Source organism: Microtus oregoni, unplaced genomic scaffold (assembly GCF_018167655.1).
Source record: "Microtus oregoni isolate MIOR12 unplaced genomic scaffold, Mior012 000046F_ref0000063, whole genome shotgun sequence".
NCBI classification, from domain to species: domain Eukaryota; kingdom Metazoa; phylum Chordata; class Mammalia; order Rodentia; family Cricetidae; genus Microtus; species Microtus oregoni.
In genome coordinates, this window is record NW_024543220.1 from 14,188,609 (window position 1) to 14,260,272 (window position 71,664).

The 71,664-nt window shown below is 50.2% G+C and overlaps 1 protein-coding gene across 1 annotated transcript; it reads left to right on the forward strand.

Annotated features, from left to right (window-relative positions):
- The first annotated feature begins 52,631 nt into the window (after window positions 1–52,631).
- On the forward strand, window positions 52,632–59,872 carry Cdkn1a (cyclin dependent kinase inhibitor 1A). Its single transcript, XM_041635043.1, has 3 exons — window positions 52,632–52,735; window positions 57,360–57,816; window positions 58,552–59,872. Exons 2-3 carry the CDS (start codon window positions 57,378–57,380, stop codon window positions 58,599–58,601), a joined length of 489 nt encoding a protein of 162 aa, XP_041490977.1. The 5' UTR covers window positions 52,632–52,735; window positions 57,360–57,377; the 3' UTR covers window positions 58,602–59,872.
- The last annotated feature ends 11,792 nt before the right edge of the window (window positions 59,873–71,664 follow it).

A 71,664-nucleotide genomic window follows, 5' to 3' on the forward strand; every position in this document is an offset into this window, starting at 1 on the left:
AAATAAAAATAAAAAGAAGAAACCAGCATCCCTGGTGAAGTCTGGGAAGTGTTTCTGTAGAGCACAGAGAAGCATGTTCCAGAGGCAGCCCAGGCTGTACCTCATGCTGGCACCCAGACTTGGGTATGTGTGTCACCCAGGTGGTACTGGTTTTGAAGGCATGAAGGAGTCTTGGGAAGCAGCTGAGGCCTGGCACTGTGAGAGGCCAGGAGAGGCCATTAGTGAAGGTGCAGACTCACCGGCAGTTGAAGGCTCAGGAAAGACCATGAGATCCTACAAGAGGCTATTGGTAAAAGTGCAGACCAGCTGCAGCAGAAGAGACGCCAGTACCCTGGGATGATCACAAGAACAGCAGCAGCAGTGGAGTGGAGCCAGCTGGATCCTAGAAGAGGAGCAGAGCCAAAGAAGTGACCCAAGCCCTTTGAGTCCTGCAGATCATGAGTGGATCCCAGATATTGGACAGTGTAATAACATATTGTGTAATGTTAGACATGCCAGAGTCATGGGATACCTGCCAAGGAGAGCCGCTAACGGAGTGGAACCAGCTCAAGGGGAAGAATTGTGTTGCAGACAACAAAGCTAAACGGAATCGGAGGTGCGGAGAGCGTTTTGACATTAGACATGGAGATGGAGAGTTTGGAGTTTTAGCTAAGAGATCACACGAGTCCCAGAAGAGACTTGGAGCTTCGGACTTTTAAACATGTTGAAACTGTGATAGACTATGGGATTTTTTTTTTTTTTAATTTTTCGAGACAGGGTTTCTCCGTAGCTTTTGGTTCCTGTCCTGGAACTAGCTCTTGTAGACCAGGCTGGCCTCGAACTCACAGAGATCCGCCTGCCTCTGCCTCCCGAGTGCTGGGATTAAAGGCGTGCGCCACCACCGCCCGGCTGACTATGGGATTTTTGAAGTTGGACTAAATGTGTCTTGCATTATGATATTGTTAAAGGGTATGGGGGCCAGGGAGTGGAATGTGGTTGTTTGAATGTATTTGGCCACCAATTCTCATAGGGAGTGGCACTATTAGGAGGTGTGGCTTTGTTGGAGTGGATATGGCCTTGTTGGAGAAAATGTGTCATTTTGGGGTGCGCTTGGAGGTTTCCTATGCTCAGGATACCACCCAGTGTGTCAGTTGGCTTCCTGCTGCCTGCAAGATGTAGCAATCTCAGCTCCTGCATCATGTCTGGTTGCATACCCCCATGCTTCCTGCCGTGACAATAACTGACCAAACCTCTGAACTGTAAGCGAGCTCCCTCAATTAAATGTTTTCTTTATAAGAGTTACTGTGGTCATGGTGCCTCGTCACAGCAATAAAAACCTAAGACATAAACATTATTTTATGTGTATGGGTATTTTGCCTGTATGTATGCCTTTGTACCATGTGGGTGACTGGTGCCCACCGAGGCCAAAAGAGGGTGTTGTGTCCCCTAGAACTGGAGTTACTGTTGTGAGCCACCATGGGTGCTGGGAATCAAACCTGGGTCCCCTGGGAGAACAGTCGGTGCTCTTAGCTACCTGAGTCATCTCTCCCGCCTCTGTTCTCTCTCATTTTGAGGCAGTGTCTCACTGTAATCCTGACTGCTCTGGAACTCCTATGTACAACAGGCTAACCTTGAACCCACAGAGATTTGCCTGCCTTCTCCTGAGCTCTGGTATTGAAGATGTGTGCCATCAGCACTGGCTGCTCTTCCAGAGGATCCGGGTTCAAGTCCCAGCACCACATGGTAGCTCACTACTGTCTGTGACTCCAGTTCCTCACTCAGACATACATGTAGGCAAAACACCAATGTAAATAAAAATAATTATCTAAAAAGATGTATGCCACCCACACTTGGCTATTTTCCTTCCTCCCTCCATCCTTTACTCCTTTCTTCCTCTTAGAGAATTACTTTAGAAGTTAGGTAGTGACCTGGGTGCTGGTGGCACACGCCTTTGTTTCTGGGTTAGGACTTTCCTGCCTACAGAGCCCAAGGACTAGCAGTCAGAGTATTTTCCCTCACTTTCAAGGATGTTTTGCTTTTTCTTTGTTTTCTGTCTTTCCTGTTTTCGCCTGATTGTTTTGCAGTTCCCAGCAGGTACTGCCATTGTTTTCTGGAACAGACACATATTTCTAGTGCTAAATATAATCCCATGTTAAAACTGCACACGGTCAGTGGACTGTGAGCAAGCTGTGTCCCCAGATTTACATCCTGCAGAATGCAAAAAAGTCGTATCCAGAAAACCTGGCAGTTGATAGCTGTGTTATCACTTCAATGTGGTTCCTTCAGGGGCCCACACAACTGGCATGGTCAGATCTGCTGGTTCTGAGGGTCCAGAGGGCAGGGACAGCCAGGCTGAGCTGGCACACACCTGTGTGAGATATCATAGCTGTCCTGGAGCAGATGGTGATTCGTCAGACTTGGCTGACGCTTCAGGCCAGATGTGGCCTTGATAAGGAGACACCTTGGGCTGCGCAGTTTCTTCCCAAACCAGTGTGTCTAAGATTCAGGGTCTCTAGAGGAAGAATGATGCTTTGTGAACATGGCAGTTCTGGGGACAGGGAGATGTCCCCAGGGATGGGATGGTTCACAGGTGATCCCCTCAAGGGATTTGGAACATACTAGTTAGTATTTAGTCAAGTTTGGGATATTTTCTTTTTTTTTTTTTTTAAATATTTATTTATTTATTATGCATACAATATTCTGTCTGTGTGTATGTCTACAGCCCAGAAGAGGGCACCAGACCTCATTACAGATGGTTGTGAGCCACCATGTGGTTGCTGGGAATTGAACTCAGGACCTTTGGAAGAGCAGGCAAAGGCTCTTAACCACTGAGCCATCTCTCCAGCCCTGGGATATTTTCTTAAACTTAATCTGGGGCCAGACAGATGGCTCAGTGGGTGAAGCACCTGGTGTCATGTCTGGCCGCCTCAGTTCCCCAAGACACACCAGAGTATTGAGAAAGAAGAAGTCCTTGTCGCCCAAGCTGGCCTAGAATTTACTATGTAGAATTTGTTATATTATCATTTCTCAATAAGTAAATAGCCGTGTTTTGAAAGAACAACAAAAAATGGTTTGCATGTTGTATCAAAAATCCACTCTTTCAAGCCATCCCCTGGCCTCTCCATACACACACACACACACACATACACACACACACATTGCCTGCCTGCTTGCTTGCTTTTCTTTCTTTCTTCCTTCCTTTCTTTCTTTCTTTCTTTCTTTCTTTTCCTTCCCCCTTCTCCCCCTTCTCCCCCTTCTCCTCCTCCTCCTCCTCCTCCTCCTCCTCCTCCTCCTCCTCCTCCTTCCTCTCTCTCTCTCTCTCTCTCTCTCTCTCTCTCTCTCTCATTTCTTTCTTTCTTTTGAGACAGGGTCTCTCTGTCTAGCCCTGACTGTCCTGGATTTTACTCTGTAAACCAGGCTGGTCTCAAACTCATAGAGACCCTCCTGCCTGTGTCTCCCAAGAGCTGGAATTAAAGGGGTGTACCACACCTGGCCACACACACAGAATTTTTTTTCCCAAGACAAGGTTTCTCTGTGTAGCCCCGGCTGTCTTGGAACTCTCTGTAGACTAGGCTGGCCTTGAACTCAGAGATCCCCCTACCTCAGTCTCCTATATGCTAGGGTTAAAGGTGTGCGCCAGCACTTCTGCCCAGCACACACACAGAATCTTAGCAATAGTAAAAAGACTCAATCCTCATAGACCTCCTTTGAATTCCTACCTTCACTGCACAGAAGGAAACTGAAGCTTGTAGAAGAGAATGCTACAGCCAGGACTAGGACCCCAAGTAGATTTGTGTTTGCGTGTTCTTGCCCGTGTATATGGGGGTGCATGCGTGCCTGTGCTGTAACAGTCCCCTGTGAGGGTATGCAGAACTAGGCTGGCCTTTAACTTGGCAGAGATTCTCCTGCCTGCTAGAGTCTAAGCATGAGCCACACTTCTGGCTATCTATCTATCTATCTATCTATCTGGCTATTTCAATCTTCTTTTTGAGACAGGGTCTAGACTCAACATCCTTCTACTTGAGCTGCTGAAATGCTGAGATTACAGCCCCATGCTGCCTTGCCCACATTAGAAGATGGCGCGGAGTGGCAGGGACAATTTGAGGTAGACGGGCTCTCAGGAAGACTTTTCTTTAACCCTTTCTTGAGGGCACAGGGCTCAGGAGGTGAAAGACTTGGTACTCTGCTAAGCCTGCGGAAGCTGAACCAAGGGACCACATCTCCAGCAGCCACATCAACTCAGGGTGCCTATGGTCCACAACCTTGAGTGTGTGCTCTAGGGAATACAGCTTAGCCACAGATGTAGGTGCTCTGACATCATTAAAACAAAGCCACCACCCTCTTAGACTACATGCTATGACCCGGTCCTCCAAACACATTAACATTCAACGTGCTTCAACAATGGTAGCAAGTGCCAGGGATGTGGCTGGCTTGGCAGAGAGAGCTATCTTAGCACATAAAACCAGACATAATGTACACGTTTGAAATTCCACACATAAACCAGACAAGATGGTACACGCTTGAAATCCCACACATAAACCAGACATGATGTACACACCTGTAGTCCCTACCTAAACCAGACGTGATGTACACACCTGTAATCCCACATATAAACCAGACATGTACACACCTGTAATCCCACACATAAACCAGGCGTGATGTACACACCTGTAATCCCACACCTAAACCAGACATGATGTACACACCTGTAATCCCACACCTAAACCAGGCGTGATGTACACACCTGTAATCCCACACCTAAAGCAGACATGATGCACACACCTGTAATCCCACAAATAAACCAGATATGATGTACACACCTGTAATCCCACACATAAACCAGACATGATGCACACACCTGTAATCCCACACATAAACCAGACATGATGCACACACCTGTAATCCCACACATAAAACCAGACGTGATGTACACACCTGTAATCCCACACATAAACCAGACATGTACACACCTGTATCCCACACATAAACCAGACATAATGGTACACACACACCTGTATCCCACACATAAACCAGACATGATGTATACACCTGTAATCCCACACATAAACCAGACATGATATATACACCTGTAATCCCACACATAAACCAGACATGATGTATACACCTGTAATCTCACACATAAACCAGACATGATGTATACACCTGTATCCCACACATAAACCAGACATGATGTACACACCTGTAATCCCACACATAAACCAGACATGATGTACACACCTGTAATCCCACACATAAACCAGACATGATGTACACACCTGTAATCCCACACCTAAACCAGACATGATGCACACACCTGTAATCCCACACATAAACCAGACATGATGCACACACCTGTAATCCCACAAATAAACCAGATATGATGTACACACCTGTAATCCCACACATAAACCAGACATGATGCACACACCTGTAATCCCACACATAAAACCAGACGTGATGTACACACCTGTAATCCCACACATAAACCAGACATGTACACACCTGTATCCCACACATAAACCAGACATGATGTATACACCTGTAATCCCACACATAAACCAGACATGATGTATACACCTGTAATCCCACACATAAACCAGACATGATGTATATACCTGTAATCTCACACATAAACCAGACATGATGTATACACCTGTATCCCACACATAAACCAGACATGATGTACACACCTGTAATCCCACACATAAACCAGACATGATGTACACACCTGTAATCCCACACATAAACCAGACATGATGTACACACCTGTAATCCCACACCTAAACCAGACATGATGCACACACCTGTAATCCCACACATAAACCAGACATGATGCACACACCTGTAATCCCACACATAAAACCAGACATGATGTACACACCTGTAATCCCACACATAAACCAGGCGTGATGTACACACCTGTAATCCCACACATAAACCAGACATGTACACACCTGTAATCCCACACATAAACCAGGCGTTATGTACACACCTGTAATCCCACACATAAACCAGACATGTACACACCTGTATCCCACACATAAACCAGACATGATGTATACACCTGTAATCCCACACATAAACCAGACATGATGTACACACCTGTAATCTCACACATAAACCAGACATGATGTATACACCTGTATCCCACACATAAACCAGACATGATGTACACACCTGTAACCCCACACATAAACCAGACATGATGTACACACCTGTAATCCCACACATAAACCAGACATGATGTATACACCTGTAATCTCACACATAAACCAGACTTGATGCACATACCTGTAATCCCACACATAAACCAGACATGATGTACACTCCTGTAATCCCATACATAAACCAGACATGATGCACACACCTGTAATCCCACACATAAACCAGACATGATGTACACTCCTGTAATCCCACACATAAACCAGACATGATGTACACACCTGTAATCCCACACATAAACCAGGTGTGATGTACACTCCTGTAATCTCACACATAAACCAGACATGTACACACCTGTAATCCCACACATAAACCAGGCATGATGGTACACACACACCTGTAATCCCACACATAAACCAGACGTGATGAACACACCTGTAATCCCACACAAACCAGACATGATGCACACACTTGAAATCCCACACATAAACCAGACATGATGTACACACTTGAAATCCCAGTGCTTGTGAGCAAGAAGCAAGGAGATCAGAAATCCAGAGTTTAAAAAAAGCAAACAGAATAAGAAATAGCTTGGGGGGAGTTGGCTCAGTGGTTAAGGATGCTTCTTGCTCTTGCAGGGGACCTGAGTTTGGCTTCCAGACTGTGTCAGGTGGTTCACAACCGCCTGGAACTCCAGCTCCAGGGGATCTGACACCTTCGTATGGCCCCTGAGGGCACACACACGTGGCATACACACATGATCATAAAAATAAATCTTAAGTTCAGACTCATTCTTAGCTACATAAGGAACGAAAGGCCAGCCTGAGGGGCGGGGAGGATGACGGTGCAACGCTGTGTGGTAACCCATGCCTACAATACACTGGGCATGAATGTAGCAAACAGATTACCTGAAAGGCTGCCCATCAGGCAGGGGACCTCGGAGAGAAATAATGCATAAACTGAGAGGCGAGACTATCAACCTCCGCCTGGGGACATCCTTAAGATACCCACCACAACTGGAAACTAAAAATCAGTAAAGAACAAACACAAACAAGACCGCTCAGTGGTTAAGAGCACTGGGTGTTCTTCCAGATGACCCAGGTTCAGTTCCCAGCACCCACATGGCAGCTCACAGCCACCGTTTGACAGCCCCCTTTGGCCTGTAGGGACAACAGGCATCCACATAATGTACATCATACATGCAGGCAAAACATCCAGACAAATAAAAAAGAAAGGGAAGCCAGATAAAGTGCCTCTGTCTGGAAGCACTGGGCTCTGGGCGCCTCACCACAGCAGGGCTCTAAAGAGCACCCGGGAAGGTGAGGATCATTAGCCACACCCATCGCTGCCAGCTCCAGGATATGGGCCGAGGTCATCATGAGCATTGGCCAAACTCACTGCTAGGTTCACGGTTTTCTGTGCCAAAGGAGTGTATCTGTAAGACAGCAGTCACTACTCCTGGTGGCAGTCACTACTCCTGGAGTGGGGGAGGAACCTATGCCTTTAGCCAGTCTGTACTTCAGAAGAGAGCACGCAGCCTTTCTACCCTGGGGCCTGCCTTCCTCCCTGGCACAGAGTCTGCAGTTCCACCTCAGTTCACAAGGTGGCAGCAGGTAGCGGTTCCTGGCAAGCAAGGTACCCCAAGAAGTCCTTCAAAACCAGATACTTTATTTTATTTTTATGTTTCATATATTTTATATTTTAACCTTTTTCTCCTTCCTTCCTTTCTCCTTCCTTCCTTCCTTTCCTCCTCCTCCAGTTTTTTTTTTTTTTTGAAGAGGTTCTCCATGTAGCCTTTCTTTGTAGACCAGGCTGGCTTAGAACTCACAAAGATCTGCCCACCTCTGCCTCCTAAGTGCTGGGGGATTAAGGGCATGCATCCCCTACAAGCAACCTCTAACTTTTTTTCTTTTTTCTTTTGGTTTTTCACGACAGGGTTTCTTTATAAACAGCCCTATTTGTCCTGGAACTAACTCTTGTAGACCAGGCTGGCCTTGAACTCACAGAGATCCACCTGCCCCTGCCTTAACCTCCTGAGTGCTAATTTCAAGTCTGGGCCACCACTAAGCCTGGTTTTTGCGGTGCTGATGCTTGACCCCAGGTCCTGTGCACGCTCTACCACTCCAGGACCGGCTTGTGCATTAAACATGAACGGGGGCTGGGCAGACAGCTGTGCTCCTGAGACTTTTCTAGAGGACCAGAGTTCACTTCCCAGCACTTCCTGGAACTACACACACGCTCAGACACATCAATTAAAAGAAAAAGAGCCAGATCTGTGGAGGCGCTTCTCCCTTTCCACTTCACGTGGGTTCCGGCACTGAACTCAGGTCACCAGGCTTTCAAGGCAAAGGGGACACAGGCTTTACATCACGATGTCGTCCCTTGCCCTAGAAGGTAATCTCTGTAGACCTCTCTAGGTCCTCCCCCATTCGCTGTCACAGAGGTGAATGCACCCGTGTGTATGCATGTGGGCACCCTCAGGTACATGCACGTAAGGTGTGACTATGTGCCTCTGTGTAAGACTATAGTGTCATGTGTGACTGTTCCTGTAGCCGGGAGTGTGTGGGGCGTGCCCTTGTGACTAAGTCCGGGTGAAAGTGATGTAACTGTGTGTGAGAGGTTGTGCAGGTGACTGGCCATATGGGATGTGGCCCTGTGACTGAATACGGATGAGTGCCGCTGTAGGACTGCGGGGTGGGGGTGGGGATCGGCAGGTTCAGGTGTCGCCAGAGAGGCGCGGAGGAAACTATAAACCTGGGCAATGGCCCCTTATCAGTCAGTCTTTCTGCTGGGTCCACAAGGGCAGAGGGCAAAGTCCATGCAGATAGGCGTGCTGAGAGCCCGAGCTATCAGAGGAGGTGGGTCCTACACTTGGAGTCCTATTGGGACAGCAAGGGTCCATACAACATTCCATCCAGCCCCCAGATCTGGGGTGCAACAGAACTTGCTGCCCAAACAACCCAACCACTTTCTACAGAGCAGGCAGGAGAAGTGACCTCTCCCAGGTCAGGTTCCACACCTGCCAAACGTTAGAAGGCTGTGGTCACCCTTACAGGACCCGTGTATAATGAGAGAGTCTATCCTAATGCATTCAGAAGGAGGCCTACTGTGGGACCATCACCCACGTGGCAGTGTGGACAAGGGGCAGGAGAGGAACCCACTCAGAGCCTGGCACAGCACTGTTGCCCTTGGCTGGCAGTTTTCTATCCTCTGCTGCCTCAGCCTTCCAGGGACCACTGCCTTCTGGCTAGCATGAACTTACTATCCCAGGGTGTGGGTGTCTAAGTACTAGCTAGCCGGGAGGGGCTGACATCCTAGTGACCTTGGATGGCAACCCTACCCAGTTTCTGCCAGGGCTTCTGGCAGCTGAGCCTCCCAGCTCTCTAAAAACTCCAGCTTGAGTGTCACCCCGCTTCTCTTTTGGGAACTAGGGAGGGGAGCTTTGACTGTCATTAGGGAGTATTTTCAAACTACTGCCTTCCATCAGGTCCTGGCTAGAGTCAACTGGTCACCATGGAATTTCTTTTTTTAGTGTGTCAACAGCTGGGTTGTAGGCAGCTGTCGCCCAGCCAGGGCGGGAAAGACGCCTGCTACATGGAGCTGCTTGGCTCAGATTTCCTGGGCAGACACTTGCCTGCCTTTCATCTCATAGTCAGGGAGCCGGAAAGCGACTTGGAGACCACATGTCTCGTTGTGTCTAGTTATTCCGACGGCTTCACCTGGGAAGCCCTTTTCAAACGTCAAAACCACACGAAAAAGGGCAGTCAAGTATCTGGAGTGTCTGCTACTTCACAGCAACCCCCCCCACCTTGGCCCCTCCCAGAGGTGGTGAGCATGAAGTACCAAGTCAGAGAGGAAGCTGAGAACCACGAGCCACTGTAGTGAGTTTCCGTGCAGGTTCTGAGGCTGGGGAGGGGAGGAGAAGTGGTGCTGGAGCCGGGAATGAGAGCTCTGGTAGGAACTACCGGAACCAGGTCCTTTAAGGAATGCAAGAACAAAGGTGTGTGTGTGCATGCGTGTGTGTGTGCGTGTGCACACATGCGCGTGTGCCCTTGTGTGCACACCTGCATGCACTCAAGTACCTGCGTGTGTTAGGAAAGCAGTTGCCCTGAACAGATCACAGAATGAAGAAATTCCACACATTTATTGAGCAGCTCTTACGTGCCTGGTACTTTTCCGGCCCCTGAAGTTGGTGAATGAGACAAAATCCTTCTTCTATGGGACTGTGGGATAAGAATAGAAATACTAGATGGGGTGGTGAGATGGCTCAATGGGGAAAGAGGCTTGCATCAAGCCTGATGATCTGGTTTTGTTTTTGGTTTTGGTTTTTTTTTTGGTTTTTCGAGACAGGGTTTCTCTGTGGTTTTGGAGCCTGTCCTGGAACTAGCTCTTATAGACCAGGCTGGTCTTGAACTCACAGAGATCCGCCTGCCTCTGCCTCCCAAGTGCTGGGATTAAAGGCGTGCGCCACCACCGCCCGGCATGATGATCTGGTTTTGAATCCCAGGACTCACACACAAGAAGGAGAAAACGTATTCCTGCATCTGTCCTCTCACCATACATGTGCTGTGGTATGCATACACACACATACATGTACACAGACAGATATGCATGCACAGACACATACAAGCCTACACAAGACATACATACAAGTACACACACAGAGACAGACACATGCACACAGAGAGACATGCATACTCAGATACACACACAGACACACACACAGAGAGACAGAGAGACATACATACATACATGCATACATAGACATACACAGATACACACACAGAGACACATGCACAGTTCACATACATGCACACACATACACACACAAATATAATACAGTTTGTTTTGTTTTGGTTTTGGTTTTTTGAGACAGGGTTTCTCTGTGTAACAGCCTTGGCTGTCCTGGAACTAGCTCTTGTAGACCAGGCTGGTCTCAAACTCACAGAGATCCTCCTGCTTCTGCCTCCTGAGTGCCTGGATTAAAGGCATACAACACCACCACCTGGCTGTAATACAGTTTTTAGAATAGTACTAGCTAACATGTAGGAGTTCATGGCAATCCATGGTGGAGTATGATTTAATCCCTGTACCCCATAGCAAGAGACAGGCATATCTCTGTGTTTGAGGCCCGGCTGGTCTACATAGTAAATTCCAGGCCAGCCAAGGCTACATAGTGAAACCCTACCTCAAAAAAATTATTTAAAGGTGTATGTGGGGGTTGCTGAAGAGATGGGTTTTTTGGTCAAGAACACTAGCAGAGGACCCAGGTTTGGCACCCAGCTCCCACATGGTGGTTCACAGCTGTCTGTAACCCCAGTTTCAGAGGATCTGGGGCCCTCTTCTCCAAGGGCACCACACACACATGTACTTCAGGTGAAACAATCAGACATCACACAAAACAAAAACGAAGCTGGAAAAAAAAAGAGTTTATGACACCAGGTACTATTCTTATTTTCCCTTTTTTGGGCTCAAACCCGGGTTTCCCAGCTAAGTCGGCATGGCTTCCGCTGTGAGTGGCACCGGCCAAGGCACCACTTTGTGTTCCTTACCCCACCATCAGCACACAAACTCTATGTCCCTTATTGTCCCTGTTCTGCCCATGGGGCTTCCCTGTTCCACAGCCTTCGAGAGAACAGGGCGGGAGGGAGCAGGGAGCTGGTGTTTTAGGAAGATGAATCTGGGGAGGGCAGCTGGGGAGACAAGAGGCCTCATGGGACGGGGGAGGAGTGAGAAAATAGATAACAGTAGACAGGGCAGAGGGACGTTCCGCCGGCCATGCCCTGGCTGGAATTAGCTTGGAAGGAATCCTCCTTCCTTGGCCGAGGATGGACAGCTCCTATCTCTCTGCAAGGCAGTCTCCTCACAGAACTGTAGTCCTGGGGTACAGAGCGGAGGGCATCCAGGCTGAGCCAGAGGACAGGGTAACACCCTTCCAGAGATGTCTCATCTCTGTCCTCAGCTTCCCTCAGCCAAACTCAAACTTGGTAGTTTTTGTTTTCTTTTTCAAAAATCTCGCTATTGGGCTGGAGAGACGGCTCAGCAGTTAAGAGCACTGGCTGCTCTTCTAGAATATCCAGGTTCAATTCCCAGCCCCCACAAGGTGGCTCATAACCATCTGTAACTCCAGTTCCAGGGGATCCGACTCCCTCTTCTGCTCTCCTTGGGCACCAGGTACACACGTGATGGGCAGACATACATGTAGACAAGACACCCATACGAGTAGTTTCTTTGAGACAGGGTTTCTCTGTGTAGTCCTGGCTGGCCTTGAATTCACAGAGACCCAGCTGCCCCTGCCTCCTGAGTGTTGGCACTAATGAAGGCGTGCAGTACTTGGAGGGCAAAAGGGACAACTGGAGCAGGAAACCGGCCAATCACAGAGCACCCCGACTCTGAACCCAGAGTCAGAGAAAGAAACACACTCTGTTTTTGAGACCTGGGCCAGAGAGCGAAACATCTTTATCCCTGAACCCAGGACTAAAGACATGAGCCCTGGCTCTGAAACTAGAGTCAGAGAAACACACCTTGTCCCCAGAATCAGAGCCAGTGAAGGAACTATGCCCTGGTCCTAAGATTAGAGTCAAAAAGCTAAAAAGGACCAGTGAGAGAAACACAGTTTGGCCATGAGGTCAGAATCACCTCTGCCCCTGCCCAACTGCCCAACTGCCCAACTGAACCAACCAATCCCTGGGCAGGAAACCAACCAATCACTGAGCACCCTGACTCTGAACCCAGAGCCAGTAAAAGAAATACACCCTGTATTTGAGGCCTGAGCCAGGAAAGAAACATCTTTATCTCTTAACCCTGGACTAAAGATAGGTGCCCTGACTCTGAAACTACTGTCAAACACACTTTGTCCCTACAGTCAGTTCAGAGCCAGTGAAATAAATATGCCCTGGTCCTAAGATTAGAGTCAAAAAGGTAAAAAGGACCAGTTAAAGAAACACAGTTTGGGGGCTGGAGAGATGGCTCAGCGGTTGAGAGCATTGCCTGCTCTTCCAAAGGTCCTGAGTTCAATTCCCAGCAACCACATGGTGGCTCACAACCATCTGTAATGAGGTCTGGTGCCCTCTTCTGGCCTGCAGGCATACAAGCAGACAGAATACTGTATAAATAATAAATAAATAAATAAAATATTTAAAAAAAAAAAAAGAAACACAGTTTGACCATGAGCTCAGAGCCATCTCTGCCCCTGACCAGCTAAACTGATCAATGCCTGAGCAGGGAAAAACTAACCAATCCCCCTTCTCCCTGACAAAACTCCACCCCTAAGAAGCCTTATATAAACCTCTCTGCCCCTTCAGTTAGGGGTTGCCATAAGGCTATCCTGAGCCTGCTGTTACTCTCTACCTGGCAGAGGCAGCTACTCTCCTGGTCTCCTCCTTCCCAAATAAATCTTTCTCAAGAGTCTACCTTTATTCACCTGCGCAGAGCAGAAGAACCTGGCTGAGAAGTCCCTTAGGGGACTGAGCTGAAAAACCCTGCTGAGACCTCCCTAGGGGGCCTCAGCAAGGCAGAGCAGAACAGAAGAACCTTGTTAGGCTGCCCCTTAAGCAGGGCTGAGCAAGGCCAGGCAGGAAAAAGTAATGACTGGAGCAGGAGGAGACTGCAATGTTTCTGCAGGGGCGGAGTTTCCCTTTAGCAGAGTGTTAGCAAAAGAAGAAACATCTTGGGCTGGAGAAGCAGAGAGCTAGGCCAGTACATTATATACCCTTAAGGGAACAGAGCAGAAGTCAGCTGTAGCAGCTCTCCAGGAGAAGAGCAGGATCCCTATATCCTGCGGGGAGACCATTCCCCTGCCACACCCCAACTTTAGGTAGCCTGATTTCCCCATAGTCAGGACACCTGTCCTCCAGGGCTGAGCTGTGCTCTTGGGGCTCCAGCCTATAGAGCTGTCCTATTACAGTTCTAACCTCCAGGGCTGAGCTGTCCTATTGTGGCTCCACCCTCCAGAGCTGTCCTATTGTGGCTCCACCCTCCAGAGCTGTCCTATTGTGACTCCACCCTCCAGAGCTGTCCTATTGTGGCTCCACCCTCCAGAGCTGTCCTATTGTGGCTCCACCCTCCAGAGCTGTCCTATTGTGGCTCCACCCCTCCAGAGCTGTCCTATTGTGATCCACCCTCCAGAGCTGTCCTTTTGTGGCTCCACCCCTCCAGAGCTGTCCTATTGTGATCCACCCTCCAGAGCTGTCCTTTTGTGGCTCCACCCTCCAGAGCTGTCCTACTGTGGCTCTAAGTATATCCTGGCTTCCCGATAAGTCAGGATATCCCTCAACACTACTGTAACACATTCCTCTACACTACTACCGCCCAGCAATAAATAATTTTTTAATTAATTAAAAATCCTTTGCCGGGCGGTGGTGGCGCACGCCTTTAATCCCAGCACTCGGGAGGCAGAGGCAGGCGGATCTCGGTGAGTTCGAGACCAGCCTGGTCTACAAGAGCTAGTTCCAGAACAGGCTCCAAAACCACAGAGAAACCCTGTCTCGAAAAAACCAAAAAAAAAAAAAATCCTTTTCATCATTTGTTTGTTTTGTGTGCGTAAGTGTGGACATGCATGGTGTGGAACACGTGTGGAGGTCAGAGGACAAATTGCAGGGGTAAGTTCTCTCCTTCCATCCTGTGGGCTCCAGAGAGTCAGGCTTGGCGGTAAGCACCTGTGCTAGCTGACCACTCATTGGCTCCCATCTCTCAGCCTCTCTTCATCGCTCTTCCTGCAGTCCCCGTTGTGGCAGCCTACAGACCCATTGCCTGGCCAGAGAATGCTATCATGAAGGTAGCCTGGTTCCTGTCATCTCCTTGTGGGAATTCTGGCTTAGGCAAGAACTCTGAACATTATTTTGGGGCCTCCAGCACTGGACTAGTCCCAGGACTCCATGTGTCTTCCCAGGTGCCCCCAACTGCAGGGCTCTGTCGTGTTTCCTCCTCTTCACAAGCTGCCCCAGAAGGGCCTGTGCCCTCAGTGACCTTCCTGGCAAGGTCCCTTTTCCCAATGTCCCCTTAGCCTAACCCTGTCCCTTGCACCACAGTTGACCTTGTAAACTCTTCCCTGCCTTCAGGCCCACTCGGCAGGGGTGCTGGGCAGTGCCTCCCTGAACGGGAAACAGGGAAGGAGTTTCCAGGTTGTCATTCTGAGGAGTCCTTGAGGCCTGGGAATTCCTGCTGGGAAATTTTCCAATATTCTGACAGCTGTTTCTGCCCTTTCGGCGGTTTTATTATTTTTGCCCAGTTCTAAATCCTCCTTTCGCTTTCAGTACGGCAGCTAGGACTGGTTTGGAGGGTGGGTGGGGACCTGGCATGTGCTGTATCAGGAGCTATGACCTCTGCCAGGAAGGGGATGGGACCTAAGAGAAAGCAGGAGTCAGGAGAGGAAGCGAGACCTGCCGAGGGGCCTCCTGTCTTCCCGACGCTCCAGATCCCTCTGACTGCTGTGGGCTCAGGACCTGAGGAAAGCCCCTGCCACCTCAGGAAAGCCTCTGTCCAGGCCAGCGAGATGGCTCAGCAGGTGGAGACACTTGCTGCCAAGCATGGTGCGGAGTCCATACCTGGAATCCACATGGTGGAAGGAGAGGGCCAGCTCCAGCAATTCCTCTCTGACCTCCACAGACGAGTACACACACACACGTACACACACACACACACACACTAACAAATAAATGTGATTTTAAAGATTTGGGGGCCACTGAAATGGCTCAGTGGGTACAGGTACCTTCCCCCAAGGCTGACCTGCACTGGATCCCCAGGACCCTCAAGGCTGAAAGGAAGAACCAACTCCTGCAAACTGCCCTCGAACCTGTACTCTGGAGCTGAGCATCACATGAACGTGACCACACATGCTCAGAAAAGCAACGAAGATTTTATATATTTAAAAACCTGCTCATCTCATACACGGGGAGGTGACATTAGCCTAGCTTGTTAGACTTGCTGGGTGCTGCCTCACAAAGCAGGAGGGTGTTGGGGGCTGTGGACCCCCAGACCCTGAATTTCCTGGAAACAACTTGTTAAGCTTGCAGCTGCTCTGAGCACAAGACCCTCAGGAGTTCCTGATGGCAGGGGAGTGGTTTCTGGTGGGTTTAACTGGGGCGTGGCTATCAGTTAAAGTTCCCTAAATGAGCTGCCCTGGAACACAATAAAGGAGGCATTATTGTTTCAAGGATGACTTGTGTCTCTGTGTTTGTATGTTTCAATCTCCAGTCCCTAATCCGACTTGCAAATGGTCCTGTACGCTACAGGTGTAGTACCGTAGTACACATAGTACAGGTGCTATAGGACCGTAGTACACATAGTACAGGTGCTATAGGACCGTAGTACACATAGTACAGGTGCTATAGGACCGTAGTACACATAGTACAGGTGCTATAGGACCGTAGTACACATAGTACAGGTGCTATAGGACCGTAGTACACATAGTACAGGTGCTATAGGACCGTAGTACACATAGTACAGGTGCTATAGGACCGTAGTACACATAGTACAGGTGCTATAGGACCGTAGTACACATAGTACAGGTGCTATAGGACCGTAGTACACATAGTACAGGTGCTATAGGACCGTAGTACACATAGTACAGGTGCTATAGGACCGTAGTACACATAGTACAGGTGCTATAGGACCGTAGTACACATAGTACGGGTGCTATAGGACCGTAGTACACATAGTACAGGTGCTATAGGACCGTAGTACATAGTAGGATGGATGTGTACAGAGGGCACAGGAAACAAGGTCTGAGGTGTCATAATACCCAGAGCAGCAAGGATGCAGAAAAGGACAATTCCCAACTAGAGACATCTCTCACTACACAGTTAGGCTTGAGGGGGCTGAGGAGATAAGGAGAGTGGGGAGGTGGGGAAGTGAAGAAGGTGAGGAGGGAGGGGGGAGCAGGGGAGGAGATAAGGAGGTGAACCTGACCTTGAGGCAGGAACCCACTGTCTACCAAAAGTTGTTTCCTGACCTCCACACATATCCAGGCACAGGGGCACTTACACAATGCAATAATAATGAATTAAGAATGTATGTTTAAAAGCCTAGCCTGGGGGCTAGAGGGGTGGCTCAGCAGTTAGTTGCTCTTCCAAAGGACCTGGGTTCAATTCCGCACCCACATGACAGCTCACAACTGTCTGTAACTCCAGTTCCAGGGGATCCGACGCCCGCACATAAATATACATGAGGCAAAACGCATAAAAATAAATTTAAAAAAGATTAAAAAGTAATACATGCTCAAAAAAAAAAAAAGAAAGAAAGAAAGTCTAGTGTGGTGATTCATGTCTGAAATCCCAGGATTTAGAGAGAGGCAAGAGGATTGCCACAAGTTGGAGGCTAACCTTGACCATCCAGGCTGGTCTCAGAAAAAGGCAAGGAAAGTAAATAAATGAGTCACCCTTGGCTAGGCTCTGCCAGGAGGTTCCCAGGCAGACCCAGGCTCCTGGTGGGGCGTGAAGAATGACTCTGCCTTGTTCAATTTCCCAGCTCCTCAGCCTTACTTCCCGGTCTCATCTCTGGGTCTGCATCTGGGAAGGTGTGATGTTGGCAGAAAGTAGAGCACGTGCTCAGCGCCACAGTCCAGACTGCTTCTAAGTCCCACATCATTGACTATTGCAGAGCTTGCCCTGGGGCAGCCTTAAGCCAGGTGATGGTTTGGTGAAGTTTTCTGAGGACAGATGTCCTGGGATGATCCCTATGGGCCAGAACATCACTGCTTCAAACTTTTTTTTTTTCTCGAGACAGGGTTTCTCTGTAGCTTTTAGAGCCTGTCCTGGAACTAGCTCTTGTAGACCAGCCTGGCCTCGAACTCACAGAACTGCCTGCCTCTGCCTCCCGAGTGCTGGGATTAAAGACGTGCGCCACCACCGCCCAGCTGGCTCAAATTTTTTAGCTCACTGAACCAAAATGTCCATGTGTTGGGTCAAATTTGTTACCTCTACCCAGGCCAATGGTGCCCGAATCCAGCCCCTACAGCCAAGGGCTCGCAGCCTTTCAAACCCAGGCCCTCTGGCGGACCACACACTTGATCTGGGTTTGTTTTATTGTAATCCTCTTGGATACTTTAAATTCTTCCACATACTTTATCATTTTTTAAAGATTTGTTTTATTCGATTATTATTATTATTATTGAGACAGGGTCTCTCTCTGTGTAACCCTGGCTGACCTGAAATTCACTATGTAGACCAGACTGGCCTTGAACTCAGAGATCCTCCTGCCTCTGCCTCCCGTGGGCTGGAATTGCAGGCATGTGCCACCACACCCAAATATTTGTATTATATGTAATTATGCGTGTGTGTCCCTGTGTCTGTGGGTACGCGCACACGACTGCAGGTGCCCCCAAAGGCAGAAGTGTTGGATTCCCGGGGGCTAGAGTTACAGCTGGTGGTGAGGTCCCTTAAGTGGGTCCTGGGAACCAAACTTTGGAGCCCTGCACGAGGAGTATGGGCTCATGACTACAGCCTCCTGGTTATGGGGTCTCACACGTAATCAAGTGCTAGCTTCAAACTCACTAGGTCGGCAAGAACGGCCTTGAATTTCTATTCTCACCCCCCCAGTGCTATAAGACACAAGTTTGCATTACTGTGCATTTGAAGCGACAGCCTTCCCCATACCTTTCAAATGCAAAAGTCGTCAAACTCCTGAGCCCGGGGAGCTGGCACGCGGTCCTGCTGTGTGTGCTGGGAGGTGAACTGGAGCCACTTGAAACTCAGCTGAGCGCCTGACTCTGCAGAACAGCTGTTTCCTCTAGCTTTGTGGGTGGCAGCTGCTGCCTGCCCACCTCCCTGGAACTGGTGGGCGGAGGAGAGTATGGGTGGCAGCTGGGAAGAGGAGGACAGATCAAGGATGGAGGGGCACCTGGTGGGGAGCTGGTGGCTGGGGCTGGGGAGGCAAGCTTTGATCACTCAGCTTTGGTCCCTTCAACCATAGCCTTTTCTTTTCTCTGCAGAAATACCCCGGGGAGCGGGGGACGACGGGGGTGGGGGGTGGGGGGTGGGCAGTCCTCTCATCTCTTTCTTTAGATGTTTGCAGAGCCAGCCAGTCACTCCCCCTAGTCAAGCTGACGTTTCTATTGCTTCGGGTCTGCAGGAGCCTGGTGGGCAGCTGGAGGGGGTGCTGGGGTCCCCTCTCAAGAACGTGGGTAGCAGCTGTGTCCCATGTTCCTGGGGCACCAATGTCAGCTAAGTCAGATGTTAGGCTCTGAGAGCCAGCTGTGTTTTCTCCTTTTCTTTGTTCGCAGTCCCGGCTTGCCTGGGACTCTTCTATGTAGATCAGGCTTGCCTGGAACTCCCTGGGTAGGGTAGATCAGCCTGTTCCGAAACTCCCTGCGTAGACCAGGCTGACCTGGAACTCGCAGAGATCCACCCGCTCTGCTGGGATTAGCGGGGTGCCCCACCACGTACAGACTGACCCTTTCTAGTTACCGCTGCTCTTTGCTGGGCTGCGAGGTTTTCCTCTCACACCTCCCTTTGAGCTTCCACAGCCTGTGCCTGCTGAGCCTCGCTTCCCTGCTGAGCCTCGCTTCCCTGCTGAGACCGCTAAGGGTTCCAGGTCACCTCTAATCCAAGATCGCCAACCTCTTGGCAGTCACTCCCACTGTATTCAAGAGAACGAGTCTGCTGCTCCCTCCGTGTCCCTCCGTCCAGGCTTGGGTGGGCTGAGGCTCACTCAGTCCAGTTTACAGGTCTCAGCTAGCAGATCAGCTTCCCCACAGAGCTGGAATTTGAATCAGGGCGGTCCAGGGATTCTTAATGGTTGATTGCCTGAGATCACGTTTTTGTGGTTTTGTTTTTAAATTTTTCTTTCATCACCCAGGTGTGGTGACACGCACTCGTTAGCCCAGCACCGGGGAGGAGGGGCAGGTGGATCTCTGAATTCAAGGTCAGTCTGGCCTACAGAGCGAGTGTTAAGCCAGGCTGCATAGTGACACTTTGTCTCAAAAGTTGTTTTGTTTGTTTTTGGCTTTTCTAGACAGGGTTCTCTGTGTTGCTTTGGAGCCTGTCCTGGAACTAGCTCTTGTAGACCAGGCTGGCCTCAAACTCACAGAGATCCACCTGCCTCTGTCTCCCGAGTGCTGGGTTAAAGGCGTGCGCCACCACCACCTGGCTGTTTTTTCTTTCTTTTTTTTTTAATTTTTAATTTATTTATTTATTATGTGTACAGCCTTCCATGTGTGCCCGCATGCCAGAAGGGGGCGCCAGGTCTCATTACAGATGGTTGTGAGCCATCATGTGGTTGCTGTGAATTGAACTCAGGACCTCTGGAAGAGCAGTCAATGCTCTTAACCACTGAGCCATCTCTCCAGCCCCCTGGCTGTTTTTTCTTATAATATTTTTATTTGGGAGCTGGAAAGATGGTTCAGTGGTTAATAATAGCATTTGTTGCTCTTGCAGAATAACTGGGTTTGATTCCGAGCACCGACATGGTATCTCACACCACCCATTCCAGGGATCAATTCCCTCCTCTGACCTCCACAGACACCAGGCATGCATGTGATGAACAAACATATATGTAGACAACTTCTCATACACACAACATACAACAAATACATCTTTTTTGTGTGGGCATTGGCTTTTTGAGACATGCTTTCTCTGTGTAGCCCAGACTGTCCTAGAACTTGTTCTGTAGACCAGGCTGGCCTTGAACTCAGAAGTCCACAGCCTCTGCCTCCTGAGTGCTGGAATTTAAGGTGTATGCCACTATGCCAGGCAGCAAATAAATTTTTAAAAATATTTTTATTTATTTATGGGGAGGCCATCTATAGTGTGTGTGTAGGTGTGTGTTTGTGTATGTATGTATATGTGTAGGTATGGGTGTGTATGTATGTGTGTATATATGTGTAGGTGTGTGTATATGTGTAGGTGTGTGCATGTGTGTGTGTAGGTGTGTGTAGGTGTGGATGTGTATGTGTGGGTGTGTGTATATGTGTAGGTGTGTGCATGTGTGTGTGTGTAGGTGTGGGTGTGTATGTGTGTGTGTATATGTGTAGGTGTGTGTATATGTGTAGGTGTGTGCATGTGTGTGTGTGTAGGTGTGGGTGTGTATGTGTGTGTGTATATGTGTAGGTGTGTGTATGTGTGTGTGTGTGTAGTTTAGAGGACAAACTTTGTGGAGTTTGTTCTTTCCCACCTTGTGGATCCCAGGGATCAAACTTAGGTTTCAGACATGATGGGAGGTGCCTTTCACCAACTGAGCCATCTTATTGACCCCTGGATTTTTATTACATCTTTTATTGATTCTTTGATTTTATTTTATTACATCTTTATTTATTCTTTGAATGAATTATTTCTTTATTCTTTATTCATTCCAGTTCCCCCCTCTCGCTTCTACGTCACACAGCAGTCCCCTCCCCCTGGTCATCTACTAAATTCAGTCTGTGCTGTCTGCCAGAATGCTGGCGATGTCATTGGTCTGACTGTGCACCGTCGTGGGTGCGCCGATCATGCCAGGACCAGAAGACAGCAGTTCACAGCATCCCCCTCCCTCTGCCTCTTGCGTTCTTTCTGCCACCTCTTCCAGATTGTTTTCTGAGCCTTGGGGGTTTATGAAGTCAAGGCTGATTTTAAACTCTTTATGTAGGAAAAGGTATTTTGGGAGGGAGGGTTTCGAGATAGGGTTTCTCTGTGTCGCCCTGACTGAGGAAGAGATTTTTGGACTGTCTTTTTATTTCACAGATTTACAAATTTTATATGTCTGGTTGTTTTGCCTGTGCGCACGTCTGCATCATGTGCTTGCCTGGCGCCCACAGAGGCCAGAAGAGGACAATGGAAATGGAGTGGCAGGCAGTTGTGAGCCAATGTGTAGGTTCTGGGAACTGAACCCAGGCCCTCTGCAAAAGCAGCCGGTACTCTTAACTGCTGAGCCATCTCTCCAGCCCAGGGTCAGCATGTTTAGATCGTCCTCCATCGATCTAATACATATCCATTGCCTTTGACATGTATTAAAGGCAGAGAACCTTTATACTCCACACCTGGACTAGAATGTTCTAGAATATAGCCAGAGAGTAGCCGGATTCAGAGACTCCTGGAAGGAATGAGGAGGGGACTTGAAGTCTGGGAAGAAAACACCAGGTAGTTCAAGACCCTTTTCTTTTTGGAGGCAGGGTATAGAGTCACAGGCTGGCTTAGATCCCACAGTGAGGCAGAGGATGGCCTTGAACTTCCCAACTGCTGGGAGTACAGTTGTGTGGTGCATGCTGCATCTGGTTCTATTCTGTGCTGCAGCTGGAACCCCGGGCTTCATGCAAGCTAAGCAAAGACACTCCCCGCCCAGGTAGCTCCTTCTCCAGTGGCCTCCAGGGAGAGGCCCGGACACCACAGCTGTTTGTCTTGGCATTTGCCAAGTAGACAGTTTGTGAGTGGAGCTGTGGTTAGTTCCTTTGTGTGGCTTAACTGTTGGTCCGGTTTCCAAGCCTGATAAGGTGTCCCCGTGCACACCGTGCACGCACACCGCGTACACCACATCACCTCTGAGGACTCCTGACAGTGACAGAAGCAATAGTTTCCTTCGCTCAGGCAAGCCAGGCTCCTGCTTCTAACCCTGTGCCTCTCTGAACCTCAAGCTTAAGGAATCTGGGGGCGGATCAGCCAGGGCCCCAGCAGGTGACAAACTGTTGTTTTATCAGAGAGACGGTAACCAGAAGAATTGCTTAGACACTGGGGTGGGGCACGTGAGAGATGCTGAGGTGTCATGGAAGTCCTGGACACAGGATGCTTTGAGGGGTACCCGAGGGCAAGAGAAGGAAAGGGGAAAGGCTAGTGTTGAATCCCAGAACTTGAGACTGGGCCTGTGAGCTGCCTTCTGGACCTGGTTCTCTCAGCTGGCTCAACTGGGCCCCTCTTCAGGACTGCTGCTGGGGTTGCTAGGGTTGGGAAGGAGAGGCGGAGGCTGCCCCAGTTCTGCCCACACTGTCCTCACCTGCAGGCTGAAATTGCTGTGTCTCCATATTCTCCTCTGCAGGAACAATCCGGGGTTGTTGGCTCAATCGATAAGCCTACCTCGAACGCCGGGAGACGCTGCAATCTCTGGAAATCGAAACTGCCCCTTCTTGTTATCAGAGGCCCTGGCAGACACCATCCCGAAGAAGCCAATGGAGGAGCTAAGTAGTGAAAAGCAGACGTAGTCAATGTGGCCACATTGGGAAGGTCGGCAAATAAAGAGGCTCAGTTACCTCCCCCCCCCCGCCCCCCCTTCACGTTTAAGCTGAGGCTGAAGCTTAATACAGGTGTGTGCCGTCTGGCAGTCCCACCAAAGCCCAGGGCTACCCACCACAGACCCAGCGCCATCTCTGCTCCAATCTCTCCAGCATGGAAACTTCCTCCTGGGAGACAAATTCCCCCTCTGACTGGCACAAGATTTCAGCCTTTTTTCTTCTCAGGTGTGAGACTCCTTGGGGGAAATTCCAACCCCTAGGAAAGTTTTATCTCAATAGTCTGATAGCCAAAGGGAGGGGCACAAGAGTCCCTGTAGAGTACCTATGCTTATGCCAGGATGGTTTTAATCTTGCGCCAAGCACCCCATGCCTATGAACTCACTGTGACAGATGGGGAAACTGAGGCACAGAGCAACTGATTAGAGCACAGAGTTGAGAAGGCCAAGGGAAGAGTGCCTGGAAGGTAGTAACTCATTCATGCATGCATTCATTCATGCATGCATTCATTCATTCATGCATTCATTCATTCATTCATGCATGCATTCATTCAAGCTTCAGCCAGGTGCGGCGGCACACGCCTGCACTCCTGGCTGCTCCCTAGGCTAGAGCAGGAGGCTTACTTGAGCCCCGGAGTTTCAGGTTGGTTTAGGTGACAGAGTGAGACCCTATCTTTAAAATAAACAAACTTAAGCAAACCTGCAGACTGGTTAAACAAACACACCACACACTCTCCCTGACCCCGGGGAGGTTCCAGTAGGAAACATTATGTGATTTTTTTTTTCCACACTCAGAAAGTGAGCGCCAATGCTCTGCTGTGAAGTCACAGGAACTGGGTGGAAAGGTTGAAAGCCAGGCTGGGTGAGGTTCCAGACTGTGTCCTCCAGCTCTTGGGAGGGGCTGTTCAAGGCCATCGTCAGCTAGAGAGTGAATTTGAGACCAGTCTGGGCTACACAGGGCTGTCTCAATGACACACCAGGAGGAGAGAAACCTGGACAGAACGTGTGTGTGTGTGTGTGTGTGTGTGTGTGTGTGTATGTGTGTATGTGTGTGTGTATGTGTGTGTGTGTGTATGTGTGTGTGTATGTGTGTGTGTATGTGTGTGTGTGTATGTGTATGTGTGTGTGTGTATGTGTGTGTATGTGTGTGTGTGTGTGTCTGGCAGGACAGGAAAATGACACTGGATTGATACCTCCCCTGGGTGAAGTGCTTGACTTCCAAGTAGGAGGACCTAGGTTCACCTCCAGACCGCAGCTGGGCATGTGTTGCATGCTTGCAGTCTCATAGCTGTGGGAGGTAGAGACAGGTGGATTCTAGAGGTACTCTGGCTAGCTAGCCTAGCCTAATCGGAGACTTTCAGACCAGTGAGGGGCCCTATCTGGAGATTAAAAAGGGGGGTAGTGTCTGAAGGTGTTGGATTCTATCCGCTGGGACTGTAGTTATAGATGGAGCCACCATGTGGGTGCTGGGACTTGAATCCGGGGTCCTCTGCAAGAGCAGCCAGTGCTCTTCACAGCTGACACATCTCTCTTGTCCACTAAAATAAAAATTTAAAAAGACTTTAAATAAACTGGGCATAGTGGGATTCAAGCCAGCATTTGGGAAGCAGAGGCAGGCGGATCTCTGTGAGTCTGAAGCCAGCATGGTCTACAGAGTGAGCTCCAGGACAGCCAGGGTCACACACCCAGCCTGAGTGGTGGTTTATTGGTCACACGTCGGGAAAGGGGACAACTCCCAGTTCCTGAGCCTGATAAGATTATAACCCAGTTATGCCATGATAAACGGGGTTAGGGCTGGCTCACAGGTAGGATGCAAGTCCCTCTGCTCAGTGCTCAGCAAGCAGTGGAGCCTGTGTTCCCTGGTGGGAAGGGCAGTTAGTGGCTGCTGGTTCTCCACCAGGCACTCCTGAGAGTGAGGGAGGCTAAGCTGCTCTCCGCCTTATGCTTAAGTCAACCAGGGTGCAGGACACCTGGTCACCAAGTCAGAGCCAGGCCAGAAGCAGGAGATCCTGGTGAGAGTCATGGTTACTGAAAGGGTCTCTTGTTGGCAGTGTACAGGGTGTGTGTGTGTGTGTGTGTGTGTGTGTGTGTGTGTGCGTGCGCGCGTGTGCGCGCGTGTGTGTTGAGGTATGTTAGAGACCAGTGTCTGCTGAGTTGCCTGGAACCTGGGTTTTTATGGCCCTTTGGGGGCTTATCTCACTGGTGCAGACTTTTTAGTCGCTGCTCCTGATTGGTATGGATAGTTCCCCCCACCACTCCTTCCCCCCTGCCCCTCCCACTCCTTTCCCCTTCCATTCACCCCCCCCCTGCTTATTACAGCCAGGTCAGGTGTTCACTTCTGATATCAACTCTTTTTGATGTTAGGGACCCTGAGCTGGAGGGTCTCAATCTGCCATCTTTACTTTCTTTATTTTGCGTTCACTATAAAGGGCTACACAGTGAGACCGCAGGTGGGGTGCGGGGGTGGAATATTAGAAGCGGGGATCAGAAGCTTGGGATCAAAGCCAGCTTAGGATACATGAGAACCTGTCTCTAAAGAAAAATAAAAGGATCAGATTAGAGGGAAATATCCCAAATGTTCAGCAACTGTCTCTGAAGTGAGATAATAGGTCAGTCTAACACTAAAGTGACCCAGGGAGTGAGTGGCCAAGTGTGGTCCTCAGAAATGACAGTTGTGATCCGAGCGGTGGTGGTGCATGCCTTTAATCCCAGCACTCGGGAGACAGAGGCAGGCGGATCTTTGTGAGTTCGAGACCAGCCTGGTCTACAAGAGCTAGTTCCAGGACAGGCTCCAAAGCCACAGAGAAACCCTGTCTCAAAACAAAACAAAACAAAACAAAACAAAAAAACAACAACAACAACAAAAAATGACAGTTGTGTTAGGGAGCGAGGTTAGCGGTCATTTCTGTTGCTTTGTTCACTTCCCAAACTTCTCATTATGTAATTTTGATGTTATTTTATCCAGAATAAAACCAGCTCCACCGTAGGCAGATAAAGAGCCAATGATCCCAATCACTTAATAGGGCCCAAGGGGCTGCTTGGACACTGGAAGGTTGCTACTGGTGACATGTCATGGTGAGAAAGGAAAACATTAGAGGGGCCAAAGATTCGGCTTAGTTGCTGGAGTGTTTGTCTAGCCCACGGAGGCTGTGGGTCCTTTCCCGGAACACTTAAACTGGACTTGGTGGTACACACCTGTGATCCCAGCTCCCAGGAGATGGAAGGAGGGAAACCCAGAAGTTCAAGGTCATCGCTGGTTACACAGGGAGTTCTGGGCCAGTTTGGGCTGCATGTCCTGAAAAGATTATAACCCTCTACCCTGTAAAAACACCTTCCCCCACAGACATTTATAGAGCTCCGATGCTGGGCTGGGTGCCGGAAGAACACTGGTGGCAGGATCCGAACCCTACCCAGTCTTCGGCTCTATCTCCCATGGCATTTTGAGGTGAGATGCTTTGTAAGATGCTCAGGGGGTCCCCAAGGAGACCCCAGAGGAGCCAGGCCCAATCCTGGAGGCAATGGCGAACTTTCCAAGGAACAGCATACCTATAGGGGCTAGAGACACGGCTCAGCAGTTCAGAGCACTTCCTGTTTCTCCAGAGGCCTAGCCCCACATCGGACAGCTCATAACTGCCTAGAACTCCAACACCACAGGCATCCCCTCCTATGCACAGACACTTATACAGACATACGTGCAGAAATAAAAAAGTAAAATGCATAAAAATTAAAACATGGTATAGCCATACAATATGCTATTATTCAGCCATAAAAAATGACTAAAGTATAAACACAGCAACATGGATGAACCCAGAACATGCTAGTACACGAGAAACAAGCCAGATACAAAGACAAAGTACTGTATGATACCATTTATGGCGTGCCCAGAACAGGCGAATTCACAGAGATGGCAAACAGGTGAGTGGCTGGGACTTTGAGGAGGAAAAGGAGAATGGATAGAGGGTTTCCTTTAGACTTTTCAACATTTTTAAAATTATTTTTATTTTTATGTATATGTCTGTGTTGTATGTGCACATGATTTTAAATGTTTTGTGTTTCTGTGTGTATGAGTGTTAACCTGTGTATATGTATGTACAACAAATGCATGCTGTTTCTCCAGAGGTCACTGGAAGGTATCAGATCCTCTGGAGTTGCTTGACAGGCAGTTGTGAGTTGCTTGACAAGGGTGCTAGGAACTAAATGCTGGCCCTGTGTCTTCAGCCCACCCCTCCCATTGTTTTGGTCCAGCCAAGGTTGCATAGTGAGACCCTGTCTCAAGAGCAACTACAACAGATTGCTGCCATAGTTAGCAATCCAAAGGATTAGGGTGCAGAACTTCAGAGCTCACTCTGAGCCTGGACCGAGTGAGGGGGAAGCAGCTCCCCTCAGAAATGTGCACAGCCTCACGGACAGGTCCAGTCAGTTCCTCCCTGGGCGGCAGTGACCAAGGAGAAGAATGGCAAAGTGGAAAGGATGCTGACTAGGACGTTTCAAAAGCTTGTGTGGGCTCACCCTTTCATCTGGTTGCTCTTGTGATGTCTTGGGGGGAAGATGAATCCTCCCACCTTCCTGCTTCACGCTGTTCCCCAGCCAACTGGAAGTGCTTCCGAGTTCTTGCCACAGGTATGACTTGTAGGGACTCTTGTAAGACCATGACTCATTCTCCTCCTCTTCTTCCTTTTCTCTTCCCTCTTCCTGCAGTGCTGGGGACTGAACCAGGGCCTGGCGCTAGCCAAATGCTGCACCTCTGACTGCATCTTTAACTTTAGGTAAGGAATTTTTGTTATTCGTTTAATTTTGTGAGACAGGGTTTCACTGTGTAGCCCAGGCTGGCCTGGAACTCACAGAGCACCACCACCACCTGGCTAGATCTGGGATTTTTTTTTTAATTTTGTTTTATGTGCATTGGTGTTTTGTCTGCACTTACGATTGTGTGAGGGTGTTGGATTCCCTGGAACTGGAGTTGCAGACAGCTGTGAGCTGCCATGTGGGTGTGCGAATTGAACCTGGGTCCTCTGGAAGACCAGTCAGTGCTCTTAACCGCTAAGCTATCCCTCCAGCCCCTGATGCTCCCCAGAGGCTCTAACTGGGGACACCACTGCTCAGATAGTCCTGTCTGAAGAAGGGGCCTCCTCTGTGGAGGAGCAGACACACACCCAGCCAGCCAGGTCAGCCAGGTTTACTCTGGCTGTCAGTGACAGCGAGGAGCTGTTTCGGTGACATGAATAATTTATTCCTTGGACACTCGGATGAGAAAATATTGTTTCTCTCGGGTTCTTTTTCCAGTTGCTGACTCAGTGTGTCTCAGGAGACCCACTGTGGGAACTGCAGAGGGAAGGGATTGCTTGGGAGGTGGGTGGACGGCTTGGTCGTCTACTCTGTTTAAACGACACAGGACAGATAAGGAATCATTCATGAACGGGACCACCTCTCTTGTCTGTGTGCTCCATCCCCCATGTCCTGTGGGGAGGAGGCTGTTCTCTCACAGGGAACCTTCTGCTTCCTGTGTCTTGCCCCTCTCCAGCCCACAGGCAGCCATACCCTTCTGTCAGCAGCTTAGTTGAAAATGCCCACCCAACTCGGAAGGGCCTGGGCTCAGAGGGCAACTTAGAGGATTCTTGTTTCTTCTGTCCTAGGAAGCAGAGAGTCAGGGAGCTAGGCCTGGGAATATAGCTCAGTGGTAAAGACAGAGAGACAAAGTCAAAGAGACACAGACAGAGATATACAGAGAGACTCATACACAGAGACAGAGAAGAGACAGACAGACAGACAGAATGGGCAAGTCCTAAACATCCACAAAGCAAAATTCCCTTCACCCCAAAGCCACTTTTTCAAGATTTAATTCCAGCACTTGCGAGGCAGAGGCAAGCAGATCTTTTGTGACTTCAAGGCCAGCCTGGTCTATATAGCAATCTCTAAGCCATCCAGAGCTACATAGAAAGTCTCCCCCTCTCTTCACACAGACACACAGACATACACAGAGTGACACACACACACAACCACATACACACACAGAGAATCTTGCTGCTCTGTAGCTCTGGGTGGCCTTGATTAATTTTGCAGCAATTCTCCTGCCTTGGCTCCTGAATGCTGGGCTTGCAGGATCATATCCCCCACACCTAGTGTGTGTGTGCATGTGCGTGTGCACGTGCATGCGTACGTGCGTGTCGGCATCTCTATTTGTGGCTCTGTGGGGCCGGGATTAAGGAAAATCAGGGTCACTTGTGCATGTGTGCTGCGATGCTGTGGCCGTCAATCTGATAAACCAGCTGGCCGCCGAGTGACTAATGCCGTATTGTGGTGGTGTCGTGTAACCTGCACAAAGGGCTGATTCACAGCCCTAGCAGGACAGAGAGGGGTGGCGCAAGACTTCGTGCTGCTTAGACTAGGGCACAATTAAAACTCAGAAATTTATTTCTGGAATTTTCCATGTACTGTTTTCTGCCAGTTGACTGGTTCAGGACAACCCAGAAGGTTGAAGTGTCTTGCAGATTGCTGTACCCCTTGCTGGAGATGCAACTCTCCTTTTTAAAGAGGTGCTGGGGATGGCGTCGTACATGTGTGCCTGGAGAGTGCTGTACCCACTGAGCCACATTACCAGTCCCAAAGAGGCTCGGTTGTCCTAAGGTCTGCGGGAGATAGTTTTCAGTCACTGGAGTACCACTCCTAACTTGACACGGAGGCCCCTTGGGAATTATCTCCTGCCACCCTGTTTTATGGCTGTAGAAGTCCCTAGCCCTTCTGAGGACTAGCCAGCAGGAGGGCTGGCACTCTAGCTCCAGGGGTCCTCCTGGGCCTCAGGCCTGTTCTGTCACCCTGGGCCCGACAGTCATTAACGCTACCACAAGTTGCTTCGGACAGAAGATGCCAAACTATCTGAGGATGGTAGAGCCCCAGGGGACCCAATTCCGCCCTACCAGCTTCCTTAGCTGCTTTGCTTTTGTTTTTTAGTATCAGCAGATTCCTTACATATCCCAGACTGGCCTCGGACTCCTGATCCCCCTGCCTCCACTTCCTGAGTGTGCCTGACCCGAGCTGTTGATTCTGCTGCTGCGGTGTGCCTGCTCCAATCCCTCCCTCTCCCTTCCCCCACCTCCCCTTTCCTCCTCTCCTCTTTGGGATGTGGGAGCCAGAGGAAGCTGAGTGGGGTCATTCTCTCCCTGCACTCCCATGTGGGTTCGGGGCATTGGACGCAGGTGCCCAGTGCCTTTACCTACGGAGCCATCTCGGCGGCCTTGGCCTGAATTCTTAATATTTGCCAGCAGTGGTGGCATTACTGTCCTGTGGCCCTGTCCCGAGCTTCCCTTCAGCTGAGGTCTAGTAGTGCACCTCCCTGGACCACGCCTCTCATCTTTAACAGTTCCATATGCTCTGTTTTACTGTTTGGAAACCAAAGGCTGAGGTGAGGCCAGAGCTCCAGGAAGGCCCCAAGCTGCTTGGTTCACAGGGTGGGCGAATACTGAGGCAGAGAACTTTTCTGAGGGTGTGAGTAATTGGGATAAGAATCCTACTGACGGGCTGGAGAGATGGCTCAGCGGTTAAGAGCACTGACTGCTCTTCCTAAGGACCCAGGTTCAATTCCCAGCACCCACATGGCAGTTCACAACTGTCTGAAAATCCAGTTCCAGCGATCTGACACCCTTACACCAATGCACATAAAATAAAGTTAAATAAACCATAGAAAATTAAAAAAAAAAAAAAAAGAATCCTACTGACTTCCACAACCTGGAAGGGAAGCTGAGACTCTCGGGTGCGGGATGAAGGACGGCTTGCGGACGTGTAAGGGGAGGCTGGGCTCCCGGCTCTATACTAAACTTTTGTATTAGGGTTGTTTTGTTTAACTCTCCTCTTGTTCTGTAAGATTAGAGCCTGTGCCCCCATTTTACAATGGATGAAACCAGGGTTCAGAGAAGGTAACTCACTGAGGTCTCAGCATTTAAATGAACATTAAATGTTTCAGCATTAAATGTTCAACCCAGGAACCTAGGATGAGAGGATCAATTCCAAAACTCATTCTGTTACTGCTAAGACGCACATCCCTAGTCTAAAATGATAACAAACTACATGTTATATATGGTGGTTCAGATGAGAATGGCCCCCATGGCTCATGCCCTGAAATCCTTGATCCCCAGTTGGTGGAACTGTTTAAGAAGGATTAGGAGGTGTGGCCTTGTTGGAGGAAGTGTGTCACTGTGCGGGTGGGTGTTGAGGTCTCCTATGCTCAAGCTCCACTCAGTGTCACAGTTCACTTCCTGTTGCCTGGATCAAAATGTTGAGCTCTCAGCTCCTCCAGCACCATGTCTGCCTGCACACCGCAGTGTCCCGCCATGATGATAATGGGCTAAACCTCTGAAACAGTAAGCCGCCCAAATTAAATGTTTTCCTTATAAAATTTGCTGTGGTCATGGTGTCTCTTCACAGCAATTGAAACACAAACTAAGACAAATTTGTTAGTAGATCAGTAGAGGCTGTGATACAGAAAGGAGCCAGGAAGGGGCAAAGGAAAGACCTGAGGATCCATTTTTAGGTTGAAAAAGAAATAAACCAAACCTGTGCAATAAGAAAAGAACATATGCGCAGAGAAGCTGTGGAAACACATCCACTCCACTTCCTGTTCCTGGTTCCCATGAGCCTCCTGTGTCCTCTCATTAGAGCCCCTTCCCTGAGCCAGCCTGAGTGGGCTTCTGTTTTCTGTGGTAGCAGGAAATGTGACAGTATGAGGTTTGTGATCCTACGTGGCCAAAGACACCTTAGGTTACAGCCTATGATTCCAGTTGAAGGGAATGGGACATCGTTGGCCTCTGTGGGCACCTGCTCTTACACGCACAGACTCCCACACAGAGGAACATGAGTATACATAACCAAAAATAATAAAAATGAAGTCTTCAGAAAGCCAGGTTGACCATGAACTCATATGTACCCAAGGATGACTTTGGACTCCTGATTTTCCTGCCTCTGCCTCCCGAGTGTCTACAGGTATGGGACAAACTTCTCTGGGAATCTGGGCAGAACAGCATTTGTCTCTCTCTGGGATCCAGCCGTGGAGGCCCCCAGTTTCCCAAGCCCGCTCCTGTTCAGGGAGCCAGCCCCAGTTGTGTCCTCTGCAATGAAGTGTAAGTGTGACTTTCTGGTTTCTACAGTTCAGGCAAACATGGAGCTAGGAGAAGTCAAGGGATCCCGTGAGGTATCCCTCCCTCTCTCCTATGCTTTTTTATTCTGAGACACGGGGTAGGGGCAATCTTAAACTTGATGGGCAGCCCAGGAAGATCTTGAACTCCTTGATCCCCCTGCCTCCACCTCCCAAGTGCTGAGGTTGCAGGCATGCACCGACATGTCCATTTCGTGTGTTTCTCCTTTGTATAAAGAGCCCAGTGTTAGGTACAGGAGCTCAGTCGATACCACACTCGGGGAGCACTGGCCATGCCCTCCACTTCTCCAACACTGACTTCTGGGCTCAGCATGAAAGACAGACAGGGCATTAGCCCTGGGAGAAAAAAAGTCATTTCTTTGATGCTAAACCAATCAGCATAGAAATGGGGGGTTATTCGTGCTTTGTTTGGGTCCCTCTCTTCCTGTTTTCTGTGTGGCGCTCTAGCTAAGAACCACATACCTTCCACTCGGGCAGCACTGCTCTGGGGTAACAGGGCTTCAGAAAGCCAGCAGGTCCCGGGCAGGAAGGGACCGTGATTGACGCCTGTGGGAATATGAAAGCCAGTCCCTCTAGCCTTGAGTTGAGGTAACTGCTAAGGCATAATTTACACTCCAGTCAGACTGAGCTCAGGATTTTGCCACAAATTATAACCTTTCTTGGCTTTGCCTCCTCTGTCCCGCTCCCTTGTTCTCCTAGGAAGACGGTCTTAGTAAATCACTTACCCACAAACCCTTGACTCAGGGTCCACTTCTGGGGCACCTAACCTAAATCCTTCTAACTATTCACCACTCAGCAGACGGCCATGTGACTCTACTGGGGAGGGGACCCACTCAGTCCTCCCACCCATGGAATGTCCCTGGAGTCCCTGACCTGCACTGCCGACCCCTCACAGGACCCTGGACTCACTAGGTCCACGTGAGGGGTTCCTCCTTCAGCCTGGACCCCAGAACTGAGTGACTGCCAGACACGGGCTGTCAGCAACAGGGAACCTTTATTTATGTAAGGTGTGGAGAGACCCGGGGTTGGGACTCCCATCCCACCGCACACCCACAATGCAGGCTGGGTGGTGCAGCCTGGGACAGACAACACAGGGACAAAGCCAAAGCTGAATTTCTTTCCAGTCACACAACTATGATCAAACTCTTCAGGTTCCCTGAACCTTAGTGTCTCCATTTGTGGAATGAAGACGTTAAGCTGAGGATGGCAGTGTGTGTCTGTAATCCTAGAATCTGGGAGGTGGAGATGGGGAGTCCAAGGTCATCCTTGGGTACAAACTGAGTTTGAGGCCAGCCTGGGCTATAGGAGACCCTGTCCCGGAACAAACAAAGGATGAAGCTATGAATATTTCCAGCCCCAGGTTACTGTGGGGGTCAAATGAGTTAACGTATATATAAAGTCCTTCAGACAGGCTTAGCATATGGTGAATGTTTAATGAATATTAACTAAAGTGAACTCGAGTTATGAACTGCCATAATTCATGCCCGAGATTTCACCTGGAACCGCTGAACTTGTTGGTGACCTCCTCCCCCTGTGGATGGACTTCCAATATTGTTTTTAAAAAGCATTTCTATTACGCCTATTAATTGTGTGCGTGCGTGTGTTTGCCCATGTGTGGAGGTCAGAGGACGACCCGTGGGAGTCAGTTCTCCCTCGCCTCCGTGTACATTCCAGGGATCGAACTCAGGTTCTCAGGCTTGGCCGCAAGCACCTTCACCCACCAAGCCATCTTGCTGGTCTGCCCTGCAGTCTCTAAATCACCGGAGAGCTTTGAGAACAGCACCGGGTGGGATCTATGACATCTCCAGCATTTGGCCAGTTTTGATCTACACCCAAGAGGCTTCATCCGAACAAACTCAAGTGGACAAAAATACACGAGACACAATGGCAGAAGTGGGGAGAAGGGTAAGAAGAGGGAGGGGAGGGGTAGCGCCCCACAGGGACAAAAGTGAAGGGTGACCATTCATAATTTAAAGACTCCTGTCCTCGTTGGGTATTAACCATAAGGTTGATAATTAGGTATTTTATGGTTAATCTTGATGGTCAACTTGAGGGGTTCAAACAAACCCCCACACTGGGCAAAGAACTCACACCACAGCCAGTGACCACTCTCCGTCCACCACAAACCAAGCACCACACATGTATATTAGTGCATCACGCTCACGTGAAAAACACAGCTCATGGTTTTGCCCGAGACCTCATGGCTTACTGCACACCAAGCTCTGCTCGTACATAGCATGCATACCGTCCTATTTCCACATACGTGAATTGTACATCGTGCAAAAGGAAAATCTAAATGCATTTACACCACTGTTGGGAAAACCCCGCGTATTTCCAAAAACTGACAGCATTACTCATGCAAGCTAAAATACACACACACAACCCTCCATGTGCCTCCTCACAAACACACCCCGTCTTCCCACACAGGGCAACAGGAGTCCAACAGACAACGTACCAGCAGGCCTACTGTGCGCAAATGCCTTGAATCTTACCCATGTGGCACCTCGATACACACAACATACCCCAATGACACCACACCCGTGCCTGACCTGCCGCTGGGTCCACCTAGCAGGAACAGTCCTGTCTGTGTGCCTGGGGCTGGATCACCTGAGTGCTGGAACTCAAGCCCTCAACTCCAGAAAACCGTTCAATCCCTGGTAATCTCGGACAATTAGTTTTCACCCGACACATGGCTGTCACGGGCGCGTGGCTGGATCCCTGTGAAAGAATCTGAACTGCTTATGGGAGGGGATAGAGTTAGGGATTCCAGTGGCTCAGGGAACACAGGGTGCCAAGCCACTAGCCCGTTTATCCCCTCTGACTAGAGGGGAGCTGTGGCTCACAGACACAGGGAGAGGCCTCGAAAAGAAAACAAAGCCACGGGACCTGCCTGCCTTGGAGGTTCACCTGGTCCTTTACTTTATCTCGCCTGATCCTTTACAAAAACCTGCGGGGTGACTAGGACAGGCAGAGCCGGTCTGGGAGAAGCCCTGAGTCCTGAGGTCCTCCACCCAGACGACTTCATCTGGCATGCTGTCTTACTTCTCTCAGCCCCATACTCTCCCATTCTGGCTGAGACACTGTGGCTGCAACCAAAAGACCACCTGTCTTGAGCCACCACCTTCAAAGCCTTTCATTCAGTCCTAATGGGCCCAGGCGCCCAGGCTGCCCCACCCTCGGGCGGGATTAGCTCCCGGGAGCTGGTTAAGACACATCAAAAGAGTTCCTTTTACTAAAATAGCTCTTGGGGCCCTGCCTGCTAGCCTGAAATTACACCAGGAGTGTTCTTTTAGGTAAAAAACATCGTGCAGCCTAAAGGTCCCTGCTGGGAGTTGCACCTGCGTCAGTGGGCGGAGCTCCCACGCCGCAGCCTCCAGCCCCCTCCCGACGTTACGTTGCTGTATTTCAAGCATTTGCAGACCTCGAAGAAAGCCAGCGTGCTGATGGTATTGAAGCCATCCTGAGCTCGCCCTGTGGGAACAGAGCTCAGTCTGGAGAAGGACACAGACTGATTGGAGACAGGGACCTGGATAATGGATGCCGAGAGGGATGGGACACAGTCATGGCAGAAGTAGATGAACCCCTGGGGTGGAAGAGGGAACACAGAGGGGCTGGGCTGTCCAAAGATACCAGGCAATAGCATAGTGTAAAGAATGAATGCTTTTGGGTGGTAGGGTAGGGAGGGTCTAATACTGAGAGGGTACCATTTATAGGGTCACTTTAGGTCATGGGCAACACCAGAAAGTCTGAGCATGCAGTAGGAAATATGACCTATAAAAGCGGGAGAGAAAAGGCTTCACACAGAACAAGGTGTCAAAGCCGTACTTTGTAAGACTGGCGGGAAGATAGCAGAGGCTGCTGTTGTCTTTTGCGGTCTCCAGGGTGACTTGCCTTTCTTCTGGAACCTTCCCATGCTTTCTACGATGAACTTGGAACACAGAGCTAGGTGTGGAACGCAGGGTTTTGCACATGCCAGGGTTCCCCACACACTCCTGCATTCGGGTTTGATTTGATTTTTGAGACGGTATCATGGAACTCTCAGACTAGCCTGGAACTCACTACACAGCCAAGGATGATGTTGAACTTCTGAACCTTCTGCCTCCACTGCTAGGATTAGAGGTGTGCACCACCACGTACAGTTTAGGAGATGCTGGGCGAATGCCAGGCAGGCAGTGTACCATCTGAGCTGCGTATGGAATACCATTAAATATCATAAAGATCTTTAGAAGAGGGTTCGTTGGCTAGTAACTGAGTCCTCGTCAAATTCTCCACAACGGAAGATGCGGAGAAACACAAGCCAGGGCTCTCACACTCATCCTAACAACTCGTGATTGCGCAGGGCTGCAGTTCAGTGCAGAGATCGCATGCTCCGGAGTTGCACCGTTTGGGTTCTGATCTGTCCTCTGTGGCTCTGTGACTGGGCAGGTGGCTTGGCTTTTCTGCGTCTTGGCTGTCTACGTGTAAAGTGCAATGGCCGCCCGCACTTGTAAAGCTCACCTGAGCTGCTGCGCACGAGGCACAGCTGGAGCGGGGTAATCGCAGCCTGAGCATCAGCTGAGGCTGTCATTAGTGGTTAAGTGCTTGGCTGCTGGAGCCAGCCTGTCTGGGTTCAAATCCTTGTTCCGTCTTGGTCTGGTTTGGGAAATAACTTCATCTCTATCTCTTCCTCAATTTCCTAATCTGTAAAATGGGGATGAAAGTCACAGTACCTCCTCCATGGGATGAGTAAGGGGAGCATTAACCAAGTGGTCATGGATGCTCAGAAGAGAGAGGGAGCCTTGTGGACGGGAAGTGCTCAGCAAGCATGCAGCACTTTAATGCTGATTGTCATGATCATCATTATTTTCATGTTGGGGCGTGGGAAGTGGGAGAAGCCACAGAGCACCCTGTGTAGAGAGTCAGGTTGCCCGAGGGAGCACGGGTAGAGTGTGGGGGTACCCTGGGAAGGCAACGACTGGGTTTTCTTTCTTCCTTTTCCTTTCTCTTTCTTTCTTTTTTCTTTTTTGTAACTTTGCTGTTGTTGTTGTTTCGTTTTTTAGAGACAGGGTTTCTTTGTGTTGCCTTGACTGTCCTGGAATTGGCTCTGTAGACCAGGTTGATCTTGAACTCACAGAGATCCACCTGTCTGCCTCTGCCTCCCAAGTTCAACACAGTTTTAATCGTCTTTTACATTTTATTACATTTATTTCTTTAAAATAATTTTCAAGACAGAATTTCTGTTTATTACATTTATTCTTATTTAGTGTATGTGTGTGTGAATCTGTGTGCCCCAGTGTGAGTGTGTGTGTGTGAATCTGTGTGCCCCAGTGTGTGTGTGTGTGTGTGTGTGTGTGTATGAATCTGTGTGCCCCAGTGTGAGTGTGTGTGTGTGTATGAATCTGTGTGCCCCAGTGTGAGTGTGTGTGTGTGTATGAATCTGTGTGCCCCAGTGTGAGTGTGTGTGTGTATGAATCTGTGTGCCCTAGTGTGAGTATGTGTGTGTGTGAATCTGTGTGCCCCAGTGTGTGTGTGTGTGTGTGTGCATGAATCTGTGTGCCCCAGTGTGTAGTGTGTGTGTGCATGAATCTGTGTGCCCCAGTGTGTGTGTGTGTGTGTGTGCATGAATCTGTGTGCCCTAGTGTGAGTGTGTGTGTGAATCTGTGTGCCCCAGTGTGAGTGTGTGTGTGTGTGTGTGTGAAACTGTGTGCCCCAGTGTGAGTGTGTGTGTATGAATCTGTGTGCCCCAGTGTGAGTGTGTGTGTGTGCATGAATCTGTGTGCCCCAGTGTGAATGTGTGTGCATGAATCTGTGTGCCCCAGTGTGAGTATGTGGGTGTAAGGATTTCTTGTAGAACGGATCCTCTCCCTCCACCATGTGGGAGGAGGGATTAAAGGCCAGTCTTCTGGCTCTGCAGTGGCTGAAGCATCTTCACCCACTGACTGTCTCACCTGCCCTCCATGGCCTTGGCTGGGAAGGTGGTTCATCGGCTAAAGCCGCGGTTGTAATGCCACACTGTACAGTCATGAGACCCAAAACTCACATAAAGCTGGGAATGGACCAAATAGTTTGTTTCTTAACTTTTTTTTATATTTTATTTGTTTTTGGGGGGTGCCTGCGTGTGAGGACACCCTTGGAGGGTGACTTTTGGGAGCAGGTCCTCTCCTTTCACCGTGGGATTAAGCCCAAGTTATGAACCTCAGTAGCAGGCAGCTCCACCAAGGGGAAGTCTAGCCAGCCTATTCTGTTCTTCTGAAACAGGGTCTCACTGTGGGTTCAGGCTGCACTCTTAATTCTGCCTCAGCCTCAGGAATGGGGGGGCTACAGATGTTTGTCCCCACTTGGGGCTCGGGATGTTTCTAGGCTGGGCTCAGAAGCTCACAGTGAGCTGTCCACTCCCTGCTTCCTCGAGGTGATTTTCATTGGCTCAGCCTTTCACCCTGCTCCAGTTAACTGCAGTGACTGAGACGTCCAAGTTCATCATGGAGAATTGCTTCAGGCTGAAGAGCGTTCAAGGGGAAGCATTGGGCGGAGCTGCAGGACTCAGTAGGCTGTTGAAGCAGGCAGTTGACACGGATATTGCTGGGAAGGTGTGCATGTTTCAGCCACTACTATCATGAAGTTTTGATTACAACCATTTTTGTCATGAGCTGACCAACGATTGAGAGGCACAAAGGAGGAATAGACTTATACTTGGCTCAGGGTTTTAGAGGGTTCCGTCCCCAGTTGACCTGGTGCCCCGTGTATTTATGTGGAGCATCATGGCTGGGGAGCTTGGCTCATCATCTATGGGATATGGGAAGTAGAGCGCAAGAAGACACGGGACCAGGGCGACCTTCCAGGGCAGGCTCCAGTTACCCACTTCCTCTAGCCAGACCCAACCTCCCCAGATAGCTCAGCCAGTTTGGGACCATGCCGTCAACACAAGAGCCTGTGGGTCACACTGCGCATTCACACCACAACAAGCCGTTCCCCTCCACAGTGTGTGGCCTGCGCCCAGTCTCTTAAAGGCCGTAGAGAAAAAACGACCGAAAGAGTAAAACGACGCCGATTGCCAGGAGAGGAAGGAAGTCGGCTTTCGGGCGCCTGTGGAGCCAAGAGCGCAGCACCGCCAGCCTGCCCTGAAAATTACGGACTTGCCAGCCCACAATCAAAAGGGCTGTTTCTCAAAATAGATCTGTCTTAGGTCTCTCTTCATCTTTTCTTCTTCCTTTGATTCTGTCTCTCAGGAAACTCTGACAAATAGAGTAACACAAACACACGTTATTTTCCTTTTCTTTCTTTTTTTGTGAGACAGCATCTCACAGGGGCTAGTCTCAAATTCACTGTGTAGCCAAGACTGACCTTGAATTTCTCAACCTCTTGCTTCTACATCCTATACGATGGGGTTCTAAGGTTTTTTTTATTTTTATTTTTTTTTAAGATTTATTTATTTATTTAGGTTTTTTGAGACAGGGTTTCTCTGTATAGCCCTGGCTGTCCTGGAACTCACTCTGTAGACCAGGTTGGCCTCAAACTCACAGAGATCCGCCTGTCTCTGGCTCCTGAGTGCTGGGATAGAGACGTGCGCCACCACTTCCCAGAGTGCTGGGATAAAGGCGTGCGCCACCACTGCTCAGAGTGCTGGGATAAAGGCGTGCGCCACCACTGCTCAGAGTGCTGGGATAAAAGCGAGCGCCACCACTGCTCAGAAGATTTACTTATTTTAATTTAATGTGTATGAATGTTTGCATGCATGTATATGTATGCATTGTGTATGTGGCCTGTGGAGACCAGAAGAGGGCATTGCATCCCCTGCTGCTGGAGTTAGGACTCCAACCTGGGTCCTCCGTAACAACCACCAGTGTTCTTTAGCTCCTCAGCCGTCTCTCCAGGCCCATTTTTGTTCCTGTTTGTTTTTGCTTGGATCTTCTCCCTTTGGAATCAGGGTTTTACTATGTAGCCTAAGCCGGCCTTGAACTTGTAAATTTCTACCTCAGTTCCCAGTGCTGAATGCAACCACACTCTCCTGGAATAGCTACTGCCAAAAATAGCTTTCATGGGGACGAGCAAGATGGCTTACTTATGAGCAAGTAAAGGTGCTTGCTGCCAAGAGTACCCGAGTTCGACTCCTGGGACCCACACAGGGGAGGGGAGAACCGACTTTGGCCAGCTGACCTCTGACCTTCACACCTGCTCCCCTAATGAAGAAATAAGTAAATAGGAATAGCAATGAAAATAACACGTCCGTGACACATGGAACATGGGAAAGTTCTGGCTTCTGCAAGCCGTCTGCTACTCAGCGGTTTCAGCTGGAGGGCTGTCTCTGGAAGGAGAGCCATGCTGTCAGTACCTCTGGGAAGGAAATGGGGGCTGGAGGCTGGGGTCCTTCTGGGGCCTGGAAGGACTTTTCACCGACATCCTTTTTCATCTTTTCGGCTGCGGCTCCTGGGAATGTATTATGGCCTCAACAAAATAAATACAGGAAATGAAGGAGAAATGAAACTGTACTTTGGACTACACTACAAATAGAATTTTAAAGGTATTTGGAAAAAGAAACGAGGGACCAGCTGCTGTTGATGGTGTCAAAGCAGGACTTGTCTTCCCGAGCCTGCCGACTCCAGTGTGTCCCGGCTCAGGGCAGCTCAGGCTAACAGCTCTGAGTCGGGTGCGGGGACTGGACGGGACAGGACAGGACGGCATCAAGTGGGGGTGGGGGAGGCTCTTCCTTCTACAGAAAGCCACGCAGCCCCAGCACAACTCGTTTTTGTTTTGTTTCATGTGGTTATTGGTATTGTTGGGTTTCGTTTTCTGACACAGGGTCTTCTGCAACCCAGACCGAGGGTCAAACCGTAGTACACAGCTGGTGCTTATCACCTTGAACGTCCCGGTCATCCGGCCCCCATCTCTGGAGTTCAGTGATTGCCCACCACACTTGGTTTGTGAAGTGCTGAGGCTAAAACCCAGGGTTACCTGTATGCTGGATAAGCTCTCTACCAACTGACTACATCCCCAACTCCTTGTTTTGTTTTTGACAGGGTCTCATGTACTCCAGGCTGGTCTCAAACTTTCTATGTAGCTGAGGATAGCCTTGAACTCTGGATCCTCCTGCCTTAATCCACCGAGAGCTGGGATACCAGGCAACATCACCACACCCACTGTGGTTGTTATTGTTATTATTTTGAGAGAGAGAAAAAAGATCAGGAGCACCCATGGGAAGCAAGTGGGAGCAGGCCAGGCCAGCTGAAGCTGTCCACATGCTGCTGCCTTGGGTCTCTGGTGATATAATTAGCTGGTTTTTCCAGCGATGAGTGGGTGGCTCACTCCTGCACCCCTGGCAAGACTGGGAGATGATGCAACCAAAGGCAAGCCCAGGCAAGTGGTGCTGAGACAACCCAGTCCTGGGCGTGGGGAGTATGGGTCAGACTGCCCGGGAAGTCATCCCCCAACGCCCCGCCCCACCCCACAGCTTCTATTCTGAGTTTTCTCTCTCTCCCAGAGGTGGGAGAGTCTGGGAAGAACTTCTGGAGGCCAGATAGGGGGTTCTGCTCTGTGGGATTAAATCAGGCATTGAGGATGAAGAGTGGGGTTTGGAATCAGGTCCCCTGCTCTTGATGCCAGCCATCCTTCACCCACTCATATTTTACATTGCTTGGTTTCTTGAGGCAGGGTCTCTATGCAGCTTAGGCTGGCCTCAAACTTGCTATGCAGAGAAGGATGCCTTTGAATTTGTGACCTTCCTTCCCCATTGCCCTAATACTGGGACTATATGCTTGCACCATCACATCTGGCCATGGGGTATAGTTTTTGATTAAGTTAATTATTATATAAAAAGATAGTAAGGGCTGGCGAGAGGGCTCAGTGGGTTAAGGAGCTTGATGCCAAGCCTGACACACGGAGTTTGGTCTTAGAACCGCTGACTGTCGGTCATTGTCCTCTGACCACCACTAACGTGCCCTTGCACCGGTGCGTGTCCACACCCAAGAGATGATGCAATTTAAAATATAACAGGTTAGAATGATATTGACTATTTTTTAAATATTTATTTATTTGTATTTGGATAGGCATCTTGCCTGAACGTACGTCTGGTACTTCCTGTGTGAAGTCCTGGATAATGGGGTCTTGGAGTACAGGTGATCACCTCCTTTCTCCCTCTCGAGAGGGACCTGCTTGTCCTAACTTCTATTCTCTTCCTGTGGAGAGTCTCTGTGTACGTAGGATCTGAGATCTTTCCCGAATTTTTTTATTGATTTTGTCGTGTGTGTATGTGTGTGTGTGTGCATGTGGGTACACACATGCCAGGTTCTCATATGGAGGTCAGAGAACAACTTTTTGGAGTCGGTTCTCACCTTCTGCAGGTAGGTTCTAGTGACCCGGTTCAGGCTTGGTGGCGAATCAGCCGAGGACATGACAGCTTCATGGTACATTTATGGTAGATATGAGATAGAGGGCAGCCTGAGGAAGAGTCCAGAGCAGAGACAGAAGTAGCCTGAACATGGCCAGCAGAGTGGACTTGGCCATAAGAGAAGCAGGAGCAGAGCAGAGAGGCGGGGGAGAGAACAGAGATGGGGGAGAACAGAGAGAGGGGAGAGCAGAGAGACAGGGGGGAGAAGAGAGGGGGAGAGCTGGGGGAGGGGAGAGCAGAGAGACAGGGGAGAGCAGAGAGACAGGGGAGAGCAGAGGGGGGGGAGCAGAGAGACAGGGGGAGCAGAGACAGGGAAGAGCAGAGAGCTGGCCACAGGAAGCTGGTTTGTTTTTTTTTTTCTAACCCCTGAGGTTTTTTGTTTCTTTCTTTCTTTCTTTGCTTCAATACTAGGCCCTTGACCCTAAGGCCTTGGTGTGCCCGGTGAGTGTTCAACCACTGAACTGCATCCTCCAATTCTTTCACTCGACGCTTGAGGCTTCACTTGGTTGTCCAGGTTGACCCTGAATTCACTTTACAGGCCTTGAACCTTCCATCCTCCTGCCTCAGACTCCCGAGTAGCTGATGTTGTAGGTCTACACCACCAGGCCTGAGAACATGAACATTTTTCCCAAAGGCAGGTCTCTTCCCCTCTGCTCAGAAACCCTGGGTTAGGAGGAGGGTCGGCTGTTAGAACCGTTTCCAGTCAGTTGAAATTTAGAGAGGAAAACTGGACCTTTCTTGGGGTCTCAGGGAGCGACGCCCCCACCCTTCCAGATCTAGGCTGAGCACAAAGCACCCACTATAAGAAATGCCAGGGGCTTCTTCAAGGGCTGGCTCCTAGGCCCCTGGGGGATTCCAGGAGGGTTTGCCAAATAAGGGATTTCCTGCATGTGGGCCCAGTGACTCCTTAGGCTTTGATGCTCTTTTTTTTTTTTTCTTTTGAAAGCTGTCTACCAGAAGGAGGAAGTGGGGTCCTGCTGTGTGAGGAGACAGTGAGCACTGTTCCTTTGTCCCCATGTGGACCTCATGGTTTCATTTCTGGTGGAGTTGGGAATCCACATCTGAAAGGATTCGCTTCCTAGGCACCTCTGCAACGTTCTTTCCCATCTAATGAGTCAGCGGGGAAAAGCCTAGGACGCGGGGGCCGGAGGACATCCATGCAGCCGTGCACTGAAGTCAGGGAGGTGGTTCCTTCAGAAGCTTTGCAAGAAGCAAGTCGTCTGTTGTCTGGGAAGGTGCCCCCCCAAACATGTCCCCAGCCAGGGACTGTGGAGACCTGTGCAGCCAGAGCGGGGACATCAGTCAGCTTCTCATCTGTGGATTGGTATACGGGAGGTAATTCGAGTCCTCCTGAGTCAGGTCTTGTGAACCTTCTCCTCCCTCCAGCCGAGGGAAGAGACCTTGGGGGAAGCTATGGGATGGAAAGGGCCTGGACCCCCGAATCGCCACGTGGAGGTCGCCTGTCACCTACAACACTTTTCCTGGATTCATGATTGTGTGAGAAATTTAACCTCCCCCTCCCTCAAATTTTTTGTCTTGCTGAAGTAACTGACTTGGTTCTATTTTGGTTTCAGTTGGTCTCTTGTAGAATAGCTGGCCTCGAATTTGTGGCAATTTTCCTGCCTCTCCCACCTGAATGTCAGGATTTCAGGTGTGTGTTTCTACACCTGGTTCTTCATTTTAGACAGGATCCTAGGTAGCCTAGACTGACCTCAAAGGCAATCTTCCTGCCTGGGATTATAGGTGTGGGCTACCAAGCAGGCTCTTGTCACATTTCACGGTCTGTCTGTTTCGCAGTGGCATGCCCCTCTCACCCACCCTTGCCAGTGCTTCCTAAGCCCTGTCCTAAGCCACTAGGATGTTTCCTGGAGGAAACCTGGCATCTGGTCCCCTCTGCACAAGTGCAAGTCTCTAAGAAGTCACAGAAGATCGACAGAGGACATCACACTACCCCTGTCTCAGCAGCCATAGTGGGGCCGCTGTCACCGGGGCTTAGAGTAGCTGCTGCTGCCTTCCAGGGTGGCTCTGGGACTAATAGGACCCTAGAGGGACCCAGAGACACCTTAGGGCAAAGACAGAGGTGAGCAGCTGAGAGGAGGAGGAGGAAGGGGCGGAGCCACAGGAGAGACCTAGACTTGCCCTGACCCCTGCCTGAGTGATCCAGCCATGGCCAGCAGCTCTCAGGGTCCTGTTTTCCAGTCATCTGCAGCACCTGTCCTGGCCCTGAACTTCTGAGGCCACTGTCCCACTGTACAAACAGAGGCTCCGAACCCCAAATCCTTAGCACTTTGATGGTGTGTGCTGGGGCTTGTCTTGGGAAGGGCTTTAAAAGGCTTTGTTAGGGAAGAGAAAGAGTCAATAATGCCAAGTCCTTTCCGTGGGGTTCACCCAAAAAGCTGGTCTTGAGGGAGGGCGGTCATCTTGTGGCTGTTTGTTTTTGTTGAAATGGGATCTCATGTAGCTCAGGATGGCTTCCAATTCACTATGCAGCCGAGAATGACTTTAAGTTTCTTTTCTCCTTTTAAAGATTTAGGTTTTAGTTATGTGCATATGTGTGTGAGGTTTATGCACGTGAGTGCAGGTGCCCAATGCAGCCAGAAGGGGGAGTCAGATCCCCTAGAGCTACAGCTGGTGGTGAGCTACCCAACGTGGATTCTGGGTGCCAAATTCAGGTCCTCCGAAAGACCACTGCATACTCCTAACTGCTTAGTAATCTCTCCAGCCCCAAGACCTTGAACTTCTGAACCTTCTGCCTCTACCTCTTGGTGCCAGGATGACAGGTGTGTGCCACCCCACCCAGTTTATTCCGTGTTGGCATGGATCCAGGGCTTTGTCCGTGCTAGACAAACTATTGACTGAGCCTATAATCAGCCTATAATTAGATATTTTAAAAACAAAAACGATTGGGCCACATTTAAATTATGTGTTTCTACCTAACAAGCCACATTAAAGCCCGTTGGTATGGGTTTGATCCTCACACCACAACAGACAAGGATGGAAAAGGACACAGCGAGGGCCGGGTGTAGTGGCATTCACTTTTAGTCTCAGCACTTGGGAAGTAGAGCAGGAACTGGGCAGTGCAAATGGTAAAGGCACTCGCCATCAAACCTGACTGAGTTCCTTCCCCAGGAGCCTTCTGGTAGGAGAAGACTGATGCCTATAACATCCACAGGCATGTATATGCACACAAAATAAATAAACAAATTATATATGTATATATGTATATATGTATGTACATACATATGTATGTGTATGTATATATGTGTGTATGTGTGTGTGTGTAGTATTAAGAAACACAAGCTGAAGCAGAGCACAGTGGCTCATGACTTTAATCCCAGCACTTGTGAGGCAGAGGCAGGTGGACCTCTGTGAGTTTAAGGCCAACCTGGTCTACAGAGTGAGTTCCAGGACAGCTGGGGCTACATAGAGAGACCCTGTCTCAAACAAACAAAAACAAACACACACACAAAACGTACAAGTTGGAGCAGACAGCATTTGAGGGATGACACCCAAGGTTGGCCTTTCTGGTGTGACACCCACACACACTTATATGTGCACCTGTACCTACACAGATGAACACATACATATAAATACAAGAAAAAAAAGAAGTTGACTTCTTTGGCATAAATTCTAGTTTTCATTAAGTAAAACTAGAGCCAAGCCAGGAACACAGAAATCTCTCCACAAACCTTATTATTATTATTGCTGGTGTATAGATACTCCCAGTGAAAGGGTCCCTTCAAATCACTAATCACTTAAACTTCTGACTGGTTGGATGTGGGCAGTGGTATGTGTGTGTGTGTGTTACATTTATAGTGTGCACACCTCTCTGTGTATAAAGATAATTGGGTTAGGCAGAGAGAAAAGATGGGCTCCAAATAGGCACTAGAAGCCCAAGAGAGGCTCATCTGTTCCTCCCTGGACCACTGGACCTGGTTCAGCAGTCTAGGCTCTGCCATCCTGTTAGTCCTCTGGGTGCACCTTTGATGTAGGCCCCAGGCAGAAAGCAGTCTTCTCTGAGGTAAGCCCTGAAGAGGGACTCAGCTCTCCTATCACTCAGCCTCCTGGAGCCTCTGCAGTGAACCAGAACCAGAGCTTTGGGAAACCTGTCACAACCCTTTAGAGACTAGCAGAGGTGAGGTGTGAAGGGCATACCACTCCTTGCCTTATGGTCTGGGAGGTCCTTCTGTTTATTGGTTAATGAATAAAGAAACTGACTTGGCCTATAGCATGGGAGGAGGAAGGCGGAGTCAGAGGGAGAAGTCATGGAGCTGCAGCCAGGGTCAGACATGCTGAAACTTTGCCAGTAAGCCACTGCCACATGGCGATACACTTATTAATGGAGATGGGTTAAATTAATATGTAAGAGTTAGCCAATAAGAAGCTAGAGCTAATGGGCCAAGCAGTGATTTAAATAATGCAGTTTCTGTGTGATTATTTCAAGGCTAAGCAGCTGGGAAGTAACTAGCGGCCCCTCCTCCAACAGTCTTCCAACCTTTCTACATACCATTCCTTCTTCCTGGACCCAGGCTTCTTGACCAACTTTCTCCTTCTCTAATCTACTCTCTGTCAAACTCCTACCGACCCTTCACACCTCACCCCGCATGCCCACCTTAGTTACTTTTCTATTGCTGTGATAATCCCCACAGCCGAGGCAACTTATAGAAGCCGAGTTTAGGGGTCAAGCCCATGACCATCATGGCTGGAACCATGGCAGGCAGGCAGGCCCTGGAGCAGTAGCTGGGAGCTCACTCTTTGAGACACACTTATGAGACAGACAGAGCTAACAAGGACCAGTGTGTGCTCTTAGAAACCTCAAAACTGGCACACAGTAGACACCTCCTCCAACAAGGCCACACCTCCTAATCCTTCCCCACTGAGGACCAAGTAGTCAGACAGACTACCCTGCATACCCTTCTGAGGTGGGGCCTCCATAGAGGTTCCCCTTGCTCCCCAGTCTCCTAGAGAGCAAGCCTGTCACTGGACTCTACTGTCCTGCCTTTTTTTTTTTCTGTTCCTGCTGCTGCACCCTGGGAGCAAGTCCCATGAAGAGATCTGTGTTTTATTCATCTCTGTACCTGTGAGGTCAAGCACCGTCCACCTGAAGCCCATGGATGGTTATGGGCAGTCCAATTCTAGCTTCCAGGCCTCTGCATACCCCTGTTGATTTCTTCAGACATCGACTGGTTTGTTTACCGAAGTAGCACCATGAGCTTTTACTGTTTAGACTAGAAAGTAGATCACACTATCAGTCCGTCTTCCCCGGTCTGCGTACTGGGCTCGTATGTGTAACTATTTAAAGCAACCATTAGCTGGGCTGTGGTAGAGCATGCCTTTAATTCCGGCACTGGGGAGGCAGAGGCAGGCAAAACTCTGAGTTAAAGGCCAGCATGTTCCTACAGAGTGAGTTCTAGGACAGCCAAGGCTACACAGAGAAATCCTGTCATGGAAAATCAAAAAATAACAAACATAAATAAAGCCATTATTGTAACACACGTGCCTAGACAACAATGCCCTCCCCGCTGCAGATTTGACAAAATAATGTGACTGGCTCCAGACAATAAAATCAGTCTCCAGCTTTCTTGTCCTCTACAGTTTGGGCAAAGGCAAGGACTCTCAGTCTGATGGTGTGGTCAAGCTGCGGTCAACCTGAAGCCCAAATCCCTGAAAGACCATATGGAGTAGAGTGTCCTATGACTTATTTTGGCATAAACAATTGAGAAGTAACCTGTGATAGCTTTTTTTTTTTTTTTTTTTTTTTGTCAGCTTGACAGAAACTGGAGTCACCTGGAAGAAGATGCCTCAGTTGAGGACCAGCCTCCAACAGGTTGGCCTGAAGGCAAGCCTGTGGGACATTTTCGGGGTTGGGTTAATGATTGATGTGGGAGGGCCCAGCTCACTGTGGGTGGTGCCACCTCTGGGTAAGTGATCCCGAGTTGTATAAAAAAGTGACCTGAGGGCCGGGTGGTGGTGGCATATGCCTTAAATCCCAGCACTCTGGAGGCAGAGGCAGGCAGATCTCTGTGAGTTCGAGACCAGCCTGGTCTACAAGAGCTAGTTCCAGGACAGGTTCCAAAATCACAGAGAAACCCTGTCTCGAAAAACAAAACAAAACAAAACAAAAAAAAGTGACCTGAGTGAGCCAGGAGAACTATAGTGTTCCTCCAATGTCCCTGCTAAGGTTCCTGTCTCCAGTTCCTGCCCAGGTTCCTTCCCTCAGTGTTGGTCTATGACCTGGAAGCATAAGATGAAGTAAACCCTTTCTTTTCCAGGTCGCTTTTGGTCAGTGTTTTCTCACACAACAGAAACCCTAAGACATTCACAGAACCATCCTGCCAGCCGGCCTGCCTGCCACCTTGTTTTCTGAGAGTCTGATATTAGCTTGGAGCTTGCTGAGTAGACTAGGCAGCTGGCCAGGGAGTCCCAGCAATCCTGCCTCCAGCTCCTCAGTGATGGGATTATAAGAGCGTGTGGCCAGACCTGAACCCTTCCTGTGGGTGCTGGGGACTGAACTCAGGTTCTGCACTTGCAAGGCAAGCAACTTTACCAACTGAGCCCCAGTGGAATACATGTCTAATTCTAGAACTCCGGGTGTGGGAGGCTGGCTGAGTTTTAGAAGCATCATTTCTGTCTTGAATCTCTCAGGGATCTGATCCACTCTGACACTGATGCTTAGGTTATTTTCTGTTCTGTCTTTGCTCTGGGGTCGCACTTCTTGGGAGTCTGTGTGGAAGTGAATTCTTCTGAAATCTAACCTTCCCTGTGTGGGACTCCCCAGTCCTTTTCTGAGAAACTGGTGATATGGGTCCCCACACTTCCTCTCTCTCCCTGCTCCAGTAGCTGACGTGGAACCTTCCTTACATCCTCCTTCAGCCTCAGTCCCACGTTTCCTTTCTACCAGCCCGAGAGGGTCCTGCAAGGTTGGATTCCTGGCTGTCCTCTCTCTGAGCATGGCAGCAAATCTCAGCAGTCAGCTGCGGTGGGCTGGGACTAGTTTTCTAACCTTCAGGAACATGTCTTAACATGCCCAGGCCTGGAACTGGAGAGGTGGGGCTGCTTCATGCAGGGAGGTGGGGACGTGATGGCACACACACTATTTGCTGTGGGTGCAGGAGGGACAAGGAAGGTGACATAGACCCCAGATAGCCTAGGGATACCCCACCCTGCAAGCTTGAGATGGCAGCAGACCAGAAGATGGTATGTATCTTGTGACATGTATCGGGTGATGACTGCTTTTGTTTGTGTGTCTGTGTGTGCTTGGGGGTCAGGTACTGTGCATGTGACTTTACCCATTTGTAGGGGCTGAAGGGGTTCTCCAACCGTGTGTCTGAGTTCAAGTGCAAGGCTAAGCTTGTTTGTTAGAAAGCCTGAGCTATCCTAGACTTACTAAATATTTGTTGAGTACTTCTGTGGTACTCTGGGAAGCCAGAAGTTATTTTAAAAATCTCCCCAACGTCAACAGGACAAAGGCACAGGAGGTCACAGTGCTCAGCAATTCACTCCAGGCCTTTATTAAAACTGTGTTCTCCCAAAGTAAACAGACAGACAATGTCACATCTATCTGAAAGGCCTGGAGGCCAGAGGGAGTTGAGCAGTTGGACATCCTGTGCTGGCCTGTGACAGCCCAGCCCTGGGAAGACCTGGGTACAGGGAGGAGATGGCGCAGGAGCTGGGATGTTTGGGAGAGGTCCTGAAGACCCATTCCAGCCCTGGCTTCAATCCAGAGCCAGGCTGTCGAGGGGAATTAGAAGGGTGCCCCGTGCCCTTCTCAGACTTCCATCTCCCACCATAGAGGAGAGGCCTGTCCTCCTTAGGTCAGCTAAATCAGAAGAGGAAGACGGGGCATGTCTGGGCAGTGATTTCTAGCATCCAAGAGCAGGAGATGAGAGAATTCACAGCTCCTCCAAAGCAGGATACGATTCTTTTAACAGATTTCTGTTGAGATTAAAGGCTCCATTCCCTGCCTTTGAATTTTTTCTTTCTGTTCTTTTTGTTTTGAGAGAGGGATCTGTTTTTGGTTTTGAGGCAGGGTCTTTTGTAATCTAGGCCAGCCTCAGACTTGCTATGGGGTAGCTGGGGATAGCCCTGATGAATTACCGATCCTCCTGCCCCCTGCCACCTGAGGGCTTGGATCACAGGCACATACCCCCCAGTTAATGCAGTACTGGGGAATCGAACTCAGGGCTTCGTCAACGTTAGGTAAGCTCTATTAAGGGAGCTACATCCCCAGATCTATCTGATTGGTTGTGATGGGGTGTCAAGCAGCTCAGGCTGATTTTGTAAACCCTGCCTCCCAAGTGCTGGGATTACAGACGTGTCTCACCATGCCCAGCTGAGACGGGGGTCTTGCTAAGTAGCCCATGTGGCCAGGTTGGACCACGTAACAAGACTGTCTGAAGAAAACCCCCAACAGCTGTGCAGGATGGGTCAGACCTACAGTACCAATTCTCAGGAAGGAGGTTAAGGCAGGAGAATTGTTTTGAGTTTGAGGCTACCTTGGGCTACACAGCAAGACATTGTCTCAAAAATGCCAAAGCAGAGCAAATAAAACTGATTAGGAAGCAAAACAAAACAAGGCGGGAGGTGGGAGCTGATGACACCTCATCTCTGGTCTGTCAGGAGCAGCAGTAGGCATTTTGGAAATGTCCTTTATGGATGTCATATCCGTGAACTGTCTGGAACGGAGGGCTATTAGGCATTTTCCTCGTTTTGGATCCACAAATAAGACGCCCAGAAATAAGAGAGCTCTGGGTAGCGCCCCGGAGACCAAGCAGGAGCCATTCCTTGGCTGTGTGGTCTGAATCGGTTCTGGGCCTCTCTGAGCCTTTGTTTCTCCATTGAGGTATATGTTGGCTGTGTGAAAAAATATCCAGATGCTGGCTTCCATAGAGGCGAGGGGAAGGGCTGCAGTTTTCCCTGGTAACTGGTGCCCCTTTCTGAGAACTGGACCTAGTCTCCTCCCTTTCTGAGGCAGTGGCAGCAAAACCTTGGCATCCTTCACTTCTTTAGACCCAGTTTCCTTATCTCTGAGACGATAAGAGCGTGTTCTGAACCCAAAGATGCTCTGTTGGGGTGTCTGAGAGCCTCAGATGCTTCTGGGAAAGAGGGCCTACCGAGGGAAGAGCTCCGGGGATTTCTGGGAATTTCAAAGAAAGTCTCGTCATTTTTATCATGTACGGATTTTGTTGTTCTGAGATGGTCTCACCATGTAGCCCAGACTGGCCTTGAACCCATCACACTCTTCCTCCCTCAGTCTCCAAAGTGTGAGCATTCTTGTCCTTTGCCATCCTAACTCAGCTTGGATATTGATTTATCTATTTATATTTGAAACAGAGTGTCACATATATCTCAGGCTGGCCCCCATTTGGCTAAGTAGCTGTCAACAATGACGTTGAACTCCCAATCCTCCTTTCTTCACCTCCCCAGCGCTGTTATTACAGACGTGAACCCGCATGTCCAGTTTATGAGGTACTGCGGATCCCACCTAGGGCTTCCAGTAAGCTGGGCAAGCACTATACCTACTGACCCACCTCCCCAGACTCAGGTTTTTATTTGCTGACATCATCTAAACCCTTCCCATAGGGACAGACCCTTAAACGCTCAGACTTAAACCATGTCTATGACTCCGTTGGTGGGGTAGGCGACCAGCAAACAGTCAGGTATCGGGGGGGAGGGGACGGCGCGCCCTCTTGCCGCGCGCGGGTTCGGGCTGTCTGGAGCCTAGTCAGGCGCGGGCTTAGTTTCCCGGAGGGGAGGGAGGGCCAGCGCGTCCTGGGGCTGGGTGAAGGAGCGGCTGGTCCTGCCTCCGAGGCGGGCCGGGGCGGGGCGGGAACCGATGCTATAAGAGGGTTGCTCGAAGCCAACCGCAGCAGTCGAGCGGTGTGAGCTGCTGTATTGTCACAGTCGAGGGGAATCGGAGCCAGGCGCCAGACAGAGTCACTGCGATATCGAGACATTCGGAGGTGAGGGCGAAGCGGCAGGGAACAGTGGTTTACCGGGGACAGCTCTGCGCTGAATCCCACATGTCCCCAGGAGTGTTTGTGTGCGGTTGTGTGCAGGGATGGGTGTGTCACTGGTGTGTGTGTCTGTGTGTGCCCGCCAGATAGATTCAAAGGTGTGTTCGCGGCAGGTGTATGATGGGTGTGGGTCTGAGCGCGACCGTCGTGGCCATCGCCTTTGTATGTTTTGAGTGTAGCGAGGGTCGGGCTGTGTCGCAAAGTCGGCATACAGAATCCAAGTTCCAGGACCAGGGATGGCAGTCACCCTCCCAGTTCTTGGAGACCCGGCCGGACCTGGCTGACGGGAACCCACTGCTCAGAGCTCGCTTCTTGCTGCCAGTGCTTTTTAGGGATTCCAGGTGCGGCTCGCCAAAGGCGTGAGAACGTAGCCGGTGTCCCGAGAGAGGCCCGGGGTGGCGGGGACAAGCTGCGGGGAGTCCATCTGTGGTCCGGCACAGAGCGGCTGGTTTTCCGATCCCACGGGTGCCGCCCGGTCCCGGGTCGGTGTGGTCCAGGTGTCCTGCTCCGCAGTAGCCACTACCCCGCTGGGCGCTGAGGTCAGCGCGGGCTGTGTCCTCCGCCCTCGGGAACGTGCCTGGGCACGTCCTGGAGGACAGGCAAGGAGGTGACTCATTGTGACAAGGAGACCCCCGGGCACCGGATTGAGATCAGAATCGCACCCCAGCTGGGGATGGATCAGTGGTAGCCCAGAAGCCCCCTTCTCTGCCCGGGCAAAGCTTGGTCCCTGCCCCTGTCCCCTCCCCCGCGCGGCACAGTGACCTATTTGGCGGGCACAGTATGTTCCCAGGGAACACGGGACACGGGGAGATCCTGGACACGGTGTCCGGTCCCCGCTCGGTGGCGCGCCCTCGGGGACAGGGAGTTTGGGCGGTCCCTGTCTACACTGCCAGTCCGGGAAGCGCAAAGGGTCCCACCCACCGCACCCACCACGGCGGGGTCCAGTGGCCGCGGGGCGCGAGAGGATACCGCATTGCAGAGCAGTGGGGATCCCCGGGGAGACTTGCTAGGTGCCGTACATCAGACTGGCGTCCCCAGACCTAGTCACACCCGGTGTAGGAAGATGACTGGGCCGGGCCAGGCTGAGTGCACCGAGTAGAGCGCATCCATCCCACTTGGAGCCCTTGGGGACGAGGGCCACACTTGCCCTGATCCTGCGGTATAGACTCGGGCTTTGGTTTGGCATTTGGGGGCGCGCTGGCAGCTTCCTCTCTTCCCATTCCTCTATGTCGCGTTTCAGCGAGGACACTCGAGCGGTTTTTGTTGTCCTCGCCCTCATCTATTTTTATTTTCCAGGGATCTGACTCATCGCGTGCTTTGGGCGTGGAGATCAAGGTGGAGGGGGCCAGAGCTAAGAGTACTTACTTTGCTCTCCCCTCCCCTCCGCTCCCTTCCCCTCTCCTCTCTCTCTCTCACTCTCTCTCTCCTCTCTCTCGCTCGCTCGCTCTCTCGCGCGGGTGTGCGTGCGTGCGTGCGAGTGTGTGTGTGCGCGCGCACTGCTTTCCCAACATAGGCGGGAGTTTAGGAAGCCCGGGCTCATCGTGACGTGTTTTGCGGCTCAGGGTCCCCCTCCTTTCCTCTCCCCTCCTCACCCCAGGGTGACGTGCAGCTCCGGTGCCCATGCAGTTTTGGCGGGAGGGCAGTGCTGGGCAGGAAACTGACTCACCATGCCTGGCTCTGCCTACGCGCCGCCCACAGCGCGCCGTTTCCCGGGAGCACAGCGCCCCCTCCCGGCTGCGGTGGGAGCAGCAAGGCCGGCTGTGCACGGCTGTGCGCGGGTCCCAGTGCCACCCCCACTGCGGCTTAGAGAGGCCTTCGCTGACTGGATTGTGTTTAGGGAATTAAAATATGGATGATGGCCAGCGAGGGAAGACGTTGCCTTTGTAAAATGAGGGCTTATGAAAGAAGTGGTTTTGAACAGGGTGCGGAGCGGACTTTGTGGGAGGCGTGGCCCCGAGAGTCAACGTGGGGAGCGGCCCCTGTAAGAGATTCTGCTCCTAGAAGCAGGGGACTATGCAGATTCCCGACAGAGAGTTAGCTGGGCTCTTCCTCGTGCCTAAGGAGCACTGAGACTATTGGTGTTCTTTTTCGTTCTCTGGCCCCTATGAGTTGCCCTCTGGGGAAGGGCACAAAACTTGGGCTTGGACTCCGTTTGTCTGAGGAAATAAGCCCTGGTTCAAAAAAAATCTCTCACGCACGCACACGCGGCGTGAGACAGGTTTTTACTATGTGGCCCCCGGCTGCCCTTGACTCACAGAGGTCCTCCTGCCTCTGGCTGGAGCGTTGGGATTAAAGGTGTGTGCTGTAACAAGGAACCTGACTAATGTTTTCAAAAACTCCCAAGTGATTCAGCTGGATCTCTGTGGTTATGACCCTCAAAATGAGAGGGAGAGAGAACTGTTCAATACTAGAACAAATGGAAGTGGGTTCAGACCGCGGCTATGCCACTTGTGAGCCCTGCGACTTTGGGACACCTTATTTAACTCCTGAGCCTTGTGGTTAGCGCTGCCTAAAAGGAGGTGATAGTGCCGTCTATTGACAATAGGGTAGAGGCTCATGACTGCCAGCCCTGGGGGACGACTGGGAGTTCAGGCCAGCTTGGCCTACATAGTGAGCCCTCACCTCAGATAAATCAAAGGGGATGGGGGGAGACAGAAAGGAAAAAGAACTAATGAATACAGCCATTCTTTAGGAGGATTGGCAGTTGTAAACCACTTAGAGCAACCCTTTGCACTAGCAAGGTAAATATTCCCCAAATTCTGCCTGTAGGCAGAGGCCATCTGAGGCTCTTTCCACAGTGCCAAGGAACCCCTTTCATGGGCGGTGGGCATCTGTCTTGGTCCTGTGTTTTGTTTGTTTGCTTGTTTTTGAGAACAGGGTCTCACTATATAGTCCAGCCTGGTCTTGAACTCACGGAGATCCTCTTGCCTCTGCCTCCCATGTGCTGTAGTCCTGTGTTTTGGGGAGGCACTACATTTTACTTATATTTTGAAAGAGTTTCTAGCCTACAATGCTGGCCTCGTTCCCCCTATGGTGGCCAAGGTTGACCTTGAACCTCCACTTTGCCTCTTCTTCTGGAGAGTTATGATTACAGGGTGCGTTGCCACACCCGGTTTTACAGAGAGTGTCTTGTTTGCTAGGCCCAGGTTTTTACCATCCCAGCCCCCGGCCTTTGGGGGCGAGTTTCTTCATCTCTTCTGGCTTCCTACCTTACTTTGATCTGAGTGCCTACCACTCTTCCAACCCTGGGCAAACTCATCCTGAGGAGCTGAGGGTATATGTGGTGAAAGCCTAGGAAGCTACTGGGTAGACTTTGCAAGCTCAAAGGCTGGAGGGCTGGACGGGTGCCCAGGAGAATCTAGTCCCTCCTTAGGACCGGCATCCCCTAGTATTGGAGTCAAGCCAGAGCAGGCAGGAGTGGCCTGGGTCCCTCAGGTATCTCGGGTATCTCTTGTTCCCTCAACCAAGCCACCTTTGATTTTCTGTGCCTGTAAAACGGGTTCCTTGGGCACAGGCAGCAAGCAGGTCTGGGAGGTGTCTAGACTATAGATTGTACGATCCGCCTGGCAGGATGTGGCTTAGCCTGGGAGAGAGCCCTGGCATCCTTAGGAAAGGCCTCCAGCAGATAGCACCTGCCAACTGCGGTCTGGAGGAGGTGCCCAGGGAGGGGTGAGGAGGCGGCTCTGTCAGAATGGGGTCAGAGAGTCATGGTATCTATCTGTTGCTTCCCTTTCCCAGGGTCGCCTACACTAACTTAGTTCCTCCTCGTATCTGCTCTCAAATAGAGCCCAGAGATGTTAAGATACATATTTGGGGCCACCCAGCAAAGCCTTTTCTGACCCAGGCAGTCTGGCCCCAGTGTTTTTTTTTTTTTTTTTTTTTTTTCGAGACAGGGTTTCTCTGTGGCTTTGGAGCCTGTCCTGGAACTCACTCTGGTAGACCAGGCTGGCCTCGAACTCACAGAGATCCACCTACCTCTGCCTCCAGAGTGCTGGGATTAAAGGCGTGCGCCACCACCGCCTGGCTGGCCCCAGTGTTTTTGCCTCTCTCCCAGTCACCTTGACAACCACCGGAGCACACTGCCACAGCTACGCTAAAAATCCCAGAGACACCGAGCATTTTTTACTGTGTGCTGAATAGCAGCGCCAAAGCTTGTTTATGCGTCTTATCCCAAAGTCCAGGCACTTGGGATTGGCTGGGTGGAATTAGCAGCAGCAGGATAGGGGACTGAGGGCTGGCCCAGCTGCCAGTGGTGTGGGGGTGGGGTGTGTTTGGGAAACCATCGTATTTGGGGTGTTCACACCCGTGAAGGACACGTTAGCACAAGACATTGATTTTAGCCGTTAGTAGCCCTGGTGTAAACAGGACTGTGACCCCTACTTCTGCAGTGCATTGGCCTCTGTGGACATCAGCTGTGACCTTGACTTGCAGGGCTGGCTGAACTCAGCGCCCACTTTGGGTCTCTTGGTGAGGCGGGTTTTACTAAGCAGTGGGAAAGCACTTGGGAAGAAAGAGAGGGGTCAGGAAGTTGTGCGGTTCCCACAGTGACCTGGGTCTTCTTGTGTTTCAGCCACAGGCACCAACCACCATGTCCGATCCCAGTGATGTCCAACCGGTCCCACACAGGAGCAAGGTGTGCCGCCGTCTCTTCGGACCCGTGGACAGCGAGCAGCTAAGCCGCGACTGTGAGGCGCTCATGGCCGGCTGCCTCCAGGAGGCCCGAGAACGGTGGAACTTCGACTTCGTCACCGAGACGCCTCTGGAGGGCAACTACGCCTGGGAGCGTGTTCGGGGCCTAGGGATACCCAAGTTCTATCTGAGTCCTGGGTCCCGTGGCCTTGATGACATGGGAGGGGACAAGCGGCCCAGCACCTCCTCTGCCCTGCTGCAGGGGTCAGCTCCGGAGGACCACGTGGCCCTGTCGCTGTCCTGCACTCTGGTGTCTCACGCCCCTGAGCGGCCTGAGGACTCCCCGGGTGGTCCTGGGACGTCTCAGGGCCGAAAACGGAGGCAGACCAGCCTGACAGGTAAGGATGGGTATAGGGAGGTAGAATCCTGCAGGAGATCTGGGGAGGGGAGGCCCCCTGCCGAGGGTCACACAAGTCTGCAGCCCAGCTCGGCTGGCTGATGTGGGTGGGTGGGTACTAATACTCTGGGCTCTAGATAACAGTGCTTTAGATCAAAGCCTTCCGCAGAGAACATTCCAGTCATTCCCCAGCACCAAGCCTTTCTTGCCTTCCTACTGTAGGTGTGGGAACCAGGGGCTTAGAGGTGATAAAGAGGACACAATAACAACTAAGCTGACAGTCACGTGACCCAGGCATCTTCTTTGTAGTGACAGGAACGCTCAGAGGAGGGTGGGGTTTGGCGGTAGAGCACTGGCCTAGAACCCACCCGGGAAGCTGGGGGTGTGCCTTTGCCATAGCAGGCTGGAGTAACCAGTTCACACCACAGGTTCCATCCCCGGTATTGCCAAATAAGTAAATAAGAGGCGGGGCTAGAGAGATGGCTCAGCAGATAAGAGCACTTGCTGCTCTTGCAGGGGCCCTGAGTTTGATTCACAGCACCCACGTGGCTCACAATCTAACACCCTCAAGCTTTGTGATCTGGGCAGGTGGAGGAGGCCCTCTGACTATGGGAGGTGCAGTTTCCAGGGCTCCCCCCACCTCCCAGTGTGGCCTCCCCTTGGGCTCCGGGGAAGGGTGTCCTTCCCCCTCTGCCTCCCTCTGCCTCTGACCCAACACTTGTTTTTCTCTCCACAGATTTCTATCATTCTAAACGCCGGCTGGTCTTCTGCAAGAGGAAGCCCTAACGTGCCCACAGAGGCCTCACCCTCTTCTGCAGTGGCCGGGAGGCCCCTTCCCCACCTCTGCCTTAGGCTTTCCTCCACTTGTGTGTCTTAATTATTATTTGTGTTTTAATTTAAACTTCTGTATATACTCAGCCTGCCCTCCCCCCCTCCAGCATTAGCATTATTTAAAAGAACTAAAAATGGTAGGACGGTCGCCCCTTAGTGCAGGGATTTTTATTATGTAGACTATTATTTAAACCCTCCTCAACCCAAACTCCGTGTTCCCTATCCTGAAGGGCCAGTCGGACTGGCTTCATGCCAGCTGCACCCTCCTCCACCCACCCCCAACCCCGCCTCCATCCCCTGTCTGGGTGATGCTCTCCCTAAATGACCTGGTTCCCTGCCACCTGTCTCAAGAGGGTGATCCTCAGACCCGAATAGCACTTTGAAGGAGGGCCAGTTGAGTGGGACTGTGGGGTCTCCTTGTTACCTCTAAGGCTGGCCAGGGTGATGGTGAAGTGGTCACAGCCTAGAACAGGAATGAGACTTAGCCTGGTTGGGACCCAGCTGTAATGTCCTGACCCTTGATACTCACTCAGACTTGTAAAGACAGGGAATGCCTCCCACTCTGGTCCCCTTTGCCTCCCCTGTGGGTCTCTCTGCCAGTTGCCCCTCTATTTTTGGGGGTTCACCTGGCACTCAGCAGTTCTCCCCTCTCCAGATCCTTGCCCCCTCCCCAATACCCCCAGGAGGCATCTCTGGGCACCGGTAAGTGAAAGGGGTACACTAAGTAGGGTTCCCTGGTTCTACCTCAGGCAACTCCAGTGATAACCACCTTCCTGTGGTTCTAGGGTGGTGAGATAGGCCAGGACTCCCAGAGCAGCGAGCACCCCTGTGGTACCAGTGTGTGGTGGGGACCCTAGTTGCTGAAGTCATCAGTGACCTCTCCAGTCTCTTAGAACTTTTTTGAGCAGCAGAAATACAAGGAGCCAATCAAGATGGCGCCTCAAGGGCTAAGCAAGCTAACAGGAGACCAAGAATGGTGACTGACCCTTACCCAGGACTGAATCCCCATGGATGCCAAAGCACTTACAGAGTCTGACCCCAAACACCCTGTTTCTGTAACATCCTGGTCTGATTGTTTGCCCTTAGCCCCCCACGAAGATGTATTTTGGCCATCTCCCTGTTTCCACTCAGACTGTCAACCTTCCAAGAGCAGGGACCATGTCCTGCACTGTTCCCAGTCCCACCCCCCACCCCAAAGCAGGTGCTCAATAAATATTTCTTGATGACTTGTGATGATTTGCCATTAGAACATGTGGGGAGGGTTTGCTGTGAGTGTGTGTGTGTGTGTGTGTGTGTGTGGTGTCTGGCTCCAACTCAAGGGCACACTCATGCAATCATATTCCCTCCCCCCCATGGGAATTGAACCTGCATTCTTTAGCCTGACAGGCAGGAACTCGCTCCGCCCCTGAGCTGTAGCCCTGCCCCTTCGCTTTTCATTTTGAGACGAGGTGAGTAGGGTTTTTTTTTTTCCCCATTTGGGAAAAGCAATGTTCTTCAATTTAATCTTACAGAAATGGTTCTTTGAAGATTTTTGTAAATTATATTTTATTTACGTGTGCACATACACACGTGCTACAGCAGGCTGTTCTCAAGGGGGTTCTGAATCAAATTCAGCTAGTCAGAATCAGTGGTAAGTATCTTCACCCACTGAGCTATCTCACTGACCTCAGAAATATATCAATTTAATTTTTAATAATTTAGCTTCTTATTCCTCAATATTTTATGCATATGTATAATGAACTTTAGTTCTTTTTTACTTCCTATGTTACTCGATAAGTTGCCTAGATGGGGCTTGAACTTGTGGCCCTACTTCAGCCTCCTGAGGGTTACAGGACTGTTATCAAGTCAGCTGCCTTTAGAATTAAAATAATTTTGTGGGTCAGCAGGGTGTCACTTGAGTGTGACCCCGAGGCCCCAGATGACGGAAGGGGTATCCGACTCATGCAGGTTCTTCTCTAGTCTGACTCCACAGTATATATATGTATATATATGCTCACACACACATATATGTTGGGTAGTTGTATGTCAATTTGACACAAGATAAAGTCTTCTGAGAGGAGGGGAACTTCAATTAAGAAAATTTCCCCATAATATCAGGGTATAAGCAGGTCTTTAGAACAGTGGTTTTTTTTTAATTTATTTTTATTTTACGTGCATTTGTGTTTTGCCTGAATATATGTCTGTGTGAGGTGTCAGATTCCCTGGAACTGGAGTTACAGACAGTTGTGAGCTGCCATGTGGGTGCTGGGAATTGAACCTGGGTCCCCAGGAAGAACACTGAGCTATCTCTCCAGCCCCTAGCACAGTGGTTCTTACCCTTCCTAATGTTGCGTTTAATACGGCTCCTCATGTTGTGGTGACCACCAACCATAAAGTTATTTTCATTGCTACTTCATAACTAATTTTGCTACTGTTATGGATCAGGATGTAAAGACCCATGTTTTCCAATGGTCTTAGGTGACCCCCCAGAGGGCTGCAACCCACAGGTTGAGAAACACTGCTGTAGATCATTTTCTTAATTGGTGATCAGTGGGGAAATGTCCAGCCTGTCTTAGGGTTTCTATTGCCATGAAGAGACACTGTGACCATGACTACATGGGGCTGGCTTACAGTTCAGAGGTTTAATCCATTGCCTCCATGGTGAGAGGTGTGGGGCAGGCAGGAAGAGAATGGTGCTGGAGGAGCTGCAAGTCCTACATCTTGATCCACAGAAGCAACTATGTGTCACACTGGGCATATCTTGAGCATAAATAGACTTCAAAGCCCACCCCCCTAGAGATGCACTTCCCCCAACAAGGCCACACCCACTCCAACAAGGCCACACTTCCTAATAATGCTACTCCCTGTGGGACAAGCACTCAACCACCTGAGTTTATGGGGCCATACCTATTCAAACTACCATATTCTACTTCCTGGTCCCCATAGGCTTGTAGCCATAACGTAATACAAAATGAACTTAGTTCAACTTCAAAAGCCCCCATAGTCTATCACAGTCTCAACAATGTCTAAAAGTTTAAAGTCTCTTCTGAGATTCCTGCAATTTCTTAACTGTGATCCTCTATAAAATCAAAATAAAAAAACAGATCACATACATCCAACATATAATGAACAGAGTATACATTACCATTTCAAAATGGAGGAAGAGGAGGATAGTGAGGAAGCACAGGACCAAAGCAAGATCAAAAACCAGCTGGGAAAATTCCGACCTCGGCACCTCCATGTCTGATGTCAAAATGCTCTTCAGATCTCCAACTCCATTCAGCTTTGTGGACTGCAGCACGCCTCTTTCTCTTGGTTAACAGCTCTCCTTGAGAGGGATCCCATGACTCTGGCATCTCAAACACTGGGGGTCTCCAGGGCAACCCAGGTTTTGCCTTCACAGCGTCATACAACGACCTCTCTGGGCCTCCATTTAGGGACACCCTTCACATACCTGGTCTCAGCATCTTTCCTTAGTCTTGGAGGGAGACTCCATAACCCCTTTCTTGTATCCTTGACTCTAAAGCCAGAACCACATGGCCAAAGCTGCCAAATTGTGCTGCTTGCTGAGGCTGGAACATGGCCCTCTTATTCAATTCTATCTTCACCAGCTTTCTGTTTTCCATGGTTCCCTCCATTACCTAAGCTTAGCTGTCCTGGAACTCCATCTGTAGACCAGGCAGGCCTCATATTCAGAGATCTGCCTGCCTCAGATTTCCAAGTGCTGGGATTAACCGTGTGTCCCACCACATCCAGCTCTAAGATTTTCTTTAATTCCTTTTCACAAATTGGAAATTTAGCTGGGTAAGGTCTTGCCCTGAGGTCATCACTCCCTTATTCCATTGAACAACCAGCTCTTCTCTAATCTGTTTCTCTCCTTGAACACAGGTTCTAGCTCCATTCCACTCCTGGTGCCCTTTCCTCCTCAATCTGTGTGTTTTGTATGTTTTCTTGCTCAGCTTGGTCCTTGTCATTATAAATCTTTATAAGAATGGACACCAGTAACCACATGACGGTGTCTATGCTAGGCTGTTTTGAGATTTCCTCTGCTAAGGCAATTAATTCAAAGCTCTTTAGCTTCAGGTAGATTTTTGGACAAGGGCAAAACCAGCCACATTCTCCACCAAACTATCACAAGAACGGTCTTTAGGCCACATATTAAAATTCCTCTCCTCTGAAACCTCTTGAGCCAGACCCCCACTGTTGAAATCACCTCAGCACCACTGTCTTCCATGCTCCCACTAGTGTGACCCATTAAACAGTGTTTAAAGCATTCCACTGCTTTCCTAACACAAAGTCCCTGAGTCCACATTCCTCCAAACAAAAACACGATCAGGCCTATCACAGCAGTACCCCAGTCCCTGGTACCAACTTCTGTCTTAGGGTTTCTGTAGCTGTGAAGAGACACCATGACCACAGCAACTCTTATAAAGGAAAACATTTGCCGGGTGGTCATGGCGCATGCCTGTAATCCCAGCACTTGGGAGGCCGAGGCAAGCAGAGTTCAAGGCCAATCTCATCTACAAAGTGAGTTCCAAAACAGCCAGGACTGTTACACACAGAAACCCTGTCTCCAAAATTCAAAAACCAAACAACACAAAAATCAAAAAACAAAGCAAAATAAATTTAATTGGGGCTGGTTTATAGTTTCTTCATGGCAAGAAGCCTGGTGGCATGTAGGCAGACATGTTGCTGGAGAAGGAACTGAGAGTTTTACATCTTGATCTGTATGCAGCAGATGCAACTGGGTACTACGCTTGAGCATATATGAGACCTCAAAGCCCACCCCCACAATGACACACTTCCCCCAACAAGGCCACACCTAATCTAACAAGGCCACACCTCCTAATTGTGCCATTCCCTGTGGGTTTGATGGAGGAAGGTCATTGGTTAAAAAAATAAAGAAACTGCTTGGCTGGCCCTCATAGGTTAGAACACAGGTGGGTGGAGAAAACAGAACAGAATGCTGGGAGGAAGAGGAAGTGAGCTCAGACTCGACAGCTCTCCTCTGGGGGGGGGGGCAGATGCCTCAGAGAGATGCCATGCCCCTCTCCTGGGCAGACACACGCGATGAAGCTCCGACCCAGGATGGACGAAGGCTAGAATCTTCCCAGTAAGACCGGTGCTCACAGATTATTAGAGATAGGTTGATCGAGATATCAGAATTAGCCAGTAAGGGCTAGAGCAGAATGGGCCAAGCAGTGTTTAAAAGAATACAGTGTCCCTGTAATTATTTCAGGTAAAGCTAGCTGTGCGGGCGGCCGGGTGCCGGAACGTAGCCCGCCGCTCTTATTACAACATGGGTTGAGCATTCAAACACATGAGTTTATGGGGGCCATACCTATTCAACTACCACACAGTCGTTGTGGGTGGTGCCATCCCTGGACTGGTGGTGCTGGTTCTATAAGAAAGCAGGTTGAACAAGCCATGGGAAGCAAGCCAGTAAGCAGCACCCCTCCATGGCCTCTGCATCAGCTCCTGTCTCCAGGTTTCTGTCCATGTGAGTTCCTGCCCTGATGAACAGTTCTGTAGAAGTTTAAGCTGATAGACTCTTTTCCTCCCCAACTTGCTTTTGGTTTTGGTGTTTCATCACAGCAATATAGACCCTAATTAGAACAAAATAAATATAAAAATATTGACTATAATTTGGTTTTTCTATTTATTTTATGTGTATAAGTGTTTGTCTACATGTGTATCTGTGTGCCATGAATGTTGCCAGCAGAGGTCAGAAGAGGGTGTCAGATCCCCTTGTACCCGCAGTTTAGATGGTTGTGCACTGCCATGTGGGTGCTGAGAACCAAACCCAGGTCCTTTGCAAGAACAAGTGCTCTTAACTATTGAGCCATCTCTTCAGCTCCTCTTGTATTTTGAGACGGGGTCGCTGGTTTCCAATCAGCCACTGTAATCAAGGCTGTCCTTGTACTCTGAGCCTCCTGCCTAGCTGTCTTAGGTGTTTTTTTTCCCCATTTCAACTAACCTTTATGGTTATAACCTCTACTTTACAGATGAAAAAATAAAAAACAAAAAACCCCACAGCAACAAACTGAAGTCCCAGCATGAGGTCTCGCCCCTAGCTCAGAGTATCAGAGCCCTGATATCCACCATGAGGTCTGCAGGTCACACAGCCTGCTTGTTACCCCTAAAAGGAGAAGTGGTGACCCTTCCACGTAGGGACTCATGGGGACTAACTGTGCCACTCTGAAATCTTTGATGTAACTCATGGTTTCTCAATATTCCGGAAAAGGCTGCCAGATGCTATCTGGTCCCTTCCCCTCTGGGCTTGCCACCCACCCAAGCTTCTGTTAGACATATTTTGGAACTGACAGCTGGAGGCAGGGACCCTGGGAGCTCTCTCTGCTGCACCCCAGAACGACCGTGTCTGCGTCAGGGATTACCAGACTGTTACATGAAGTCAAGCAGTTATGAGGAAGCGAAACTGTGCCTGGAAGCCGCGCTAGCTGCAGGGTGGTCTCAGGGCCTCTTCTCTTGATTTATCAATCCCATTCTGTAAGATTTGATTCCCAAGTCCAGCAACACTGGACTTGAAAACATTTATTATTAGTATTTGTTGGTTTTAATTTTTATTGCCTGGTTCGCATGAGGCCTTCTACCACACGGTGGAAGGAGAGAACTGACTCCTGCAAGTTGTCCTCTGACCTTCACATGTGAGCTGTGGCATAACACACACCTACACACCCACACACACACACACACCTACACACACACACACCCTATACCTACCCACATACTTACACACAGAGACACACCTACACACAGAGACACACCTACACACAGAGACACACCTACACACATGCATACATCTATACTTACACCCACCCACCCACATACACTCACACACCTACACCCACACACACACACCTACACACACACACCTACACACACACACCTATACCTACACACATACTTACACACAGAGACACACCTACACACACGCATACATCTATACTTACACACACACACACACACACCCACATACACTCATACACCTACACCCACACACACCTACACATCCACACACACCTACACCTGTAGTGAGGAACAACGGGCCGCTTCCTGCTGCCTGGCTCCCAGCCACCAGCTAGCTTTACCCCCAAAATAATTACACGGAAACTGTATTCTTTTAAACACTGCCTGGCCCATTAGTTCTATCCTCTTACTGGCTAACTCTCACACCTTGATTAAACCATTTCTAATAATCTGTATAGCACCACAAGGTTGTGGCTTACCAGAAAGGATCTTAACCTGTGTCCAGTTTGGAGAGGAGAGCTATAGCATCTGCCTCACTTCCCTTCTTCCCAGCATTCTGTTCTGTCTACTCCACCCACCTATGTTCTGTCCTATCAAAGGGCCAAGGCAGTTTCTTTATTACCAATGAAATTAACACATAGACAAAAGACCTACCTATATCATACACCCCCACACACCTACACACACACACACACACACACACACCTTCCACCCCTCCATACATCCACACACAAGTATTTGCATACAGAAAATAAATTAACAGTGTAATTTTGTAATTTGTTTGTTGTTTTTTTCAAGACAGTGTTTCTCTGTATAGCCCTGGCTATACAGAGACCAGGATGACTTCAAACTCACAGAGATCCTCCTGCCTCTGCCTCTCGAGTGCTGGGATTATATATGTGCACAATCATCATCAGCTGATAAGTGTAATGATTTTTTAAAAACATCTAAAACTTATATCCACCTGGGATGATTTTGAAATTAGAAGGCTCTGGCTTTGGGGTCCTCACCCAGCCTCCCAAGGGCTAATAAAACATAATTTCTTCACTCATGCTTGAATCTATTGCTGTCTACTTTGTCCTTCCTTCTCCTTTTTTCTTTTCTATACCTGAGACAAAGCCTAAGCATGTAGCCCAGGCTGGCTTTGAACTCAGGTCCTCCTGCCCCACTCAGGTTCTGAGTACTAGCATGGCAGCTGAGCAGCACCCCACCTGGCTCATTCCCATCATCCATAGCTCATTCACCTATCTTCATGCTCCTCTGCCATACTGTTCTCACGATAGTGGCTCTGCAACATATTTTGATATTACCTTATGTCAGACTCCTCAGAATGGAGTTTGGCATAAGCCTCCTCTCCTAGTCAAACAGGCTGTCCTTGAGTGAGAACCGGAGGTGAGGAGGGGTATTTTCTGCATCAGAGAAACCACACTGTAGCCACAGTGGTTTCTCTTGACCTTCCTCCTGGACTGAGGCCCAAGTTCTGGCCTCGTTACTATGGGCTGAGTGTGGAACATACCAGGACCCTGGGCATCAGATGAGACAGAGAAAGTACAGCCAGGGTCCCTTTCTACGGGAAGTTCCCGAGATGATCGCAGGAGATGGGCAGAAGGGAACGGAAAGGGGCGGTTGAGCAAGAGACAAGACTGTTGACAGTTGCAGAGTGCGTGGGCTCTGTGGGCCGCAGTCACCAGGAGCTCCGGACGGCAGACGGCAGCCTCTGAGAGGTGGGAGCGGCTGTAACAGGCAATGCTGCTGCTTGGAGGGGCTGGGGGCGAGGGGAGAGTGGTAGTACGGGCCCCTTCCTTCCTTCCTTCCTTCCTTCCTTCCTTCCTTCCTTCCTTCCTTCCAGACAGGGTCTCCCTATGTAGCCCTGGTAGCCTTAAACTCAAAGAGATCCATTTACCTCTGCCTCCTAAATTGGGGGATTAAAAGTATATACTGCCAAACTGTATTTTTTTTTTTTTGAGATGGGGGTTTTTAATGTAGCCTAGGCTTGCCTTGAACTCACCACGTAGTCAAAGATGACCTTGAACTCTTGCGCTTCCTGCCTCCACCTCTGGGGTGCTGGGGTGCTGGGGTGCTGGGGTTATACCGCCCAATGTGGCTTTGGTACTTCAGACTGTCTGGCAGAGAGGCCCAGGCTGTGGGTGTCCTCTCCAGTGAGTGAGCAGATAGATAGATGGTGAACTTGTAACACTGGACAGGTCTTCTAGCTTCTTGGACACTCGGTTTCTCTAGTAGTGAGTGAAGGCGGGGAGAAGAACAAGGCACTAGGACTAGGTGACTCTCAGGGTCATTGGCCATGACCATTACTGGCCTTTCCTAAGGTAAGTTTCACGCTGAGCTGACTCAGTTTCTCAGCCCTCTGTCACAGGGTTGGGGGAATACGAGGCCCTGTTCCTACTGTGACCCCCGCGCCTACATTCTTGTTGGAAGGGAGGCCTCAGGGTTCTGTTAGCTAAAACCCATGGCTGTTCCACCGTGGAACCCGGTCCTGAAGGTGGCTGAGAGCAGGCCTCATTGGCTGCTGCCGGGTTTTCTTCAGGTTCTAGGAGGTTTTTCAGGAGAGTAACGTGAGAGATCCCTGGGAGCTGAGGGGCTGCGTGTGTTTTACAGGGGGGTGAAGGGTCTCTCTCTGAGCAGGGTGTGTGTGCAAGACACTAGGACGGAGACGGGGCATGGACTGAGAACACTCTGCAGCTGATGCTAAAGGTTCCTGTTCTGGCTCTGGGTGCTTGCAAACCGGTTGTTTGCTGTCACCAAAGAAAGGGTGAAGGGTATTGTCTAAGAGCGGAGGGGATTTGGATGATAACTGAAGAAGGAGAGGGGGGGGACAAGGAGGAGGAGGGGGAGGAGGAGGGAGGGAGAACACATACCTTCATGGACTCAGCAAAGGAGGTCCCCACCGTCTCTCTCAGTGGCTATTCCTGCCCATGAAAGTGTCACAGACTGATTTAGGCTATGCTGTAAGGGAATGGGGTGGTGACTTACAGACATATCTTGACCCATGGTAACCAGTGCTCTGACACTGGAGGCCTCGCTGGCTGCAGGGGACAGGCGAACTCCCTTCCCTGGACCTCCTGATGGTCTCGCCACTGAGATCCCTGCCTAGTGGAGCTAAGAAAAGTGACCCCAGTTGCCGCCTTCCTATGAAGTGTGGGGTTTGGGGAGCAGGGGGATGCTAGGAACACTGCAGAGGGGAGTCCTCCTTTGGCTGTGAGAGCCTGGCTCGCAACACTTACTCTTCTCTGGAGGGCTCTCCCTCAGCATGGGCTCTGTGGGGAGTCTTATCTAACTGGTTCTGTGTGCTCACCAGCTTGCAGGAAGTACTGCGAAACTGCCCTGACTTTCTGAGCTCAGGGCCAGCCCTTGCTGCCCTGGAAGCATAGCTGGCTCACATCTGGACGGCAGGGAAATCTTTGTCTCTTCCTAGGGCTGCTTCCCTGGGCATCCATGTCCCCTCCCCAACTGCAGCCTCATGACTCCAGAAATTGCCTTGGGTGAGATGGCAGCCAGTTTCCGTAGTTTTTGGTTGGAACCCAACTACGACACCCAACTGCTATAGGGACCATTTTGAACCCCACCCATACCAATGACATCACCTCTATGGTCATTGCTACCTTTACCGAGCATCCCTGAAGGCCAGGCACGGTGCTTGGTCAGAGTCAACAAATATTTGCTAAGCTCCAGCTGTATGCCAAGCACTGGTTTAAAGTTCAGGAAAAGGAGATTTGAATCTATAGGACAAATGAGTGGAATACGTTTCAGGGATGGAAACTAAAGTGGAACCAGAAAGGGGGTGCAGTGAGTGGAACCAGAAAGGGGGTGCAGTGAGCAGAACCAGAAAGGGGGTACAGCGAGTAGAATCAGAAAGGGGGTACAGCGAGTAGAATCAGAAAGGGGGTGCAGTGAGTGGAACAGAAAGGGGGTGCAGTGAGTGGAACCAGAAAGGGGGTGCAGTGAGTGGAACCAGAAAGGGGGTGCAGTGAGTGGAACCAGAATGGGGGTGCAGTGAGTGGAACCAGAAAGGGGGTGCAGTGAGTGGAACCAGAAAGGGGGTACAGTGAGTGGAACCAGAAAGGGGGTGCAGCAAGTGGAACGAGAAAGGGGGTGCAGTGAGTGGAACCAGAAAGGGGATGCAGCGAGTGGAACCAGAAAGGGGGTACAGTGAATGGAACCAGAAAGGGGGTACAGTGAGTGGAACCAGAAAGGGGGTGCAGCAAGTGGAACAAGAAAGGGGGTACAGTGAGTGGAACCAGAAGGGGTCTTGCTGCGGGGGGAATGGTTTCAATGTCAGTTATTATGGTTAATCCTCGCATGATTCTGGTGGTAGATGTTAGTCTGATATTTTTATCTTGCGCCTGCATGCACGTGTATATGTGTGTGTGTGTGTGTGTGTGTGTATCTCTGTGTGTATCTCTGTGTGTATCTGTGTGTGTGTGTGAGAGACAAGGTCTCACTCTGGAGAATAGTCTGGTCTTGAACGCACAGTGATCTTCCTGTCTAAGATTGCCCAGGGATTGTTGGCAGGCATCGCTACACCCAGATACTTCTCTCCTTCTAGCGAGGAAACTGAGGCACGGAGTCGGGGAGTGGGTAAGCTACTTGCCTGAGGCTGCCTGCTTAGAGATCAGCAGGGAAGGAGGTCCACCCAACTGCAGAGTGTTCTGACATCACTCTCCTCGTGGAGCCTCCCTTCCCTCCTCTCTAGGCCATGAGGGTGGCCCCACCCTCTGCTGGTACCTGTGCTCTTTCCTTGACTGTAACCTTGAGACCTCAGGGGCCCCTAACAGCCGTGGAGGGTCAAGTGGTCACGGAGGGAGGGGCTTTCCTCTAGGGGATGTTGCAGGGAGGTAGACAGTGGCTTTCTGGGAGTGCACAGATGTGGCCCAAGGAGGGGCACATGCCCATCACTGTGCAAGGGAGCAGCGTGGGGTGACGTACGTGGCAAATACTGGTGACATTCAGGCAGCTGAGTGCAAGGACATCCCCCAGAATCGTTCTTGCTTGTTTCCCTCCAAGCCTTTTCCTAAAGGCTTTGGGGTCTACAGAATCAAGCCAATAGTACTGTGACCAACACACTGTGAGATGGGGACACTTTGCCCCTCACCTGTCCCATGGCACCCACTCTTTCTGTTGTCTGTCTTTATTGTAACCTTTGGAAGGCAGACGGCAGGATCATAACTCAGCCCTCTCCATCAGGTATCTTTGCCGTTGATGCTCTGAGACAGGGAATTACCATGTAGTCCTGGCTGATCTGGCCTGGAACTCACTGTGTGGACCAGGCTGGCACTGAACTCACAGAGATCCTCCTGCCTCTGCCTCTTGAGTGCTGGGATTAAAAGTATGTGCCACCATACCTGGCTCGATAGATGTCTTTTAAAAGAGGGTTCAATCATGACTCAGCATGACGGGTCACCTCATGGGAGCAATGGTTTCCAGACACAACCTATGTTTGCATTTCCCTAGTTGTTCCCTCCAAAAAAAAAACTTTAAGAAAGTCACATTTTGTGTGTGTGTGCGCCTGTACACGTGCGCATGTGTGTATGTGTGTAGGTAAATGAGCAACCTACAGGATCAGTTCTCTTCTTTCACCAGGGGGTTCCTGGGGCTCAAACTCAGGTCATCACGCTTGGTGGCAGGTGCCTTCGTCTGCCGGGCCACCTCACCCGCTTTTTCATTTGTCTTTTGGAGCAGGGTCTGTCTATGTAGTCTAGGCTGGCTTCGAACTCACAGCGCTCCTCCTGCTTCATTGTGTATATGTGTGTGTGTGTGTGGTGTTGCATACACACATGTGAGTAGGTATGTGCATTCATGCACACACATGCATGGGCCAAAGAATGATGTCTTGTGTAGTCCTCTATTTCTCTCTGCCTTGATCCCTTAAGAAAAGGAACCTGGCCCGAACTAGAACTCACCGTTTGGGCTAGGTTGGCTGGCCAGCGAGCTCCAGTGTCCACCTGTTTCCTCCCCATCCTTGGGTTGAAGGTGTGCACAGCCCTTTCATGCAGCGTCGGGGATTTGAACTTGGGTCCTCATGCTTGCGCAGCAAGTTCTCTCGTGCACTGCACCATCTCCTTGGCTCTGGCCTCTGGAGCGCTGAGACTACAGCTGTGCACCTCTGCACCAGGCTCCAAACACTTCTTTCCCCTCTCCTTTTGGCCAAGGAATCCAGTTAAGGATCGGGCATTATCTTTAAGTTCACTTCTTTTGAGTCTCTTATATGGGTCAGAGCTTACTTTCTTTCTTTTGTCGGTATTGGTGTATTCCG

Bases quoted from the DNA above. Each gene is read 5' to 3' on its own strand.
- Cdkn1a (XM_041635043.1), top strand. From the start codon at position 57,378: ATGTCCGATCCCAGTGATGTCCAACCGGTCCCACACAGGAGCAAGGTG. The intron at 57,817-58,551 runs GTAAGGATGGGT...TTCTCTCCACAG, and splicing joins GAGGCAGACCAGCCTGACAG to ATTTCTATCATTCTAAACGC.